We start from the raw sequence: 65,313 nt of genomic DNA on the forward strand, positions 1-65,313 counted from the left end.
GGTTTGTAATGTTCCCAAAGAGGGAGAGTCAGCGCCATCCTGGGCAGCTGTACCAGTGCTCGGGCACCCTCAAGGGAAGGAAATTTTTCCTCATGTTGAGGTGAAACTTCTTGGCAATTGCTCCTCATCCTGTCCCTGGAACCACTGAAAGGATTCTGGCACCATTTTTTTCAGCTGAAGATGTCCACTCTGGGCCAAAGACAACGGGTCACAATTTGAAACACTGGGAGACACTTAATCAGCTGCTTAATTGGTAATTTTTTCCAGTAATTAATCATCCTCACTGCTAAAAATTGTGCTGGATTTCTCATTTGAATTTGGCTTCAGCTTTCTGCTATTCCTTCTTTCTATACCTTTCTTTAACCTGAGCCACTTAATTGTATAGTAACCACTACTCTTTCCCTGTGGATTTCCAGGGTAATCAAGTTACCTCTCAATTTCCTTTTTGCTAATTTAAAAAATTCAAACTCCTTAATGCTGCCACTTTCAGATGGAGCCTAACCAACTCTGGAGACTGAAATTCTGTGTACAGCTTTTTTTTTTTCTAAATCCCCAATAGTGTTCTTCAACATCCTTTTTAAAATATCAGTCTCATTAAAATCAGATTAAAATGCATTTTGCCCAAATAAGCCCTGCCTCCCAAGTGATCTGCATGACTTTAATAAGATTTCCCCTTCCTCATGTTAGTTCTTGCTTTGTACCAGCCACAGGTTTACAATCCATGTTGTTATATTTGCTTTGGTGGAGTGCAGCTGTACCGGGGGTGCTCCTCTCTGACCCCAGAGCCACCTGGGGCAGATGACAGCAGTTAATGTTGCACTCTAATAATATCTCCGCGTTTTTCCCAGGCTGGTTCTGCTAAGTGCAGACCTGTCCCTCCCATGGCAGCCAGCTGGGTTGTCCCTGATCCCATGGGGTACAGCTGGCTGGGCCTGGGGTGGCCCCTGCACCAATCTGAAGCAGCTCTAGCCATCCCTCCTCTCGCAAAGAGCTGGGGGAATGTAGTGCAATGTATTTACACCCCTCTCCATTGGTTGAGGCATTCTATGCAGGCAGCATAATAAGAAAAACAAGGAAGGCAGGCAACCCAGGGTTTTTGCTGATGTCTGGTGCAGTCAGAGCTCTCATTGCTGTGTTCCAACACCCATTTGCCCATGAGGAGGTGTGAAACGACCAATTGTAAAGCTGAGAAAAACTTCAGCTGTTCAACATTTTAGAAATCTCCTTTTTTGAACCACCATGTGTGCCTTTTTTTTTTCACCACAGAACTTCTACATGTGCCTTTTCTTTTATTTCTTTCCAGTAGTGTTGGTATTGAACCAACCTGTTCAAGACAAAAAGCTTGTAAAATATTTATTTGATTAATTCTAGTAGCTTAAATAAAATTGTTCTTTACAACCAGGTGCTCTTTGCAGGAGGGGTGGCAGCAAAAGCACTTCTCTCTGCCACCTGTCCTTCACCCCTACCCCCATCTTGTGCAATCCCACCCACTGCACCAGAGCCGGGGGCTATGCAGGCACAGCGATGGCCATGGCCACAAGCCTGACCTTCTGGACTTCAGCTATGGAAAAGTGACGTGGATTCCACGCCCTGGTGTCTGTGGGTCTGCAGACACAATCCCCTCGTGGTTGGTATTTATAATTAAATGGAGTTTTGTTTGTCTCTGGGGGAATTAAGGAAAATGGGGTTACAATGAAAGATCTGTTTGTATTTTCAAAATGTGCCTTGTGAAATCCCTCACAAGATTCACCTTAATGCATTCCTTGAGTCAGGAGTGAGTAATGTGATTTAGCTTCTACATTTTATGAGATCTGCAGCTGTAGAATTAGAAAACAGAGCCAAAATAAATAATAAAAATAAAATAAGTGGCAAAGAGACACAATTGCTATTCTAAGCAGAAGGCAGTTCCTGTAAATGGGAGTGTCAGGTAGAGCCTGCTGGGCTTCCTTAGGGAAATAACAGAACAGCATCTTTCCATCACTGAAATCATCTGGGAAACAGCCTCTGTAGGAAGTTCTCTACAGCTCCTCGTTTCTCATGTTGTCTCATGTTAGGTCAGTCATTACTCAGGGACCTGCCACAGGTTATAATCTGGCAAATGAAGCGGTTTGTACGTGCCCAGAGCCGGGAGCAGATACGGCAAGAGTGAAAATGGGCAGCGGTGGCTGGTCTCTGGTATTTTAGAGCGAGCCCTGCCAGATGCTGAGTTTGTCCCTGCCCTGGGCTGGCCGCTGCGATCGCTGTGATTGCGGGGATTGCGGGGATTGCTGTGATTGCTGTGATTGCTGTGATTGATTGCTGTGACTTTTGTCACCGCTGTCATCGCTCCCCCCCGGCCGGAGCGCAGCACCAGGGGATGCACAAACAGCCAGCCCACACCAAGCACCGAGCAATGCTAAAGCCGATCACGGTTTTAGGATCAAGCACCCTGCAGCATTAACACGTTTTAAGTCTCTTCCTTCCCTTCCCTCCCCCTCCAGCCTCCCATGTGTAATGATTTTGCCTTTCTATTTGCTAACGGAGTCGAAGCAATGGGGAGCAGCAGCTTTAGTGCTGGATGGAACGCCTCTCCCGGGAATGCTGAGAGCGTGACACAGCAGGGAGAGCGGAGCGCTGGATGTCGGGTTGGTCTCCCTGGGAGGTACCTGTGCAGCGAACATGACATCCTTGTCTAGACACATTATATATTTCCTTTTCCCTATCACTTTGCAATGCAAGTCTGAACATTCCTAGTCTTTCAAATACAAATGTAACATTTTTTTAACAGTTTGCAAACTTCTTTTTGATTTTATTCTTTTTTTCTTCTGTCTGGTACTCACCGGAATCAATTTTTAATTGAAATCATTCCACCTCTAGGTCACGCTGAAAGGTGCAGCCATTACATTTCTGTCTTCTCAAGATTGGAACATATTTTTCATTTTGCAGCTGTAGAAATTAGCTCTCTTTGTTTCCAAAAGAGCAGCAGTTACAAGAAATGCACAATTTGAGCAGCCAAAAAACCAAAAAGTGGCAATAAGCAAAGCCCTGGCAGAAGGCCTGGAGAGTGCACAGGTGCCCCTCTGCTGAGTTTTGGGCAGCTCATTTGTTCATAGTTAATTGGGCCAAAACTCAGGGAGCTCCCTGGGACTGGGGAAGATGTCTGAACTGAGGCGGAAACAGTCTGTAAAGATGCAGACACTGTCAGAGACACCAGTTTGCTGTTATTTCCCTTCAGGCACAATGATCAGATCCAAACTTCGACGTGTTTGGGCAGGTAGTTCCACTTCAGGTTTTTTGGATAATTTTTATCCAATTCAGTTCAGTTTCCATTAATATCTGATTTCCATTTGGGATGAAAATTTACATTTCCTGTCAGTTCTACTGAACTGATGAACTTAGAGTTTGTCCCTTATTTTATTTTTCGGTGTGGACAGAGTTCTGCTTCTCCAGCTACTGTGTGCTTTGTCCTGTCTAGCTCCCATTTCATTTTCTGCCTCTGTGCATTCTGTTCACCTCTCACATTTTGGACATTGCTTTAGATGCAAATACATCCATTAGTGACTCCACACTCAAGATTTTAGAAGTTACTAGAAAATTCAAAGTAACATACTACAGATTTGGGCTTTTGCTGCTAATTTGCATAATTGGTTTTAGGGATTTTGTTTTTTTCATTTTCTTCTTTTATTAACAGATGTTCTCTTCCATTTTAAAGGGCTTGAAAATGTTAATTGTTTAAAGTACCAAGTCTGATCATTCTTTATCCTCTCTGTGTTTTTCAGCTTTTTCTTTCTGCAAGATCACCAAGCAGCACTCAGCACATTTAATTCACTCTGCAGACCTCAGTTACAGATTAGTAGACTCATTCCCTTCACACAGCACGCTGGGATTTAAAGAAATAGAAGCAGAAAACAGTGGACTTTAAACAGGGGCTCAGACACAAAACCAAGTTACCTGGCTTGGGAAGTTAAAGAGGAGAAGCTGGGCTATGTTCCATAGCAGGAACTGGCTATGTCCATGCTTTAGCAGGATGAAACAGGAGGATATTGATTTAATTCTGTCTGGAACACAGAAGGATGAGCAAAGCCCTCCTATCTGGTATTTCCAGTGGTTCAGACCATGCACACGAAGAGGCACAGCTCAGCTTGGCCACAACAACTTTCTTCTTTTGTGGTCCCATTTTACTGCCCTTGAGCCCCACATTGTCATTGACTCAGAATATTTTGGATGGGCTGTAGGGCACATTGTCTGGATAGTGTTTCATCATTAAATACACATTTGTGCTTGAGTTTCCTGTGGGATTCTAGGCAGCAGGGCACTTCAAAGCTGAAACCAACTGAGGTATTCGGAGTGATCACCTGGAGGGTCCTAGCTCCATAACCACAACCACAAACCCCAGTGCCCCAAGAAACTTTGGCTAACTTAGAATGATGGGCAGATATCTGCTTTTGAAAAGGGAAAACATCTTCCCCTTCTTGCCTCAGTTATCCTTCCCAGACCGATTCACAAGAGCCAGAGCACAGCAAAGGAGAGTCCCCAAGGTAGCAGCTACAAAGACTTCAGATTCTTCTCTAAATATTCAGAAATAATATGAAGAAATGTTCTTGGCCACTGAAAACTGCTGAAGGTGGTCCAGTGATTGGGCAGCAGCAATGATGCTTTGCCTCTGTTTCCTCCTGCTGCCTTCCCTGCTTCTTGGACATGTCTGTCACACACCACTGGAAACTGAAGGGGATTTTCTTACCCCTCTGGGCCTGTTTCTTAGTCTCAAATAAAGGCTTTGCACGACTTTCATGGAAAACGCTAGAGAAATTCAACATCCTGTCAGAGCTGGGGCACAGGCTGGCTGAGGAGATGATGCACAGCTCCGGGGCTGCCTCAGGGAAGGGTTTCTTATGCCCTCGTTCCCGTTTCTATCCATCTTGCAGCTCCAGCAGGGAGCTCTGGATAAACACAACTTGGGCCTTTAATAATGTACAGTGAACAAGACAGCAACCTTGTGTGTCTTCTCCTTTTCAAAGGGTGTTTCTCCTCTGTTTCCTCCATCAAGGAGAGAGCCAGGGGCAGGTTTAATGCTTCCCTGGCTGATAACAGGAGGGCTTGGTGATGGAGAGTGGAGCACAAAGACTGGGGAGAGCCAGAGGGATGCCAGCCAAGGAGAGGAGATAGCACAGAGAGGCTTGAACCACCTGTCAGTAATTCACCACTCCTGTTTCAGTGCAAACAGATTCACCGTACGATGCACAGGCAAGTTGTCATCTCAGGAGGCTGCTCCATGCAGCAAGGATGCTGAGGGCTCCCTCCAATTGCCTGAAGTGGCACCTGAGGGGTGACAAGGACATCTGAAATATCCTTGAGGCAGATGCGAAGGTTAGCAAGGTGCCCCATGGGGATCTCAAATGGCACCAAATCCCTGTGTTTAAGCAGCTGCCATGCAGGACCCTGCCTCGCTGGACTGCAACATGGGAGCACAGCTGCCAAAAATGCACATTTTGTACCTTAACATCATTCCAAAGTCATGTTGGGTTACAAATTACAGATCCAAGTGCAGATTTTGCCTGTCACAATTCCCAGCAAGATGTTTCAGCTGGGCCAATTAAGACTCAGTCTGGTAACTTTCTGTAAGTTATTTCTTTTAGGATTTCAGCTATGGACTCAGCTGCCAAGTGACATTTCTGAGCACTTTGTTCTAAGATGAGGCAGTCTGTGATGATCCAAGCCACCCTGTGAAGACATGAGCAGTAATCCCTTCAAAGACACAACCCTCCTTTTCCTCTGAAATGCTGCTGGCAGTTTGTTCCTTTCTGAAGGAAAACAGCAAGTGCTACAACACGATATATAGTTTATTGCTATGAATTTTTGGATATTTTATTTTTTAGCATATTTTATCTCTTTAAGTTTTTTATTAGCTGGAATAATTTTCCTATTTAAGGGAATCCACTGTTGAATTGTGGGGTTTTCCTACGTAATTAAACTCCAAATTAATTTCACTGTTAATTTTTCCAATATCCATTTGCTCAGTACAAACAAGTGGAACGTTTGTCCTGTCAGCATTTTCCTGCTGCAATAACATACATGCAGCTTCCTCACCAGCTCACTTGTTTGAGGGTGAGAGATATCCACAAGAGGATGTGTCTGAGTGGCTGGAAGCCAGAAGCCTCCACGAGCTGTCCCAAATCACCAGCACTGTGCTCAGTCAGTGCAGAGTTGGGAAGGAGGCAGATAATAAAGAAAAGGGGAATTAGTGGTCACAGTTCAGGACTTCCTTAAGCAAAGATTTTTCTTCATGCATAGTTTTCCATATCACCTTTGCAAATAATTGGGAAAGACCAATGGAACTGCTTAGAGGAAAGTACCTGAGGCAGAGCAGGAATTATGAAAATGCCACACAGCCTGTACCTGCACTTAGGTCAGCCCACACCACAGGCACTGGAGCCAAATGCTACAGTCACTTCTTGGGATTTTCTGGATGGTATTTAGTGTGCCTGTAGAGAGTAGAGTTCAGAGACATTTCCAAATTCTGGAGGTGATCAGCTATGAAGTTTAAATCTGTTTCATAGTCAGAATAGGCCATAACAACATACTGCTTTACAGATAATTCTGCATAACACAGTTTTTCTATCTCATTTTGTCAGCTGCAGCATCTCTCTCTTTTCTTACTGCAGCCCCAGAAATCCTCATGTTGTCTTCCCCACCAGTCTTGTCTGTCACATCTACACCTATTGTCTCTTTAATTTTGCTAGGCAGGACTTCATAGTGCCTTACACCATCCTACTCATGGTTCTCCTACTATCCTCTAGTTTTATTTCACATTCTTTATTTTGTATTTCCAGGCAGTTGCCATTTCTCTTAGTCCTGTTGTTTTACATTATTCTCCTGATCTAACTATATGATCATCCTATTTTTCATATGATCATCATATTTTACCTTCTGCTTTCCCCAGTTCTGATGGGTTTTCATTTATTTTGCTGGCAAGGTTTTGGTGTCAATTCACCAATTAATTCTTGCTGTCACCACATACTATCAATATGGACTAGGTGACAATGGGCTTTTCAGAACTTGAGCCCTAATTTCCAGCAGTTTTAAGGGGAGACAAGTAGCTCAGGGCTAATCTTCCAGTTTGGGAGCCCAGATGTCCTCAAAGAATGGCTGTACTCGACCAGGCAGTAGAAATATGCAGTATCTCACATGAGGAAAAGAATGAAAAGAACAATGTCTCATGTTTATTACAGCAGTAATGATATCATAGTGGGGGTGTGTTGCCTTATTCCAGATTTATAGCTGGGATCTGTGAATGTCCCAGGGCTCAGCATGCAATCCCAAAGACACTCTATTTGTATGTACTCCACGCTCAATAAATAAAAAATGGAAGCATCAGAAATGTATTTTAAAACATTTTGTTATTAAGCAGTTGCCAGCAGAACTTGTGCTTTTTGGTCATTACTCTCCCACAAGCTCTCCCTGTGTGTTGTGACGAGCTGGAGATGTTCAAGCTTTACTGCTAGGCTGAGAACCAAAGCAAAGGGGGAAAAAAAGGAGGGGGGAAGTTGTCTTTAACTCTCTGAGTCTTAAGATAAAATCCTACCTGCAGACAGCCCCAGCCTGGCAGAAGGAGTGATGACGAAGCCCCATTTCCTTCTGTGAGCAACCACTTCACTGACAACCTCAGCCACACAGCCCTACACACCAAGGAGCACTGATGGGCCATGAAATTTGAGTCCATATCAATGGTACATTTAACTTCCCATCCTTCACTCCAGTTCCAGATAGACATAATTCATAAAGGACAGGTTTTGCAGTTAGCAAACAGAAACAAAGCCAGTGTTAACACAAAGGTCAATTTTTTTACCAATCCACTCTTCTGCCCGTTCAGGATCTGAGACATGATTAAAGCAAGACAAGATTATTCCTTGGAATGAAAGTATGAGAATATTTTTTCACTCTGAGGTGAAAAGCATGCAGAGGGAAGAGGGAGACCTGCAAGATCTCTGAGCAGGGCCTTCTTTCACACCTCCACCCCCCTTTTCAAGCTGTGTGTTCTCACACACAGTGAAGGGGCCTGGTGGATCCTACCACATGTGAAATTACCTGTGTCCCCATGATCATTTTTCTGAGTTACTGCTGGGTCATCCCACAAAAAGCAGCATCACAGATGACGCTGGAAGTTTGAAATTCGCTGGCTTGGACTTTTTGATTATTCTGCTTTCTCTGTGAGAGATGAACTGCACTCGTGTTCTTTATTTGCAGGTGATTTTGACTTAACTGCACTATTGGTCCCAAGATGGATAGGAAGCTCAGCAGCTTAAGCCCTGTCCCCAAAGGTGTGAAAGCTTCATTAGATTTATGAAATTCTCCAGAATATACTGGGGCTCTGCAGTTTGTCTAGAAAAAAGGCTTTACATTTTACTCACATTCACATGATTTGTATTCCTTGTTGAATTATTATTTTTTACTAGTATTATTTAGACTCAAGACTTTTCCTCTAGCTCAACTGCACAAGAAATGCAGTCAATTAGTAGGTGGGGAGGTGAGCAGTCCATTCCCCATGAGTCTCAGATATCCCATCTCTCAGCCTCCTCCTAACACTATCATGTCCACATCCCTTCTCTCAGGCAGAACAGACGTGGCATTTTCCTTTGAGGGAATTAATGAGGTTTCATGATTTCCTCTTGTTTCCACCTGGGATAAACAAAAGCATCTTTAGAAGGGGTCAGATAAAGGCAAGAAGCCTTACAGGTCTGTCCCAGTTTTGGCTGGGATACAGTCAATTTTTTTCCACAGTAAGGGTTGTGTATTGTATTTTTTATGGAGCCAGTGCTGGTAACTCAGGGATGCTTTCCTTATCCCTGGGCAGTGCATACAAGGAACCTGCCCCACCAGTGAGGAGGCTGGGAGGAACAGGACAGCTGAGTCCTGCTGAGCCAAGGGATATCCCAGCCCACAGGGAATCATGCTCAGCACACAGAGCAGGGAGGAGGAGGAGGAAGAGGAGGATATTTGAAGCAGTGGTGTTTGGCTTCTCCAGTCACCACTGCATGTGACAGAAACTGGCTTTCCTGGAGATCAGTGAACTGCCTGCCCATGGGAAGTGTGGAATGAATGCCTTGGTTTGATTTTCTTGAAAGAACAGGTATTGTCTAAATGAGAGAAGCAAAAGGCCACCTTGTATATATAGGAAATGCAACCCAAAATGTGGAATTCTTATTCAGAAAGAGAATGAAGCCTTGAAAGCAACAAAACAGAAGTGGCCTGAGAATAGACAATAACTAAGGGGAGCGTAAGGGTAAGCAGAAACTGGTAAGTATCATCAAAATGTGACCATGGCTCAAGACTGTTTCCTGGAATAGCCACAGGTTCTGCTGCTCCAGAGGGAATAGAGGCAGGCAGTGCACTGGATACACGGACAGGATTGGTAAGGAGGACAGCAAGGACTGCTGAAGATCAGGAAGAAGGAGACATGACAGCTACACTCTAGAGGACTTTGGAAAATGGCAACATCCAGAAAAAAAATGCAAGCAGGTTTCAATACAGCTGTGTGTGGAGGGAATATAAATCAGATGGCTGGAAGAGCAGGAAACCCTCCCTGACAGCCAGATCAAGCTGCCTGTGAAGTCACACAGCTTCCAAGAGGCAGGATGGGAGCATCCTGCAACCAGTCTGGACCAGCACCAGCCAACTTCCCCAGACACCAACAGACAGCCACAGCCACGGTCCTGGCCCAGCCACCTCCTCTGGGAGGCCCAGAGAAATCCTCCCACCCCATCAAGGCAATGCTGCTCCAGTAGTTTCCCACTTATCTGAAGATAAAATAGAAGCATTCCTGATTGCCCTTTTCTGCAGTTTTGGTGAAGCTTCAGCATGACAAACTGTTACAAGAATTACATCTTTTTACGCATTTCTAGGTCTTGTGCATAGCGAGAAAACACACTTCTCATGAAAAAGTGACTGTTCTCACCATTAAATGGCTGTTTGGATTTTCATTACGTTTTCTACTTGCAAAAACCCTTGGACATGGGCATTATTTTAAGCCAGCTCTAACAATGATACTCACGGTCATAACAAAAACAGAACTTTAAAAGACCCTTTACAGCTCTCATTTTCCTCACTTCTGCCTGGAGAGCATCAACATTTTTGCTTGCTTGTTCAAGACAGTATTACTGAGGATATAATATACTTATGGTATACTTTAAAAAAGACATTTCACAAGCAACATCCCCAGATTATAAGCAGTACCCCTTTTTTATAGGTGTATTTTTGGCTCTATCTGGTGGTACCATGGAGCAGTCTGGAATCACAGGGATTGCCACCTGGCCAGAGCATTTGGATATGACATGCAAAACTCTTGTGCCCTCATGGGCTGCAGCTTCATGAACCAAATCATTTGTCCTCCCTTAAAGTCTCTTTGCTAAATGGTGGCAGTGCACCAATCTGGAGCAGGCAGCAGGTTTGGTTTGTTTTGTTGGGTGACAGAAGAACGTGGGATGAACCAAGTTTTACTGTAATTAAAATGCCTTTGCTGAAAAACAATTGCACCAGGCAGCCCTGTGCTAAACAAGTGCTTTGAGCTCCCAGGCTCCACACACAATCCTGGCTGACCTTTACAGAGTGTATCTGCTGTGCCATTAATTTTCACAGGTCCCTTAGGTGGGCACTTCAGAGAGCCTTCCCTCACTTTGCACGCTGCAGTTACAGGGTTATGGCATTTTCAGACACACCAGCCAAAGACCCATGCAGGCTTATTTTATTTAATGGGTATTTTTACATATCTTTTAATCAAATATTTGGCTGCTGCAATCATCTTGGCTAATGAATGTGAGCAGGACCCCTCTGTGCTCAATGCTTGGGTCCTTCTTTTCATTTCACACCCACATCACACCATTCCTCCCCTCATACAGGGACATGGGTATAGGGCACCTTCTCAGAATCCAGTTTATTATCTCTAAGCATTAGTGGAATCTATTTCTTCCTCTTGAACTAGAATCTGAAACAGTGAATTAGTTTCCTATGAGGTAGCCCACCTAAATGATTAAACCTGTGACCATGTTGCTAATTTAAATTCACTATTTTTAAAAGCTATTGAAAAAGCTCCACTACTCAAAATCATTTTTCAAGATCTTGCTTTATTTAAAAAGCAGAACCCTCATTAAAAAAAAAATAAAAAAAAATCTCTGAATGCAACCACTTAAACACACTTTAAGCTGTCCAAGAGTTACTTGGGCAGATTTGCCAATGTCTGTTCATTACAGGTAATGAAGGCAAACACTGCAGTGACAAAGGGAGGCCAGGCACTGTAAGGTCCTGCTTTGGAAAATCACATCCCAAGTAGCAGTCGCTGCCCCAGAAGAGCTCCCAGTAATTACAGCCCCACAAGAAGCATAATGGGATGTAATACAGAGCAGCTTATGAAGTTCAAAGTACACCTGTGGTGCATCCCATTTCTACAAAAAACTATTGCAAACACTATATAGCTTTCCTTTGGGGAAGAGTGAAAATCACACACAGAGGGACTGGAAATCTATTAAGCCGTTCAGCAGGTAATAATTCCTGCCAAATCAGGCAGTAATGTTAGCTGCTTATTAGCTGTATTAGATACCCGCAGACAGAAGGCATCCGGCACCGTTCTGTGGCACAGCATTAGCCCTTGATTTGTTTCAGGCCACTTGTATTTGTCACCCACCCCCTCAGGAAGCTGAAGCCACCACCTGGAGTCTGTTAGCTGGAGGCTTCCCTCTGTAAATTGATCTTTGTGAATTAAGGCAGCAGAAGCTGTGGGCTGAATTACAGCCAGCTGTGTGCAGGGTTGTTTTAAGAGGAGATTGTATTTTCAACTCAGGTGAGCCAAGGAAGGGATGAGCAAGTTTTGCTGCTCCAGTAAATCATACACTGAAGGCTTTGTGGTCTTCCCCAAAATACAGCTGCACACAGACCAAGGGCTCTAGCAGCAGTGTTAGTATCACACTTAACAATAAAATGATCAATGCTCCTGCAAGAAAAGAGGGAGAAAATGCATCAACAGATATTTTATAGGCATAAAGTGTAAAAATTAGGTTAGTTATGTGAATCCTCGACCAGTTGTTGGGTAATAATCTTGGAGAGCCATCTAATTTAAATTTCTATTTACTGTTATTATATTACCACTTATATTATAGCCACTATAGCCGTTATAGCCACAAAGAACAAGAGGCTGTCAGTCCTTCCCTTTCTTTTCTCCTGCCTGCCTTCACCCTTTTAATGTGAAGCTGCTCATCCAAAGCTCCATGTGGAGCACAGAGGCAATAACCCCCGGGGCAAAGGGCCCCACACTGTTGGGCTAAAGAGCTCAGACACCTCGGTGCCATAAATGACTCATTCACCTGTCACGTAACTTACTCAAAAAAACACACCAGATTTTAATTATCACATTATTTCCATGTAATACCTAAAAGTCATAGCAGAGGGTCACCATATAAAAAATATTATCCAGCAAGTCACTCAAGACCTGCTGTCATCATGTCATCACCTGGCTGTCAAATGGTCTTTCCTATCAAATATTATTTTTTTAATTTTAAGGGCAGACTTGGAGTTTTCTGAGACACTTCTGCCTAAAGTCTAATATACAGGATAGCTTCACAGTGTGTGATCCTGCTGTGAATGCATAAAATGCCTTTTCCATATTGCCTGTGCACATCAATATAAAGACAATATTGAAAAGTCAGTTGTGTTTACCAAGTTAATGTGCACATTCTACCTGCTCACTTACACCAGTGCACTGTGTCAGTGGCATGCCAAGGCTGTTAAGGCAAATACAAATACTATAAAAACTGAATTAAGTTTTTCTATACCTTTGCAGTTGCCTCTTATTCTATATTCTTCTGCTCTTTTTCTGACCCCCACGTGAAGCTGAGCACCATCCCCCTGCTGAAATGCTGACACTTCCATTTATAACTTCATTGCAGCAGAAAAGCCTCAGGAAGATGAGTCTGGATCCTGCTGCCAGAGCCTGGGTGAGGGGTGGGAGGTGATGGAGGTCACCAGGCTGGGCTGCTGGTGCCACAGTGCTGTCCAAAAGCTCCAGGTATGTGGTTTGAAGCAAGGAATCTCCCAGCCCGGCGGCTCCTTCCTCCTGCTTCTTCACCAGGTATTGACTGTTTATCTTGTATTGGAAAAGTGCCTTTTCCAAAGACAGTGAGAGGAGCCCCTGTACCATTGTTACCTTCCTCTTTATGTCTGGACGTTTGTCCTGCCTTAGGAATTACCAGTCCCCCTCTCTTCTCTGCTGTTCAAACACATCCAAAACAAAGAATGTGAAGTTATCCCTGTGCTGAACAATGGAAAAAAACCCAAATGGTATTTGATGTGAATCATGGCTTAAAGGCAGAGAGACAATATAAATCCTGCATTGTCATTAATACTCATGAAGAGGAAAATATTTTTTCCTTTGGGAAAGAGAGCAAACAAAGCAGCAAAGGGACTTTCATAATTTTCTGGCTTTGGCTGCAGCAGCAGGTGGCAGGGGTCACACATCTGAGGAGACTCAGGGGATTCACAGCAGCCCTACATCCCATGGTCCTGTGTCAGCAGCACCTCCTCCCCTGCCAGGATCAGGGCTGAGGCAGCTGCCAGCACTGCCCACCAGGGTGAGAAAAGCCCTGCAGATAGGATCAGACAGGTGCAAATGTTTTCTGCCAACAAAATTTCACATTTCCATGTGCTTTGAATGAAACTTTTAAAAGCAATTTTTTTTATACTGGTGAATTTCCCCTCAGATTTTTTATTTAAGCTACTCCAACCTGCTTGAGTTTCTGATGAGCAAGAACTCTGTGAAAATTAATAAATTGCTACACAGCTATGTATTTTTTTAAAAATTCTCTTTCTAAGGACCAACAGCCCGTGTACACAGCAGAAGGCATGCATGTGGTCACAAAAGCTGACAGGGAAGATGCTTGGGTGGGCTAAGGAGCAAGTAAAGAGAGCTGCCCCTTCTTCCCAGTCCCGCCTGCAATGATCTGCAGGATTCAGCCCTGTGCAATCTCTGTGTCCAGGTTCTTGACCTTGCTCTGACTGCTGCAGCCAAGCACATTTCTCATTTAAAGGATTATTAACCTTCCAAGTAAAAATCAGGGTTCCAGGCTGCAAGGAGGTGCCGCAAAAAGAAAAACCACAGAGAACCCAGCTGCAGGTCTGTCAGCTCAAATCCCACCTCCCTGCACACCAACCTCCCTCTCTACACAAAGTCCAGGTGTATTTTATCTGTCCCTCCAACACACCCATTTATAACATGGTTACAGTGTTAGGGGATTGGAAAACAGTGTGTCACCACCAATGGCACTGAGTCCCCTAGTCCCCATGCCAGCTCTGGGTTCTCAGCCTGCTGCTCAGCTCTGGTGCCATTGCCATAGCACACACACCCAGTTAATTAGGGGAATTATGGGCATAGTGAAATAAGAAAAAAACACACAGAGGACAGCAGTTGCAGAGTGCTACAAAGTGTGACATCGACCCCACAGGTCATGGAGCACTGCCTCCTGTCATCCCTTTGATCATTACTTTTGATCTATTTAGCTCTGTAGGGCACAGACAAAAAATGAGAAGCCCTTTCCTTGAGTACAACAGGAGAAGGAGGAGGAGCAAGGCACCATATTTGTATTTGTGCCAGCAAAGAGCTGCCATCACCACACAGTTTCCCAGAACAGAGGCTCAGATGCCACATCCATACAGTGAGGAGCTGAAGTATCAAGTGACCGAGTCACCGCCAGAACAACCCCAGGAATCCCAAAGCCACCTGGGAAAGCACAGGGGCTGTGCTGTGGGATGCATCTCCCATTCCCCTTCTCCATAACATGAGTTGAGCCCCTCTGGCTCAGCTCCTGATGCATCAGGCACTGTCTCACCTTTACCTTGCAGACAGGTCTATCTCTGTCTGACTTGGCAGGTTTTAGCAGCTGCCAGGGAGCTGCAAGGCATGCAGGAGTAAGAGAGTGAAAGGACCATGAGTTTGAGGTCGCTGCCCAAACAACAAAACCATCCCCCCTAGGGTGTTTCACAGCTGAAGAAGGGCCTATCTGCCCTTCTTGAGCTTGCTATCAGCTTGCACATTTGGCAGATAAACCACATTAGACATTTTGTAGGTCAGATAAGTTAATGGAGGTGAGAGAGGATCAGAAGGTTGCCAGGTCATGACTTCATGAAATCAAAGCGCATTAGCAATAATTAGAGGAGTTCTTCTATAAATATTCATAGCTCTGTAAAATACAAGAGGCACACACAGCTGATGCCCAGCTCCAGCCCAGGACTACTTCCAGGGTGTCTGCTCAGGCTAAGCACTGTGAGTACACCAGAGCAGCCTGATTATGGCTCAGCTCCTCAAAACAATGTTAAAACTTTCCTCTTCTGCAAATCAGCCCTCAGGTAACAGCACAATTTACTCAGAAATGCCTGGTGAGCCATTCTGAGAACAGTGCTGAGACATCCGTGCAGTATCACCCCAGCAGAGTCAGATCATCATCGCCTGCACTCTGGGGGACACGCACAGCACACTAAAAGCACCTTGCTACAACAAATCTCTCTCAGGAGCAAGAGCATGATAAGCATAGCTCTCCCTGGCTTTATCTCTGCTTATGGGAAGGGTCATGCTCGTGCCACCTCCTGTGCACTCCCTACAACCAGGTGCAAGGAAAGGTTGAGGCAATTCAGAACTGCATTGCAATGAGAGTGCATAAACCTCCTGGCAGCGATCTCCTGAAGTGCTGTCACATCCTGCATGCGACATCGATTCCCTATCAGTATTCTGGTATTGCCTGTGCCCAGGGACTCAGTCCTGCTCAGCATCCACAGGTCAGCTCGCACCACTTCTGGCCGGAGCATCTGCAGGGAAACACGGATTCCTTGGCTCCAGATAGAAAGACAGGGCTCTACTCTTCCTCACCTTAACGTGACCACAAGGCACCAGCCTTTCCAGGAAGGTTTGCCATTGACGCTTTCAGTGAGCTGCTCCTTTCCAGGCAGGTTGTGCTAAGGGGTTTTCCAGGCTGGAGCCACGCAGGATTTCTTGTAGCAAAGTGCCATCCTGTGGCCGAGTGTGAAACCCTGACTGCACCGAGCCCGCACACACCTGCCAGGCAAAGCCCCATACAACTAAAACACTTAAGGTGCTGCTGTGAGGACAATTCCCCCTCCCCACGGTGCTTCAGCTGCAACTCCGCATTACAACAGATTCGTGCATGTTCCTGATTTTCTAGGTTACTTGGGAGACTTGCTAGTTGCTTCATATTTGTTATTTATTATTGTTTGGGGCACAACTTCTGGTATTTTTCACCACAAACACAGTCTGGCTAATTCAGAGTTCGGAAATTGGAGAGAACAAAACCAACCCACAGCTAAATGCCACGTTGCTGAATGGAGGTTTTGGGGGTTTCATCTCAGAGCAGTCACTGCTGACAGAGCCCTTGCCCAGCTGGGGGCTGCAGGTCCAGCCTCAGGCTCTGCAACTAGTCAGGGATGGGGAGACCCAGACAAGACCACGGGGAAATTTTTCCATACAGGTGAGTAGCCAGGGGATTTATCTGGGAAGAAGAGATGTTAAACCTCTGCTCCAGTTAATGTTCATTTATAAAAAAAGAATACGGAACAACTCCAAGATGCTAAAAGAGATTAGTCCTGGGTGCTCATGTAGGTCAGCTTCTGGGCTTTCATGAAGTGGAAATGGCTTCTTCTGTGCCAGTCTGCCTTTCAAACAAAATATCGTTTTTGACCTTTTAATTCATGAAAAGAAGAAAAAAACCCAAGCTATTTTCTCAGCTGTACCATTGTTACATGCTCCGTATCAAGCACTACATCTTCAGCTCCTATAACCTAATTGCTGCTGTGTTCTCTGGGCCTCCTTCCAGCAGTAAATGCATTTATACTAAAAATACATATTTATCTTTATTTACATTTATACTGTAGTTTTGGGGGGGAAACCTACAGCCACTGTGAGTGCTACTGCCCAAATACACGGAGACATCGCTTCTCATGAAGGTGAGGGACACCTGGAGCCAACACAGGCCAGGCTCTGCCTTGCATTTGGCAACCCAGTTCTCAATAAAAACGTTGAGAGGAAAGAGACTCTGCAGCATCCACATGGGAGCTGGGATCTCTGTCCTCTTTAAAATAGGAAACTCACAGGCCTGGACTGGAACAGGGGAGTGGCAGCTGGAGCTGATTATTCCAGCACTTTGCTTCTGTGGGGAAAATAAAAATTTAAAAAACCAAAAGCAGAACAACAAAAACTAAGTGACACCAACAATGCATTTCTCTTCATTCTACTGCCACAGCAGTTGTGGCCTACACAGAGAACACCAGTTCTGAGGCAGGGAGGCTGCAGAGCACTAGCCCACAGCTGGCAGTAGGAGCTCAGCCAGCCCAGCAGTCACCTCCAGGCAGCTTCTCAAGTAACAACTCCTCCATTCCAATACCTAACATTTGGTACAAACACGTGCACAAAATGAAGATATGAGCTTAAACTGACTTGGCAGTGACCCTTGATTTATTCCAAATTCAACTGCATGGAACTACTGGCTTTTAAGCCAATTAAACCTGGAGTCCTACCTCATCTACTGGAATAAAATCGAATTCCTGGAGAAGGATAAAGTAAGCCAAGTTTGGGCAGGCCAGAGTGCAGCTCTTTAGTGCTCTTTGCTGTTCTCTGTGCGCAACCAGCACTGCTCCAGATCCTGCAGGACAATAGAACTGCAAGTCTCCTTTATAGAATTACAAAACCAGTAAGCTGGAAACAACCACCTCAGCTTTCAGCAGCTGGGGAGAACCTGCTCCTGTGTCTCTGAGACTTCCTTCTTGAAGGAAATCCAGCCTTCCTGGACTCCCCGCTCCTTCAGGATGGGCTCCTAAGGAATTCTGTCAGCTACGTCATGACATCAGTCCCATTAAATCCTCCTACATGCGTTTAAATTTCCTTCTTCATATAACCTCCCCAGTAACATTTTTTTTTCCTTTGGAGAAAAAAAAAAACATAATTTCACTCTATGTGGGTTTTTTTTAAACACTTGCCTTTGCAATGAACCTTTTGGATGCAACAACAGGAGATCCATGTTTCAAGATTGCAGAGGGTTTTCCTGGAACTGCCTGTGTTTCATGGTGTACAGTGTGTGTTTTATACAATCCCTGGGATGACCTACCCAGGGGCTGCTCAGCCCCTTCCCCACTCACCAGCAGCAGATCTGATTTGGATCTGGTGTTACAGGTGCAGAACACTGATGTGAGCCATTTCCAGACACTTATTCCAATTGCACAAGATTGAATTTACCATTATGTCTGGTGTTTAAATATTGATGACTCTCCGTGCAGTCCAAGTCATTAACAGGAGCTACTCATACTTTTTTTTAGTTCTTCTAACGCACCCAAAATTAGCTGAGGATATGTAACTTCTCCAGAAGTACATCTACATATAAAAAAATAGAAAACCAACTGTAAAAAACTCACTTCATTCTATGAGAAAATTAACAATTTTAGATCACAGCTACAAAAAGATCAATGGCTGTGCAAGGGTATGATTGCTTTTCATTCTCTTCTACAAAAATGACAAATAGAAGATGAACACAGAATTTGTGTAACCCTCAGCATCTCTGTGACAGGAAGAGGAATTCACTCTCTCTTTGCACTTGCTCACTGTTATGTATCTGTGTGTCAGGAATTTAAGTTTATCAAGTGGATTTTTAAGACTTTTTTTCTAGAGAGGAAAAAGATCCTTGCCTTATCTCCACACCACTGCAGTGTATCAAAATATCCTGGCACTAGAGTATGATACAGTGCCAGAACCAGGACTGCTGAAAAAACACGACTGAAATTAACTTTATTTTGCATATGTTTGCCTATTGGTCTTCCTTACCACATGAATCAGCCTACAGCTAGGACTCAAACTGAGTTAAAAAGTGAGTTATAAAAAACTACAACACTATCACTGTTAGGGAAAACTTACTATTAAGGTTTTGTAATAAAATTGTTCAAAAAATTGTCATTTGCATCATGTTCTGTTTGACTCCAGCATGTAAATTTTTCACAATGCTTGCTGTAAAAACACTTTCCCACATTTATTCTTGTTTTGGAGTCACATTTACCAAGTTCTGAAGCTCTGGCAATTGATAAGCTGCTCTGATAAAAATGTGAGGCATCTTTGCAACCCAGAAGAAGCCGAGATATCTCCCTCTTGTGGTCCTCTATGCAAACAGCCTCAACTCCATCTGTGGGCTCAGAAGTGCCTAAAGAGTTTTCTCTCACCAAGTATCAACAGAAATTGTAACCAATTCCAGTCACTACAGAAAGTGCTCTTCCTAGAAAGAATGAGAAAGAGATTGTTTCCACTTTATTTTTATCTACATGGTATTTTCTTGCAGAAAAACCACAAAGATTGAAAACGCAGTGCTGACTCCTGAATAGCACCACCTGCAAGAAAGTGGGGGGAAAAAAGTTACAGAACAAAGTAGATGAACAAACCCAACAGTGGAGGAGCTGTCAGGCTTCTCTAGGTAAGTGCTAGCTAGCTGAACACACAAACTGCAGTTCTAAAATGCTCACACTTGAGTTACACAAAGCACATTACATCTCTACCTCACAGACCAACCTCACTCCTCAAAAGCCACAGCAGATATGTAGGGACCCATGCTCAGAGCTTCCCATGTCATGAGATGAACAAGTCTGACACCAACATAAAAAGAAATTTTGTGCCTTTATTGGAATGGTGTTAGGCTTTAAATACACCAAATTTTGATAACCTGATTATTTGGTTTAATTAGAAATGACACTACAGAACTGCAATACTGGTCCAACAGTCTCATCTTTACTTTTTTTTTTTTTTTTAAAGCAAGAGATAGTATGAAAATGCACCAAGTAATCAGAAAGCACTAGCAGGCATTGGTTAATCCAAGATAGTAGCTTCTTAGTTCCAAAAGCACTCGCATTGTATGGAACCCAGGATTTAGACTGGTCATGATTTGCAAGAGCTAGTTGCATGAGTCATGACTTTTTTTTTTCTTTCTTTTAAATTTACTTTCAAGTTGGTCACTGGTAAGTTTTTTTTTCTCCTCAAATATTACAGTTTCTTTTATTCATATTTTTCCTCAAAGTATAAAAAAGTATGAAATATAAACAAGCTCCTGTATTGCACCCATGAAGGGGTACAATGGAAGCATTAGAGAGCTGACTATCTACACACCATCAAATCCCATCAAATCTTGGATAATCCATTAATATACAAAATATCAGGGCACAGAAAGAACTAAAATCCACTTTTGTTTTGTTACGCACAGGTTCAAATAATCAATCTAAAGAAAAAATGTGATCATTTTGGCTTTCCACTACATCCGCATACTGAGACACTTATTAAAATGATCCTGCTTAATTGTGTTTGGTCTTTTTCTTATTGTCAAGTCATGTTTGTTATCTTTAATACCAGCCATCAGACAAACAAGTAATCAGAAAGACTCTTCCTCCTCCCCACTTCCCCATCCCTGACCCCTGCAGGGTCAGCTTTAAGACATGACTCCAAACACAGGGTTGTGACGACAGATGCTAGGGCCAATCTCTTCATAATCTTTTTTGGTATGGCATACTTGGTAGAATTCAGGCTGCAAAGGGAAGGAAAAGAACATTAGTGTATGGTACATACCTAATTTTAATATTAACCTTTATGTAGCCAGTGGAAAAAAACAAAGATAGCACAGAAATCCTAAAATTAACTTACACCACACATGGCTAAACACCAATGCAAAGAATATATTCTGCCACAAAACTAAAATGCTGTATTTAACAATTCACACAAAGCTTTAACTCAGCTTTCACTTGCTCTTCCAAGTCTTTGAAGTCTAATGCAAAAACATAGAAGGTGTATTTACCATCGGAGGTCTATCAGAAATTCCCCTGCCACATTTAATATACAGTACAGGTGAAATGAGAGCTGCAAAGGCACAGTCAGAATGCTCAGTCAAACATGCTCAGCTTTACAGCTAAACTCACTGTGGAAGCCAGCATTGATCCTCCAAACCAGACTGCATATCTCTGCATATGGTGTGTAATAACTTGGACATCAATGGGCTTTGGCTGCAGGGAAGAGGACAGAAAAACAACACATTAAAAGTCACTTATGCTGGTAAAAACCAGATCTGGTTTTAAAGGAATGTATATACCAAGCTTACTTTTCATAAATTAGTATTTTCATAAATGTTGTGCATGTCAATTTACATTTACGGCATCACTTTCCCTTGTACAATAGAGTAAGAAACAGCTCCTGCTTATAGATCAAGTTACCTGCTTTATCAGACAGAGCTACTTCCATTCACACCCATTTTTTCACATTATGTTCTGATTAATTTCTTGACGGACTATTCACTTATGTAGTCATAAGCATTGATCTTATACTACCCAAACTTTCTAAAAAAACCCACACTTTAGGAGGCTAATTTTCAAGTTTCACGTGATTATTCTAACAAAGCATCAGTTGCAGATTGAAAGCTTATCCAGGATCAATACAGTCATGTGTGCTTTTCTGAACTACAGCACTTCTTCCAGCCAGCCTTTCCCCTTCCCTCCACAGGCACACAACCTATTCCTTACTGGTGCCAATCAAAACTGCCAGTGTATGCAACAGTTTCAGAATTCATTTCTTCCAGTCCAACCTGCTGAAATTTGAAATAGTATCTAAAAATGTTCCATAGCACAATTTTTTTTTTTTTGCCAAACTCTAGCCAGTGATTCTCTGCCGTGCCTGGCACTTAAAATAACATTCACATCTGATTTCCTTACTCAGATTCTGCTTCCTTACTAAGTGGTACCAGCTTCTAGTAAAGAAAACAAGGACTGAACTATGTTCTTGGGCCAGAGAACTGTGTATGACTGAAATTTCAGAGTTGTTTACATAGCATATTATAAAGCTCTGCTAGGGCTCTAAAGGATTACTTGAGCTCACGTAGCTAGATTGCTACTAAAAAATAAATGAGGGCAAACACTTCAATTTTACTTTAAATGGAAAAAAAAGCCCAATTTTTTTCCCACTTCTGGTCTTTTATTTATGCAGAGACAACAGATAGATGCAACAGTTAGGTCAGAGGTCTGAAGTGAAGGATCATGCACTTTAGTAAAAACAAAGCTGCTTATAGGATCTTAAGATAATTGAGGTGGGAAGGGACCATATCATATCTCTGGTTTGGCCTCCTGCTCAAGGCAGGGTGAGCTATGAAGCCAGAGGAAGGTATTTAGGGTTTTATCAGGCTGAACCTCAAAACCAGTGATTTCCCAACATGTACTGGGGCACTATGAGGATCCCAAAGCCTTCCCTTCTCTAATCAAGGCTCCCTCACTGCTCACAGGACATGTTGCTCCTGACTCTCCTGGCGGCTCAACAATGAGCTTGATCCACCCTCTTATCTTCAAGCTCAAAAAATTGAGCACAGTGAATTGTAACTGATCAATAAACACCAAGCACAAAGACAGCTGGAGTGGCCAACTGCTGCTACGTGACCAGCGTCAAGGATGAATCTCTGAAAAGCCTCTAAGAACTTCAAATAAAGCCAAAGACATTCCAACAAAGACCACGATCATTGCAAGATGTCATTTGCACATTCTGCAGGTAACAGATGCTCGTTAAGTGCATGAGCTGCAGGAACCAACCTTCAGTCTGCCCCCACTAAGTTCTTCACTAAGTTTCAGCCTGGCATCCACAGTCCTTTTCAAGTCTCGCTGTAAACGGCGACCGAAGTCCCTGAACATGGTTGAGCCTCCAGAGAGGACAATATTCTGTTTTGAGTAACAAAAATTTGTTAACCACGTCTGAAAATGTAAGTTTCCAGCTTTACCCAGTTCCTAAATTCTAGATAACTAAACACAGTTTTAAAGCTACAGTTAGCAGGTTATGTTTTTACTGTAAATTACCTAACACAGAAGCAAGACACAACATGAACTCACCAAGAATTTGCTACATAAAAATTTGCTGTGCTTTAAAATCCATTTATATTTTATCACATCTCATCACCCTTGCTCAGTTTTTTTGTTTCCCTAATGAAAAAACACATTCTTAAAATGTCTAAAGTGAACAACAAAGCCTTCTGCATACTGGATTCATTCTTTAGAGAAATGGTAAATTTTTCTCATTTGATTTTAGTTTAAGAGTTTCAAATATATACCTTGAAAAAAAAAATCACAATTATTCTAAAACCCATATATTAAAAAAGAATTTATAGCTACAGACCTTATATAGAGGACGTCTAACATCAATGGGACAATTCTGAATAACTTCATCTACTACTTCTGAGATTGGTTGCGTGAAGTCAGGATTAGCAAACTGCAAACAGGAATAAAATCAAGTCAAGTCACTGTGGAGGACCACATATTGCAAATGAAAAGAGGCTAAAGGAAAAAAGGAAAGAACCATTCTATTATACCACAGATGTCACAAAAACTAATAATGGAAACAGGTGTTAAATACTTTTGCTGCCATTTAGAAGTGCTTTGTGTATCAGCCTGGATTTGTATAAAGATTAGCAGCAGTCAAGAATCAAACCATGCTGACTTCCAACAATAGCTGGTATCTATTTATAAATAAGAAAAGATGTCTCAGGATAACTACTTCTTTACAATTTTGTAAATAGGATTTCTATGCTATCATCTAAAATGCTTTTCACAGTATGGACAAGTCAAACCAACTCACCTCAGGATGGAAGAAAATCTCTGGCCCCAGGAATCTCTCATAACCAACATCAATGGTAAATTCTTTCTTTGAGATAGCATTAATTCCAGTATATTGTTTAATCCACTTTGTACCATCTGTGTCATACTTGTTAAATTCTTTTACTAAGTCAGGGCAAACATAACTAAAGCGCTCCTGAAAATTGAGTAGATACAGTTAGAATGATCCAAAGTATAGAAAACTGGTAATAGACTTTAAAAAAAAGTAGTAATTTACACTTTTAAGAATAAGTAATAAATTGACAGATAAAGAATAGGCCTCAAAACAGCTGAGCTGACATTTACTGTACACAGGTGGATAATGGCTCTGCTACTACAGATCATTTCTGTGCAGCACTGAAAGCTCTTGCTGAGCTAAATTTCTTTTCTTTGGCTTTTCCTCTAAAACTTTGATGATTGTGAGAAATTAGTTCTGAAATACATTGAAGAACTGCCAGAGAAACAAAATTTCAGTGTTCTTTAAGCTGAATGTCTTTCAGAATAGCTTTGCTCTCTATGTAATGTGTATTACAAAAAAGAGGACATTAATATTCAGAAAGAATATAAGAGCAATTACAGCTCTTTATATGGCACATCCAGCCAACAGAACATTACAATAATAATAGCAACAGGATAATAACAACAATAATGATAATGGAGGGGAAGAGAAAGGGGAGACAACAGGTGAAGAGTGAAATTCCAGGCTAGACTGAGCAAGTATAACCCAACTGTAAACCTTGAGTTCAAGCTATTTCATGTTATTACATTAAGACATTTTTCTATTACTTAGAATCTGAGCCCCTTTACTCAGAAGTACAATTACTTTCAGATATTCTTGTACTTCAAAACCAGACACCAAGTTGTGATATAAAAGACTTGCAACATTCACATTACCTTCACTGCTTTAGCTGTTTCCAAGGATTGTTCAGGAGGAATTCCTACTTCTCTTTCCCTCAGCAACTGCTGAATGAAGTATGTGATATCTCTCCCAGCAATTGGAATGTGTTTGATACAGCTGCCAATCACATATCCTTCAGCCTGAAAGCAAAGTTAATGGGGACAAAGATACTGCTAAGAACTACTTTCAACAAAGCTCAGAGGGAAAGAGAAAGGCAGAGTCTAAACTCCTACCCACTACTGTGATTCTGACTTTAAGACTGGCTCATTTAATTACCACAAATCCAATTCTTCACAGTGTAGCCTTACTTTACTTTGCATGGCATTGTTTCATAATTCTTACAAGGTTAAAAGGAACAGAAAGGTCACTAGTAATTAAGGCAGACAAATCACTATACTCACTATTCCTTGGCCTTTATTTTCTCTTCAATGAGGTTACTCTTACCAAAAAGGTCAAGGAACCTTTTTTCATGAAATATTATTTTAGAATAACTGATGTGGCCCTGCAGTCACAGCCACTGATGTAAGACGTTACAATCCACATGAACCAAAATTATTTTTCTGAAAGCAGGGAGAAAATGCATCATTTCAGCACATTAATTGAGACTGCTCAGAACGTGAGACTGGCCCATCCTCATCCATCAACCTACCCTTACAAGTCACACCCATCCTGGGGACCAGTATCAATGCATTAAAAACAGCTGGTCTAAAAGAAACAAAGGGTGCAAGGTTTGCCTTCAATTCTACCAGACCTGCCAAATCCAAACAGAGGAACCAAGATATCACACTCATAAAATGCTTAAATTTTCCTATATACACACACCTTATGTTCATACAGAAATGTCTTACTAACACAGAAAATGATGTCATAAAAAAACTACCACTACTGTTACCTTCACTACAGAGATAAGCATTTGTTAATTACTTTGTATCTATTTTATAATAGAAGTGGTAGAACATTGTTGACAATTTGTTCAACACATTTAAAAATTTCAGAATTAAATGACATTCTGCAAAGAAGGTTAATGCTTCAAGTGATATAGAATAATTTTATTTCAATTTTAAAAAAACCCCAAACCCACAAATCAGAAGTTCAACTGCTTTAAACAGTAATTTGAACTACTAAGTACAATTTCAAAAGTTTACCTACAGAAGGTCTGCGGTATCAGTTGTTTCCTAAGTCTTATTAAAAAACATTAACTTGGATGAACAGGCTGAACAAAGATTTAGCCACTATATTCCATCAAAATGAATAAGAAATTGTTAGATGACAGTACATGTTTGAACACCACCAGTGCTACTATTTTTTAAACTTGATGTTGCTGTGGCATGATAAAGCTTAGTACAGATTTTAGTCTTAAAAATTATAATCTAACTTCATTTTGAAAATACAAATGTATCTGGTACACAGATGTGAATTCAACTCCCTCTGGAAAGATGGGCAATAATTTAACAGTAAAGAAAATTAATGCAGCTCTAGGTGTTCATTGCTTAAGAAAACATCACACAATCATTTAAGTTTCTGCTTTAGCAACTTGATGTATTGGAACAGACATTCAAACAGACTAACCAACCCTAGGGGTTGTTTTCTTCCTGTCAAGCAGGAACTTTGCCTTTGCTTGCATGGCTGAAGCACTACTAAACACGGGGAACAGACGGAGAAAAACTATAACCAGTCCTGTATCTGCCCTCTAATACTTTGTATTATTTCACATTTATATATAAATGGGCGGAGCTAAATGAAAATTAAAAACTCAGACTTTCTGTACTGACTACTGTAAAGAGCCTGTTCACTTTTACCAGCAAACCCAATTGGAAATGTGCTAAAGCAATTTCACCCATCACTTAGCACGGCCTTGGCAATTCTCCTTTTAAGGTAAGTCACTGAAAGACAATTAGCCCTGACAAACTCAGGGTTACAGAGAAGTTCCCTTCAACAGTTTCTGCACTACAAAATGAACCAAAACTCACACCCACAGCCCTGGGAATTATCTGACGTTTCTGAAGACTCCTATCTATACTCGAGTGTGTGTAGGTGTACACTTCAGAGAACTCAGAGAACAAACTGTTCTCCATTGAAGCTGTTGTGTAGCTTTGAGGCACACTTACCACAGGAATAACATGAGTGACACCATCTCCACTGTCTATAACTGTGCCAGTCAGTGTTCGCTCTCCTACTTGTCTTGATGTCCAGGATGCAGCTAAGGCAAGGACAGCCTTGGGGGAAAAAAAAAGAAAAAAAAATATCAAATATTAGTAAAACATCTGCCTGCAGACCTCACTTTCCACCACCCCTCCCAAGGACAGACTGACACCCCCATGGCAATTTACGGCATGGAAACTGATTTAATAATTTCATATATCTCTACACAACCCTTCAGAAAAAAAAGAGGCTGCACAAATAAGTTTTGACACTTGCCCAACGTTTTTTTCAGCCATGCTCAAACATTAATTTTTCATTACTTCATACTGAAAGGGATTCAGTTCTTGGATTAAAAGAATTATTATGATGTGGTGTGGTTTTTTATTTACTTACGATGCAACAGAGATCATACTCTACTGCTCAGAGGCCTGTAGAGGCAACAGGAACAGTATCCAGAGACCACCCACAGAACCAAACCATGTCAAACATGCAGTGCTGGAACTGCCAACCAGAAGGACAAACATATTCCAGACACCGCTTAAACAGTTTTTTCACAGTGAAACTAGTTTTAGCCCACAGAGAAATATTGCAGCTGTGACTTTCAACAGCCCTGCCCTTACCTGAACAGCAATATATAGCCCTGGAACATTGAAAGATTCAAACATGATTTCAGCAGTATATTCTCTATTTTCTGGAGTATTTAATGGAGGCTCAGTCTGTGAGACAAAAACAAATGAACAAAAACAACAAAAAAACAAACAAAAGAATGTTAGTTTTACTTACATTCAAATCAAACATTTGACTTTAACAAAAAAAAACAAACAAACAAAAAAAAACTTCTAACTTTTGTTAAGATGAGTCATTCAACAACACCAGCATGTAAAAATAGTTATGGATAAAGGGTGCTTTTAAAAATTTATGCAAATTACATTAAAAGAAAACAACAAAAGTGCAAAAAAAACTGCAACAGTTACTGCTTAAGAATTTACATACAAGACTTCCATTGTGGGTTGGTTAGCTCATTACAACTTTTGATTTCACTTGAAAGAATCAAGTGCCATCAAAAGATGTCAAAGGATGCAATTTAGCAGATATAAAGAATGACATTTTTTAGATTTCTCAGAGAAAAGAGATGTTCTCCTTCAAAAGGCAGCCACTTTAACAGAAGTTGATATGCTCAGCTGTAGAATTTTCTGGAGAGAGAGAAGCTGAACAACATGAAATATACTATAATAGTGTGCTATAGCTTTCATTGAAATATCAAACATACTCAAGGCTCTACTCTGAAGGAGCATTTTGAATAGTGCTACAGAATACTTGAGAAAAGAAAATATCACTCTTCCATTGCAGCAACTGTGCAACAGGAGGGGAAAAAGAAGAGGGAGTCAGACTCTTCACAAAGGTGTTGGGACAAGGGGCCAGGGACACAAAACTCAACTTGGGAAATCCTAAGAAGGTATGAGGAAGAAAAAAAGGTAACTTAAAGGTGATCAAATATTGAAAAGGGCCCAGGGTTGTTACGGCATTTTGATCCTTGGAGATATTCAGAGCTAGGCTGGACACAGCCTTGAGCAACTGGATGTAATTATTGCTTTAAGAAGATGAAGGTGTATAAAAAAGTACAGCCAACACCTCTAATTCCAAACTTGGTCTATAAATAACACACCAAACCAAGGTGCTTATTACAATGGCCCTCAATAAAATACTAAGGGATAGCAGGTGCTTCAGAATAACATTGACCTTAATTGCAGTCTAATCAGCCCAGATATGACAATCAACCCTTCCCGTTTCACAGAAAATAAAAGACAGAAATTTACTCTCTAGATACTTCATCCAGATGGCAGTACTGTAAAAACAAAATAATTGCAATTATGTAAAGTCAAAACACAAGTATTTTTTTTGTCTCAAACATATAAACTTGAGATTACTGAATTCAGTGGAGAAGGAAAATAAGAAAGTGATGAATCAGACAATTTGGAGAGGGAAATGAGAACTGAAAAATGTTTGCTGTTCAGACACACTGACATTTTTATAAAATTAAAGAACCTGGATGGCTTAAGGCAGGTCAAGAAAACTCCAAGCCATTTATTTACTTTTGCTTCCAAAATATGCATATTTATATCTGAGAATTTATATAAATCAATACATTGTTATTCATCATATGGAATTTCTTAAGCAGGGCATAAATTTACCTACCAAAAGAAAGTAATGGTCCTCAGGTTCTGCTCTTAAATACTTAAAGATTACTTGCTCCATAAACCTCTCCATCAAGTCCCAGTCTTCAACTATACCATGGCGGATAGGCCACTGTTGGAGAAAAGTATCAAATCATAATTGGAAATAAAAAGAAAAAAAGAAACAAAAAAACCCCAAAACCAAACAAAAAAAATCTGTTTTCAACTGCAGTAAAAATATATGATCCACAGAGGCAAGAAACCTTGATTGAGGTTTTCCCTATTTAAAATTCTGATTCCAACCTTGAGACCTGGAGTAGCAGAGACAACACAGTGCATTTTTCTCAGTACAGCAGAATGGTGGCACTGGGATAAAACAAAGGCTCCCCCAACCAAATGTCCCACTCTGATGCTGCTGATAGAAGTTGCCAAGTAACAAGAGAATGTGGCATTTCCACTTAAGACCTGCTCAGGCTCCTTTCACTTATGAAAATATAGATATATGTGTACATATATATATATATATATTTACAGTGTTTTGAAAATTCCCACAGCCTTCCCGAGTTCAACAAAACTAATACCAAAGCTTATTTTCTATTTAAACAGTTAATAAAGAAATGAGAATTCAGTTATCCAAAAAGCATTCTTAACACTATACTTACTGTACTGTGATGCTTGCTAAACAGTACTGAAAAAGGTTTTTAAACTTTTTCTTAATACCTTGGTTGCGTAAGTTGGTTTTTCTATTGCTTCGTCCCCAATGAAGAAGTCTAAATCATCCACACCTTTCAAAACCCTCCTCTGTGCTTGATCGACCACTTTTGCCGACTCCTTGATAGCAATACCTTCAACAGAGCACAAATATTACTGTAGGTCATATATCCTGCACCCAAAAAAGAAAACCTACCCTGAAAAGACAGACACACTAATCATAATCATCCTTTGTTTCCAGCCTAACTAAGAAAAGCCACACAAAACACAGCATTTGACTTCCAATCATGGGAAAGCATGGTAAGGACTCAAAAAGTAACACAATAACACACTTAAATACAAACTTAATTGTTAGACACACACCATGCAATCAGGAAGATAAAACATCCACCAAACACTAAAATAGGATATCCCTACAGATCTCATTTGATTCAACAGAAGTGCTAATTTTCTGCACACTCCAATAATAATAATAACAACAATTTTAAGTGCTATTATTAGTGTTGCTATTCTTTGAGAAAAGAATCACTCCCCAGCTACCAGGGCTGCAGCACCAGCAATATCTGCTGTATTTTTTTCAAATCTTACTAACTGCCTTTAAACACAACCCTTTACACAGATGAGGAAATTCACATATACAAGCTGCATTAAATCAGCATCAGCTGTTCTAAGGTTGTGCTCCATAAGCTCTTTCAACATCAGAAGTATTTTTCTAGTTCTCACCTTCAGCTCACAACCAAGATTAAAAAAAGTTATGAAAACAGCTGCAGTCTCAAGCCCAGCAGCCAGAGCAGCACAGCTACAGGATGTGGAAACCAGCAGCTTGCTAAGGGGCAAAGCACCCCAAGTTCCTGGATCCTCCCCATTCTCCTCCCTTCCCTTCCCACACAGAGCAACACAAGCAGGGCCAGAGGAACCACGAAGTTGAATGTTGTGAAAGATTGAACAGGATGGAACAGAAGTCATTATTTTGAGCTCTTCAGGAAGAAAACTGAATCATACTGCAACTTCTGTAGCTGCTTACAGGAGAGCAGAGAGGAAGCAGAAGGCTGGAGGAAGCCAATTAGCAGGGGGGTAGATGGGAAGCAGAAGCTAAAATCACAGGGAAGGAAATGTCGCAAGGCAGGTGCTTGCTGCAAGTGAAGAGAGGAACCTTGACAAATATTTTCAGGTCACTGTCGTAGAGCTCACACATCTGGGGGAACTTTTCTGTCCAGATGTGCATCATCCTCAAGAACTTTGCAGTAAAACCCACCACTTGCCACAGGATTATACCAACTTTCAAACCCAACTGGTTTCACCCTGTTACAAGCCTAAAATAAGACAGGAGGTCTCAAATGTTTTGCTGCCCTCAAGGCCACCTTATACAGCCCTGCATTTGAAAGGTAGAAATCGGGAACAAACAACCTGAATCAAGAATCATATCCTGAAAATACAAACAAGAAAATAAATCTTGCTGAAACCTCAGCTGTGGTGCCTGAGGATGGGCAGCATCCAGCAATATTGGGAGCAGTTGCTTTTGGTTTGCTTGGCACAAGAATTAACAGCTTCTAGGGGAAAAAAAAAATCCTTGCATTGAATCAATTTCTGTGTCAAACCACTATTCCAGCTTGTTTACTTCTAAAAGGAAAAAACTAAGGCCATCAGCTATCACAGATAAACTGAAATAATGAAAAAATCAAGGGAACTACTGGGTAATGGAAAGAAAGGGACTCCCATTTTAACAAACAACAGGAAAAGCCTGCTTAAGTGGAAAAAAAAAAATATCAAGCAAAATTAATGATCTAAGATCTAAAATCTAAAAAGCAGCCAGTGAAGAAAATAGTGAACCCAAGCCACATCAGAAAATTGGCCCAACATATTCTCATTTACTTTTCATGTCAGCATTTTTTATCTCTACAGAAGCATATTCAGAATAAAATCAAGAACACATCATACAGAGATAAAAATTTGTTAGGAGCAGGGGTGAATAAGATAAGCTACAAGTGAACAAGGCACAAGGAATGCTGCTCAGACCTGTTTAACTGCAAGCATTAACTTTAGAGAATCAAACTGATAAAATGCCACTTCTGGAACTGCAAGGAGAAACCAAACCATTTTTCCACAGGGAATTTAAGGAAAATTATAGGAAAATTTAAGGAAATTATAGACACCAAAGTGCTTTTTTGTAACATTCTACTTTCAAACTAGGTACTGCTGTACTCTATTTTTATTTCTCTAACATGGATTAACCCAGTACTATTTTGTTTCATTCGAGGCAGAGGATTAACACAAACTCATGCCGTTTCTGTAATCACCTAGCTTGGATTGCAGCACAAATGAGAAAAATGCCTTTGTGATTGAGAGAACTGCAGTCAAGGGTCATTTCAGCTGCAGGAGCATTCAGACTGAGCATCCTTTTTTTCATACACCACACTATATCAAAAGGCTACCAAAAAAATCCCATTTCCTCTCCTTCTCTTCTACTTTAATAGCATCCCTGTTGGATGAATTTCTCTGCTTAATGATCTGACAGGTCACTTCATTCCCAGTGTTTAAAATATCATGATATTTCCTCTTTTTCAAAACAAGAAATGATCTTCAAATCAAATAAACTAAATCTAAAGATGCAGAAAAAGTATGCAAACTCTATATATCTGAAATTAAATAACCACTTGTCCATTTATACTTTAACAAGTGCTATGAAGTTTAAAGAACACTGTTTTTACAAGGTTTAGAAACTTTTTATATCTAACATTAAACTAGCTTTTGTGTGAAAAGCAAAACTCTAGAGTGTTTTATATGACACTGAAATAAACTTAATGATGTTAACACAGAAAACCAAATAATCTAAGAAATACCTATTAGAAGCCAAAACAGAAGGTACAGAATGGATTCTCTGAATGCATTCTCCTGTTCTCATATAAGTGAATTAGCTTTATCTCTCCATGAAAATGACTTTTCGAAGTACATTTCCTTGAAAAATTAACACAGAGCCTGAACTTCCAAGTTCTATTTTACAGAGCCTGTGCTGAAGTAGTATTAGTTCCAGCTCTCTTCCTGTTGTATTTGCAAGGAAAACTGGGTGTGCTAATTATTCCTTTTCACCAGGATGTAATCCATTATTACTTTGGCACAGATGAACAATGAAGAACTGCCAAGTGGTGTAGGAGGTCAAAAGGTGAAGCATTTCTAAGGGAAGCTGAGTGAGCTCCAGTCTCTGGAGCAGAACTGTAGCTCTTCAAGTGGGAGAAACAGTTCAGGAGCCAGGGAGTAAATAAATAATATATTCTACATGGGGGGAAAACTGACATGGTTTCTTGTTGCATTTGCAAAACACAGTAAATTAACATAGCTGTGATACTGACAACTTACAGGCAAGTAAAACATTTTAAACCCTAGAGATATTAAATCATACAATTTTAATTTTTTTCCAGTTATAATCAACTCAACCTTTTAGCAGATAAATCACTAAACTGGAAAAAAAAGAAAAAACCTCCTAAAAGGTAAATGTAGCCATGCTACTGGATTCCTACATTATTTTAATGTCCAAAAAATGTGCTTCAACTATTAGTATACTTTTCTAATGAATGTATCATTCTAAACTGAGTATCTGTAGCAAAACAAAAAGCCACATTATTACTCTGTGTCAGCACTGAGGTCAAGTTCTTTTGTTTGTTGTTTTTTTTTTTTTTTTTTGTTTGTTGTTTTGTTTTTTATGGCATGTTACAAAAAGTCCAAGAGTAACTTCAGTATTGATACACAAGTAACAAATACTTACATGAAGGGATAATGAACTGGGGTTCAGTATTACCCGCATATCCGAGCTTTGTGTACCTGTTGAGGCAAAAAAGATTTGGTTGCAATATTTGATACCGCAAATAATAAAAATAGTTCCTTTTTTTTTAAATGAACAGACCCCTCCTCCCATATCAGAAGGACACCCTGCCAGCTTTTCTATTAAAAAACAAAAAATCCCCAAACCAACAACAACAACAAAAAAAAACATTTCACCAACAAAAAAAACCCACAGGGCAAACTAAGAAAACTAAGAATTTCTCTCTTTTAAAATATAAACAATTCTCCCTGCCACAGATCAAGCATCACTGCTAACTTCTACTCTAAAAGCATTTTACTAAGGAACACAAAGCATATAATTCAATCTATCAATGTTTAGCAGTATAATTTTTCAGAGCAGTTCCTCCCTGCTCAGGAGCTATCATCTCTGTAGAAATATTTTCATATAGCTAATTCTAGTGCTAAAAGCGTTTTTGTAATTCCTAACTATACGGGGGGGAAAAGCTGCCCAGCCCATGGACTGCCAGCTGGGCATGAGGAAGGGCTGGTCATCCTCATGTCACAAGAAGCTGATAATGACAAGTCCTAGCAAAAGCCATTTCAATTCACAATTGGAAAAGAGCATCAAAATGTGTCTAATAAAAGTAAAGAAAGCAAGAGGAAAAGAACTACCTGCCTTCACCTAGTCTCCAGAATGTGCTATGGATATACACATTATCTTATCAGGAGGCAAGAAAACTGAAGAAATTAAAAGTATTCATGAAAAATAACTACAAAACTAAGTGTACCAAAACCAGCTGCTAGAAATGCTGTCAGCAAAGCAGCCTAGGCAAATTCTAAACCATGCAGACCAAATACACAGCTCCAGCTCAAGAGTAAAAGTGCACCCACATGTTTTTAACAAACACAGATGTGACAAAATCCTCATTTTCTCTGTACAGTCAGGCAGCTGCACCGAATTAGCACCATCAGCAAAGGCATGAGCGCTGTAGTAGCACCTCCACAGCTTTCAGCACTGACTAAAATGGAAGATCCTAGGAGGTGTAAGGCAGCAGTGACTCTAACAAAGCATAAATTCATGGCAGTAACACAGCAAGGCTCCCCGGGCTGGGAGAGGAGTGCTGCTGCAGCAGCAGCAGTGAGCAGCTTGTGCCCGTGCCCAGCAACACCTACACTATTTCAGCACTGATGCTGATTGTGACCATCGGCGCTGCGCCAAGAGATGCAGATCCTCAGAGGGAAGGTGGGCTTCTCTCTGAGTAACAAAGTGGCTAGCACAGGACCTCATCCAAATGCTTTGCAGGAGATGTATTTTCAAAGCTGTAAACCCTATCTTGTGTATAACACACTGTAACAGTTGTAAATAACCACGCACTGAAACTTGACTTCCTACCAATCAACAGGAATGTTTCTTGACAAAGAAAACTTCGCAGGCAGAAGACAACAAATAATGAAAAAAGAAACTAAATATCAGAAAGAATTTCACACCGCATGAAGACATCAGCACTAGGCACTACATGTGCCTCACCTCAAGACACACAACTTGGATTTTGCTCATGGAAGTTCAATTTGCATCTTAAAGATCTACTTCCCAAAAGAAATATCAAAAATGCCACAAACTGGTTCTTCTTTAACCTATCACGCAGTGTAAAACTGCTCACTGTATTTATAGTATTTTAAGAGGCTTTTAGTGCCACAATTACTAAGTAAACCAGCAAACACTGACTCACTCCCACTCCCTTCCCTGGCAAATCAGACCTGTGGCATGTAGAATTTAAAGCTAAATCTACACAAGAACTTTGGAGCCTGAATGCTGCATAAACCTACAACAGATTAGAAGTGATTTTTAACAGTTAAAAAAGTTAAAACTGTTTGATTATTAAACTCAGTATTTCAAAGAAAGCCCAAGCTCAACTGCTGCAGGTAACTGGCAGCTTAGCTGCTTGTGGGTGGGAGCTCGCCCAGCACACACAAAGCCAGCAAAACTGAAAGAAAAATAATCTCATGAAAGATGCACTTCACATAAAAAGAGCGTATTCAGACATAAAATCAGCATATATAAAAATACTATGGCCTACTCAGCAAGAAGCGTACTGACTTGGGGGACAAAAAAAAAAAAGTATTTTTTTAGTGCATTTTTAGTCTACCAAGAAAAGAAAGGGGGGGGAAAAAAAAAACTGCATGACTTTCGGTCTCTGAATGTTAAAGCATTGTATCAGCAAGTCTCCAGTGCAGTGCCCTACACAATGCTTCACATCTCTCATGTACAAGACTTCATTGCACACCTGGAACTCCAGCACTGTTGGCACACGGGCCAAGGATGGACCCCCTGCTCCCCTGGGAGCCTCAGGCCCACAGCACAGCCAGGGACCATGCCACGACACATGATAAAAACTAAACCTGATTTTCATAACTAAATGCATACAGAGATACTCTTGAGTTAAAATGGAGTCTAAAAATGTGATAGGTGAGGCAAAAAGCTAATGTAAAACTGAATGAAAGTCGATAAAAATCTTCAACTCTCCAAACACACAATCTTGTCACCATGGGATTCTTTAAAAATTAACTTTTGTAGATAGGAGGCTTTATTCAGACTAATCAGATCTATCACTTCCACTTGAAGCAAATATTTAAATCACATCAAAAGAAGGATACTATAGGCAATTCAGATTCCACAAGTACACAGTTTCCACAAGGAGTTCATACATAGCAATGTGTGTCTGACTAATGAATGATTCACAGGGAAACAAGGCACACCCCAGCTTCTTCAGGGCAGGAATTACTGCTGCTACAGAAAAAGAATCCTGATAGTAAAGACATCATAAGGCAGTACCAACACTGGATTTGCCATAAATCACCCCTTGTCTTGCTACCAAGAACTGGAGAGTGGCAGAAGGGACTTGCATGGACACAGGCAGGCACACCCCATTAATTAAATTAATTCCACGTGGAATTTGGGGCATTCAGCAGTAAGAACACAAGGCACTGCACACAAGAGTGTAATGGTATAACCTAATGTCTGTTAAAAACTGTAACAGAACTGATTTACAAAATCCCAAAGGTGGAAGCCTTGATTGTTCAAGGGTGTTTTCCTTTATTTGTCTATGTTCAGCTACCTAAAGCATTCCTGTAGGCCTATTAGCTCATTAAAAAAAAAAAAAAAACTTCTATGAAACCATCAGGCAAAAAATTTGTTGGATAACCATGGCCTTTAGCTTTAGTTCAGAAAATCAGCTACAGAGTATCTAAGAGCAGTACACAAAGTCTCTATACAAATGTGCAGGTCTGAATATGGAGAACCACACCCCTCCCACCCTCTCTCTCTATATATCTGATATATATACAATTGATATTTTTGTAATGGACACTCATAGCCCAAACAGGTTTGGGAAAGCAACTAATGAAGGTTCCTTCTAATGTAACTCTACTAACCCCTATCTCACCTATCACTGGAGAAATATCTTCAACATGTGACCATCACCCTCAAAAATTTATGTCCTGAAACTGCACAGCAGCTCTGCACTCTGCCCGAGAGCTCTCTGGAAGGACAGTCAAAGGGCTTTCCACAACTTTCTCAACAGCACTAATGGGATTTCTTACATGTGCTCTCTCACCTAGAATAGATGTTTCTGAGGCTATGACAGGAAAGCAATGTCACTGGAAGGTTATTTGTGCATTAGTCACACAGACAATTCTGAAGCCAAAAGGAAGCAGTGCTGAGGGTAAGAATTTGTAATGAGGATGACACTACCAGAACCTCCATCTGCAAACCACAAACATAACCACGTGCCTTTGCTCCAATGCTTTCCTACCCACAACAAATGCCAATCTCCTGAGCTATACACCCTAATTCAAGTACAACTGCAATTCTAACAGAAGTGAGGAATAGAGGGACAACTGCTTCATGGGCAATGCAGCTGTGCAGCTGCTCCTGAAGTACCACAGAGCTGGGGGGGTCCAACACAAACTGTGTCACTTCTCTGACAGCTCCACACAATGACAGGAGTTAACTGAGCATAAGCACACAGGAGCACTTGAGGACAAGCATCACCTCATCTCCGACTCTTAGAGCAAATCTGGGTTGCAGCCTATTCCTCAGCTACTCCTAATGACCTGGGCTAACAGAAATGCCACGCATTTAAAACGCACACACGAGTAGAAGTGAGATGCACCTGCAATGCTGGTCCCACTGGAAAGATACAAAGCAATTTGAAAAACAAACAAAAGAAAAAAATTGACATTTTTTCTGTGGGAAGAATAAAGCAAGTGGGAGTAGAAAATCCAAAACCGAAGGAAAGCAAAAGTCTCTTTCTGGTTTACCTTCAAGGTGCATCATCAAAACACAAGGGCATTTTGTTCAGAGGGCTTTTTTCTTGCTGCTCATCAAACTGCTCTTTTCATGATGGTTCTGAATTACTGCTCACTATCTGAGCCACGACCTTTCTGTGCAAGTTCTCACTCCAAATATAACACTTTCTTTACCTGTATCTCACCTTGCAGATGCAATGGGCTTCCCAGGCACCACAGCCTAGGAAGTACACATGTAACTTCTAAATTTTTGCTTTGGTGTATACCACAGCCTGTGATCAAGCCCAGCAAGGTTTCCCTACCTAAACACAACTCAACTCCTATGCAGAACACATCCAAGCAAGTCTAACATCCAGTGATTAGATTAGGCTTTACACAGTTAAATGCATTTATTCTTAAATGTAAACTGATACTGCCTTTTTGCAAGGTGTCACACTTACTGAGGCAGCAGATCCCTGCTTCATATCCCCTTCCATGTAAATGGGTCTGGAGCCAATCTCCCATTTCCCTTGAGAGCCTCTTCCCACTTGCTTATGAACTCTCCTGAGGCAGAACTGTGTTGCATTTCTTTACTGAAACCATGTAAAAAAGACTCCAGGAAACAAGAGCCAAAGACAAAAGCAATATGATTGCAACACTCATCATTCAGCACATGTTCTGGCTAGATTACCTTAACTCAAAAAACTGTAATTAAGTAAGCAGAGTATAGAAGGCACTACATAAAAGCCCAGAGTGTGGAGATTCTAAGGAAAACATGCATCTGGCAATATATTCAAAAGGGCATGAAATAAGACTCATGGCAAAACCACCAAGTTTTTAAAAATAATGGAAAGGGATTCTGCACTTTAATACCAGCTCCTTACACATGGTCTGTCCATCAAAGACCTTGTCAAAAAGGGCTTAATATCCTTTCCTGTTTAAACTGGATAAATTCTACATAGACACGAATCGTAAGATAGATACCATGTTTTTACTGTGTTGTCTTCTGTTAACAGCTGCCTTAAAAATAAGTGGAACATTTCTCAAACATGGATGAATTCCTAATCTTCACACAGAGCCTCATGTGACTGAAAAGCCCAAACAAAACCTTATGTCTTTATTTGTTGCTTTTATTCTATCATCCTTCTTGTATGAGGATTGTTATCCCATCCAGATGGGACTGAAAAACCTAGGAAGTGTTTACTTTTCAAATCCCTGTAAAGATAAATGATAAAAAAATTACAGCAAAAGAGATGTCTTGTCCCTTTAAAAATGGTCCCATCTCTAGCATTAGGTCCAAATTGGTTAAGCAGCAGCAGAAGTCCCTGAAGGACTGATTCTATTAGGAAAAGGGGACTTGTATTAATAAATTAGTTTACTATCTCTTTTCAAGTGTCCTTGATAAAACATAAGATATCAAGGTTTTTCTATTAGCTATGTTTTTCATACTTTACATCTTTAGCTAATATAGTTTCCCTTTTACACATTACTAGTCTGCATTTTTAAATAGCAGCTGCTCCTGCCAAATTTTAAAACATTTTTGATCAACAAGTGTTTTAAATAATCAATAGTGGAAACCAAAGAATTTGCTCTATAAATGGAAAAAAACCCCACAAGATTAGAAGCACTGTCAGGTAAAGAAAACCTTCTCAAACCATAGATAAGAGACGTGAAGGGATGGTAAAAGGGAGTGTAGTATTTCAATGACATATGGGATCTCTAGGTAGAGGTGTTAAACATCTCAGTCTATAAGCATGAAATTAGAATTAACTGTATTACTGTGTGTTTGAAACTATTATTTTATAGTATTTCCCCCCAAAAATATCCGCCCACTCAAGTAAGAACCTTCACCTCGGCAACAAATACTTCTGTGCCACATACTGAAACTGTCACAGCAAAACAAACCATAAGCAGATTGGTGTGCAATTTAATAAATGAGCTCAAAAAGCAACTTGAAAGAGAAGTTCTTCTAGCAAATGTTTACTTCCTAAACAGATGACAACCACCTTTAAAAAAGGCTGATTTATCCTTAAAGGCATCTATATTTTTGTGTAGGAATTGATCCAGTACTGCTTTTTACCAGCAGCTACTTCTACAACTCAGACAACACACAGCTGTACTGCTGGCTAGTAAAAGCCAGCTAAAATGGGGAACGAAAACCACAAAGACACAGCTGCTCAGAGCCAGACCAGAATGACCAAGAGGAACGTGGGGGCAGCCTGTGCTACACAACACTCAGAATAAATTCACAGGTACTGTAATACAGGTCTCCAGGTGACATTTTTAACACCAGTCAAGAACAGAGGAAGTTACTGCATTGTGCTGCTTCTAACTTGACTAACATTTGGATGGAGTAGAAGAGCAACAACTCTCAATTTTGCTTTATGTTTACTACCAGCAAATCTTTGAAAATCAACCAACCAAACAAAAACAAACATTGGTCAGCTGATTCTGGAAAAGTTCTTCTGCAAGCAAAGAGGAAGATAAGACGCATTTATGTCCGAACCTCTGGCTTAAAATTGAGCTACAAAAAGTGGATTTGAAACCAGCCCATATTTATGAGTTTTCAACTAACAAAATCCAAATTCTGGCATCCTGATGATACTACCACCTAAATTTGAAGTCTTTGTCAATTTTGTGATGTAAACCCATTTCTAATGTTTAATGCTGGCACATGCTTGAACACAAAAGTTAAAGTTTTCATTTGACTGCATTTTCCTCAAAGTAAGAAGAGCAAATGGCTTTGGATATTATCTTTGTATAATGAGAGTAGAGTAGTTTGTGTTGGCAAAGGCAAAATGCTCCCTTTCTACTCACTACTTCCTTTGAGACTCTTAGACTAATTCATTTTAACAAGTGTCTTAACAGTGCCTCTGTGTTACACCACATCCACACAGCAATCACTTACACTGATAGGCTTTTAAATAAATTTGTATTTCATTTTTCTGGGCTTTCTGGGCATTTTTCACAGCCTGTCTACTCCATGCAGCATTTCCAAATAATGAGGAAAGAATGCCCAAAAGTTTAGCAGTCTTACATTAATAATTACTTTAAAATATAAGTTATTTAGTATGATGAGGAGATTCATTTGGCAACTTTCTCCATCATTTACCCAAAATAAGCTGAACTACTCCTGTCAGGAGTAGGACTCAATTATCCTTGTGGGTCCTTTCCAATTCAGAACATTCTATGACTGTACAGACATTTTTCAGAAAGAAAAAAACCCAAGGAAATAAATCAATTATATATATTTTTCAACAAATAAAGCAAGGAAGGATCAATTGAATAAACACACACATAACCTGCAAGCAAACAAAATCCTGCACTGAAAGAAATTAGGTGAAAACCAAGTCTTATGATGCAGAAAAAGCCTGACTTGACTTGCAAGTTTTTTCAGGCAAATGCAATAAGGGGCTAAAACTGTGAAGTTACTCCACATTAAAAAGAGCAGAGGGGGGTGGGGGGGGGAAGCTGAGGTTTTGTGCTTGCTATTTGCACAGTTTCAGCACTTGAGAGATCCAGCTTTGACCCAAGAGCTGTGGCCCCAATCCCATCAACCTGAGCAGAGGGCAGGATGAAATGGAATGGACTGGGAGAACGGGGATGAGGGCAGGAGCACCAAGGGATTGTCCCAGCTCTCCCAGTCTGCCCTGTGCACCCATCACCACTTCAGCCTTTCAGCAGGTAACCAAATGTTTTCCACCAAGAGCAGGCTTGCACTAAAGTACAGATTACATATTTATCAAGTTACACCACATTTCTCATAAAAGACGGCTCTGATTAGAAACAGTTGATTCGTAGAAAAAAATGTCCCACTCAGCTGTGGGCAAAAACATACCAGTAAATTTTGTTTAATATAAAAAACAGGTCCCATTTAACAGGATCACAGAGATTCTGAAGTCTGACAGCAAATATGCAAGCAGTTGCACTCTGAAAGCTCATGCAGATGAAAAACAATATTCCGTATCTAAGGCAAGTCACGACAAAAAATACTAATACTGAAAACCTAGAAAACAGATATGGTGTTAAGTAAAGAATTACAGTTTGGATTCATCCATTTTATTTATCCATCATTGATTTATTTATTAAAATAAAGTATCAACAGATAACCTCCTGTCTGCATCTTGCTCTCTTCAGCCTGAGCATGCCAGAACACATCCTGTGCACAGCTGCAAACATTTGCACTGGCCACAAGAGAATAATAAAGGGGAAAAGGAAATCCCAGAAAAAATTAAAACCGCACATTTATCTAGAGTTTTTCCGTCTAGTCTTGAAAATGCAAACCCATGATCAGAACAAGAAGAAAAAAAACACGAGTCGTATTATACCCTATCAGTGGATAAAATTATTATTTTTTCAATTTTGGATAACTGAATAAACAAAACCCTAGCAATACATCATTAGTAGCACTTGGAAAGGACTGCTGCTTCATTTTGATGGTTCAAATAATCCTGCTATGGGTACTATCAAGTATGCAATCCAATAGATATTTTTAAGCATCTACCCAAGGATAATTTCTGTTAGATCAGTACACCTAAATATATTTTAGTTCAGAAGCAAAAGTTAAAGATTAAAGCAATAGAGATTCCTTGTCTTATATAGAGCAGAAAAGAACTTGAAATTTCCTTGGGGACAAACCCAAGTATGTTTTTTGTTATTTCACCTTTGAAATGAACCTTGTCTCCCCACAGTCTTGTAAGCGTTCATTTAATTTTTTTAAAAAGTTTGTTTGAAATCGTCAGAACCTTTTAGCATGTCCCAAAGAAAGTCTGCAATGATAAAACTAAATGTTGAAACATTATGTCGAAACTTTCTAACTGCACAAACTAACAGACCTACTGCAAAGTTTCTTCTATGTGCCTATAAAACAATACTCCATAGGAGTCATGCAATCCACACACCTGCTGGGCAGAAAGTCCAAGCCAGGTACTAAACACACCAAGGAACAAGACTGGAACTTGCTCGTCCCAGGTACACCCTAACCTTGCCCCAAGCAGGAGCCCAGCAGTTCACAGGAGGAGGTTCATTAATCATTAACTTCACAGATCCAGCCCAGGGATGCAAGTGAGTTTGTCCTCTACCCTGAAATGCCACCGCCCCCTTCCTCTGTATCAAGGCCAAGTGAGACACAGGAAAAGAGGAGCAGAAACAGAAGGACTGGAAGGTGCATAGCCTCTTGAATGGCTTCTGGAATGCACTAAAGATATAAACTGATTCCTATGACGGAATTGAAAAAAAAAAAAAAGTGTGTCAATAGAAATATATGTACTCCTAACTGAATTCCTATTTATATTGCATATTCTGAATATTTAGTGATGCAACAAGGACTGTGACATATTAGAATCATCCAAGAGACACCACAAGCCATCATCAGCCTTCAAAGTCTCCTTGCAAATGTTTTTAAAATGTATTAAATCAATTCTTAATCTAGTCCAATTCCTTTTTCCACATGAAGGATGACATGTTTTCCTCTCCCTCCCTAACCACACTTCAGCCACTGGCAAGGAAAAGATACTCTTTAAAACCCTGGAAGAGTGTTTTTTTCCAAATGCCATCAAGAAAATATTTTATGTTTGCCATACCTGATAATAGATGAGAACAAAGACTATCCATGCTTTCCATACTGAAAAATTACTTCTGAGACGACACGACACTGAGAAAATTTTCATGACGACTCAAACCCAGAGAAGGTTGTGACAAGCTATCCAGTTGAAGCACAAACTGCAAAACTATCATGATGCTGAAATCTTTACACTAAACATAAGTCAGGCTTTGAAAAAATCTGCAAAAATAACCCATGTCTGAAACATTAGTAAAGAAAAATCATTTCAAGGCATAGTATAAGATACTAGAAAGTTCAAGAGCTCACAAGACAGACTGTCACTTCCCACTACCTTGATTTTACAGCACTGGATTTCTCACCTGACAGATTTTGCTGTCTATTGTAGATTACTGCTCTTCATGGATCTTGTACTCATTTACACACTCAGGTCAAAACCCAGAAGATAATCCTGTCATATAACTTATCACATCAGAAGACACTCAACCCATAAATACTTTGCTCTCCTAAAATCCTGAAGAGCTATAGAGGTGTTGCATGAAGATTAACTCAAGCAGTAGGGTTTGTAGAGAATTACCCCAAAGCAAAGCTCACTCCAACCAGCTTCTGCTTCTCTCAGTTTCTGTGTGTCCAAATTTACTCTTCCTTCATTCACAGCACTGCTCAGAGACACCGAATAGCCAAGAAACTCTCAGAGATCTATGTGACTCACTCCAAAAAACAGCTTGCAACTCCACATCAAGAAACACTGGAAATCCTGAACAGCCTCAATTCTCCTGGCTCTCAGCTCAGCAGGAACTCAGACTGCCAGGAGGTGTCAAAGAAACCCTGAGTTTCCATCAAGAACAGGAAACCTTTCTCCAGTCAACCCCTTTAATTCACCCCAGTATGCAAGAAAGAAGTTAAAAAACCTCATCACTTTTTGCAACCTGTGCATGGGAAATAAAAAAGCGGCCTAGCATGGCACAGGAGAGGAGGCAGAAAACAAGACCCATGACAACAGGGTGGGATGTTTTTTCCACATAACCAATTTACTCAAGAAAAAGGTTACCAACAGACATGACCCTCCCAACAAGACTCTTGGGTACATTAGAGAAGCTGGTCACCACTGACACTCAAGTATCAAATGGATCCACCTGGCAGCCACTAAAAATTTTTACACAAACCCACAGAAAACAAAGTTCAGGTATAGAAAATACAAATAATATTCTGTAAACCCCTTTCAGAACTATAAGTTCTCATTTTGGAAGCGCAGTAGTTGCATAGCCACTTACTGCAGCTCAGCTGAAGAGCCATTAATTTGAACACTTGCAATTATCTGCCATCCCAAACGATCTAATTCAGTGTTATACAAGTTACACTGAAGAAAAAAAGTGCATTCACACAGAAAGACACAGTTAAAATCTACTTGTCAACCTAATCAAGCTAAATTCCAAAGTGGCGTAGGAAGAGCTTTTAATCATGACTTGCAGGCAGTGCTGTGCTTGCCTGTAGAAGAGGCAGCAAGAACAATTCAAACACCCAAAAGGCACAGAGCAAAAGACTGCAGCCTACTGTGATTAAAAAATGACTAAGAGTCTTTTCCTTTCTTTGGTACATTGCTCACATACTTTATGGGAAGAACTCCATCTCATTTTTCTATTCTGAATTTTTGCTTTAAAACACAATCCTTAGATAAAAATGTTAGATTTAAATGTTTTAAAATATAATCCTTAGATATATCAAAGTATGAAGTAAGTCTCGTTCACAGCATATATACTGACTTCAGGAAAATCAAAAATTTGCCAGATTATTTGAAGGTTATAAACAGAACAGCACATAGGTGCTACTACATAGCCCATTGCTCATGGGCCTGGCGCCCATCTTTTGTGGAAAGAAGAGAAAGAAAGGGGCTCTCAGCAGCCAAGTGAAGTCAAATTCACTACTAATATGGACAAAGACTTCCTGATAATAAGGTCCACAGTGTTGGTCTAGAGATTACTCAACAAAACAATATACTTTAAACTAGACAAGGCTATCAGTTATAGCAATAAATAATACTGGGCTTAACAGTTACGTTAAACTAACTGGGCTTTTTGGATTTTTAATACCATGCCTGTAAGTCTACTGTACCATCAAAAGGACAGTGCTTCAAACAAGTAGCTTCTAAAACCACAAGGAAGTATTTACTTGCTCTTACTAGGTAACAATTACCTTATTTTCTAGGTCTCAAGTTTGCCTAAGCAAAGAATGCAAATGTCAGGGTAACAAATATAACACTGGAAGAATTTCAGCTGCATCTGAATGCCATGTCACTGATTACACCAATTTCCCAGCTCCAGCTGTACATAACCCCTAAAAAGTTTGACTGAGCTGTTAAAACCTCAAGCAACAGTCACCATATTATCTCCCCAATCTCTTCTGTGTTTTGGTCTCTTTATGCTTTGAAAGAAGTTTTATCATTTGTATAATCTGTGCCAGCTGATCCTGAACTCCACTGCCTCTCTCATCCCTCTGTCTTAGCTGGCAAAAATGCAAACACACATTAAAAAAAAAAAAAAACCAACCCAAAATGTAACACTCAGATATACTGAACTGTGGCTACAAGCACAAGACATAGGAAGACACTCTTCAATACCACTTCTACATGTGTCCTTTTGCTGACTGAGGTCAATTCTCCTGAGATTACAAACTACAAGAAAGCCTACTTATTGGAAAACCTGTGCACATTTTAAAGCCTGTTCTAAGCCAGGCAGCTGCTTTCACCCTTTCTGTTTTGGCTGTGTTTTCAAAACCTCTTTTCCTCTTTTTGGGGGCTATATTTAATTTGTCTGCTTTCTGTCATTTTGGCAGACAGGACAGAACACTGAGACCTCATCTGATCTACACTGAGCACAGGGCTGACACAGTTTTGTGTTCTCACACAAAAAGCAATATGGACTGGGAGGGCTGCACCAAACAAAAAATAAAAGCCAAGAGCATGATCATGCTATCATAACCCACTGCACTATTACCCACCTCTTTCTTATTCATCTCAGCTATCATGTTTTCCTTTGTAAATTCATCACTTTATATTTTTGTCTACTGAAATTATTGAATTCAAACCACCTCAACACTCTGTAATCTTTACAGCGCTACAAATCTTTGCCCCAACTTTCTTGAAGCAGAATTTTATGGAAGAACAACCTTGGATGAGGAAATGCACCAGAAATGAAAAGCCTGGAGAGTAAAATAGGCTGGGCTGTATTATATATATACACACACATATATGGCGCACAATTAAACAGCATCTTGAAGCATTTTTTAGAGATTTGTAGGGAAATAAATAAATTAAACAGGAGCAAGACTTGACTAACATCATATTCAAAAGCATTACAGAGTACACCCTCTGAAGTGAAGTTGATTAATGGTGTACTTGCACACATATCTTCTGCAGGAGCATTTATTCTAACAATCATGTCCCCTGGTACACCTCTCACATCAGCAAGACAAAGTTATTTCTTACACAGCTCTGTGCTTGCATGCTGCTCCTGCAGGGCATTGCTGAAAGCTTGAAGTGAATTTCTAATCCAGTGGTCACAACCTGTACTTACAAACCTATAAAGACATAATTATTGCCTTTAATGGGACTACCGGTGATACACACACATGTGGGACAGGAAAAAGCCTCTGGTGGCATGTGGCAGAGAAGTTACAGATCTTTTGCTCTGAAAGACAAACACCACAAATACACATTACACTCAGCTGCACACCCTCATTCCCACTGTGCTAACTTTGCTCCATCCCACAGAATCCAAGGTTTTAATTCTGCTTTCACTACACGAATGACTTCTTCATACAACTGTTAGACATGCAGACATCAGACACGCACATACATATAGGTATCTCCTCGATCTCCTCCTAAAGATCGACTTACTAATGTCCTACACGAAACAGATTCTCTTGAGGGGATGATGAGCGCTCGCTTTCAGAAACAAGCACTCAGGTTGCAGAAGAACACGCCCATTCAAGAAAGCATGATAAATATCTACATCTACAGAGCACTCACTGAAATTTTTCTTTATTTTTTAGCAAGAGGGATGAGAAGTGAAATAAAAGTAAAAAAAAACAAGTTAAAGAAGCAGCATGCCGTCAGCGGCAGCTAAAGAGCCTTGAAAATACAGCAGTGCTTTCCCTTCCAGTGAACGACTGATGCCTGACAGAGACGTTTCCCCTTCCCGACGGCCCCGCAGCCCGCGGGTCACAGCGCGGGTCGCGCTTCCCGAGCGCGCTCCTGCGAGCGGCACCGCGGAGCCCGCCCGGCCCGGCCCGGCCTCCCGGGGCACCCCCGGGGCTGCCGCCCTGCCCCAGCGGGCCCGGATCCCCGGGGCCGGCTCCCGCAGCGCTCCCTGTGCTATGGAGCACTGGCACCGCGCTCTCTGCACCGCCCGGCAGCTGCTGAACGAAAAGAAACGTTCCCAAAGCGGATTTGGTTCAGGTTTGACACTGAAAACTGCCTTATAAGGTATAAAAGCCCGAAAGCAGGAAGAGGCTTTGACAAAACTAAGGAAGTTCCTCTGCGCCTGCTCGATGGAAGGGGAGGGGTTTTTTTCTTCCACAGAGAGAAGTAACACAGAATAAATGACATTATCCGCACATTAAAAAAAAAAAAAAAAAAAAAAAAAAAAAGCATACGATCCCCCTAGGCGGCACCGGGCAGAGCGGCGACTCCCCCGAGCCAGGGCACCCAGGGGCTCTGGGCGGCCGCGGGAGCCGTGTCCCCGCTCGCCTGTCCCGGTCCCGGCAGCCGCACAAGGTCCGGCACAGCCGGCCCGAGACCGATGGGGACGGCCCCGACCGGCCCGAGAGCAGCGAGCGGGGCCGCGCCAGGACACGGCTCCCGCCGGGCGGACAGCGAAGGGCGGGGAAGGGAAGGCGGCTGGATGCTCCTCCCGGCCCGGCCCAACCCTCCCAGCACCGGCCCCACGGCGGCTCGGGCGCGGCTGCCCGGCCCGGGAGCGCGACCCCCGCCGCCATCTGCAGCAGCATCGGCGGCGGAACCCGCCCGGCCCCGCCCCGAGCTGTCAGCGACCGTGTCTCACCCCGTGCCGCAGTCCACCACGCAGGCCGGGAGCCGCCCTGCCATGCTGGTCGGTAGCGGCGGTGCTGGGGACGGCGGGCAGCCCTGGGCTCCGGCGGGGCTCGACGGGCTGCGCTCGGCGGCACCGAGGGACTTCCGCAGGGCGGGCGCTGCCTCCGCCCCCGCCCGCTCGCTCGCTGCCCGGCGAGCCCAAGATGGCTGACCCGCCCCGCCCCGTGACGTGCGGTGGCGCGGCCTCGCCCGCCGGGCGGAGCGCCGGGCGCCCTCAGGGCGGCGGGAGCGGCGCGGGGCCGTCCGGCCGTGCATGTTACGGGTCTAGCACAGGCTCAGTCGGGCTGGAAAACACCCCCGAGGTCACCGGGGCCGAGCAGCGACCGAGCAGCACCATGTCAAACTAACCGTGTGCCACGTCCGGGCTTTCCTTAAACACCTCCAGGGACGTGACTCCACCGCCTCCGTGGGTAGTCCAATGGGCAAATCCATTCCAATCGCAGAATCCCGGGACTGCTAGGGTTGGAAAGGAGCTGTGGAGATCATTGGGCCCATCCCCCGCGCCCAGGCAGAGTGACAGAGGAATGCATCCAGGTGGATTTGGAATGGCTGCGGTGTGGGGACTCCAGGCCCTCCCCGTGCAGCTGTTACAGTGCTCTGCCGCCTTCCTTCGGTCTAAAGAAATTCTTCCTCGTACTGAGGTGAAACTTCTTGTTCTTTAGTCTATGGCCAGTGCTCCTCATCCTGTCACTGGGCACCACTGAAACGAGTCTGGCGCCATCCTCTTGGCACCAGTCTTTGAGATATTTATATGCATTAATGAGATGTGCTCTCAGTCTTCAGACTAAACAGGCCCAGCTCCCGCCGTGCCTCCTTGGAAGAGGGATGCGAAGACCCGTCCCATCATCTTTGTCCCAAAGAGGGAAAGGCACAATGCACTGTTCGGGTTAGGTGTTCAGGTGGACAAAATATAGTCTGAACTCTTCTCTTTCTCTCTCTTTCCACCTTCCACAACCCTTCAGGCTTTGAAGGACAGAGTGCTGAGAACCCCAGGTCTGGCCCAGTCCTTGCCCTGTGGTGTACTGCAGCCACGCACTACTTTTTGTTCGTTTTCAGAGTATGTCAGTGTTTTAACAGTTCTCATATTGGGCATTTCAGGTATTTTCAGTCCTTTGCTTTCTGCTTCTACCTTGGCAATGAGCTTCATGATATATTTGGGCTATTATATCATGATATAATCGGATGTCAAGTTGTGAACAAATTTGGTAGTCCATCAAAATGAGTAATTGTCTTTGTCAGGACTCAGCAAGCTCTAATGGATCTTAATGGTTCTCATAAGCATCACCAGGGATCTCCACCCCAGAATCCTTGTTCCAGAGAACTGGAGACACAGTTAAGCTCAGCTCTGGCCCTTCAGATTTTGTCTGACCTATGCTGTAGGTCTGTGCTGTCCTAGCCTTGCTTGCTGGCTTAATATTAGACTTGCCTTGTCCCTCTGGTAGCCTCCACACTGCTCCTGTCCTGGTCTGACATCCTGACTTCACCTTGGAGCTGTGTAGCTGCAGGTGGCCCCGTGTCCCTTAGAGAACCCTCCAGGTATTCTCACAGTGTTCTTGCTTCGTTCTTCAAGTATGTTCTCCTCACCTTGTTTCAGCTATTTCCAATTAATAGCCTCTTTGATTTTTTTCACTGGAGGGATAGATTAGAGTCAGTGCCAAAGCAAAGGAAGAACTAGGTGCATGCCCTTCAGGATGAGAGAGGAGAGAGCAAAACCATCCCTTTCAGCAGCAGCAGCCAGGCAGTTCATTTCGGAAGTTCAAGTCACCATCTGGCTTCTGTGGGCTGCCAGATCTTCCTGAGGAACATAAGCAAGGAAAGGAGATATTGAGAATATTAACATTTTTATTTTAATGTCAAAGCAAATTATGACTAGAACATTATGAGACATTTTACAGATAATGAAAGGGATTTCTGCAGGATATTGTGTATCTTGTGAGCTGTGCTTAGCTAGAATATTAAAGATTAATATCTCTGAAATCTTTTCAGAGAAAGTGCAAATAGCCCTTTCCCTTGTATGTGCTGCTGTGCATGCGTAGGTAAATATTTATCTAAAATAAATACAATTAGGATATAAACTATCATGTGGACTTTTCACTCTCCCCTCAGTTTTATTACCTGGTAGTCAGAGTTATACATGCAGCAGGTTCAACTGCTGCATCTGGCAGATAGAATCATGGAATGAGAGAGCAGCTTTGGGCTCCAGCTGCTGGAGTTAAAGTATCCTCCCAGAGGAGCACAAAACAAGGTCCAAAAATCCTGAGGAATGTGGAAAGGATGGAGCTGGCAGGTCCTGTCCTGGCCATACAGCTCAGAGAGCCTGCACAGAGGGGATCGGGACCAGAGTTAATTTACCCAGGTGCAGTGGGGCTTCAGGACAGAGCAATCATTAGTGTTCCATAGCTGACCAGCATTTATTACCTAATATTCCCAAATAATGCTCCTGATTAGTCTTGCTAAGCCTTCATAGCAAAGTGAAAGGACAGAGAGTAGAATGGCTGTAATAGTGTGCTGGAGACTTTCTGATAGCAGAAGCATCATGTCACTAAAGAACTTTAAATCACACCCAAAAGCACATACTGTAACGCGCTCTACAGAAAATATCCCGTTGCTGAATTTATCTTCCCTGTGAGTACAAGTGTTTTCTGGGAAATGGTGGGATACTGAGCAGAAATAAAAAGTTGAGCAGAAATAAACAGTACTGCAGGTCATATGGAAAGTGAAACAACTCTGTTAAGCAACTCCATTGCAATCTCTTGCTATCAGTGTGTGTTCTTCCTGAGTCTGCATGAAGTATGACATTGAAGAGGAGCAGTGCTGGTGCATTTTGGTTTACTGAATTACAGTATAATTTACATTTGAGGACTAAAAAGTGTAGGATTTCTCTCAGTATCAAGGTGCCAAGTCAATCACAGTTTTGCAAGGGAAGGGGTTGAAAGACTGAACTCCCTGGCCATGAGATCTCATGTTTCATTTTATTAGTCTTGCCAGATGCAGTTTTCAGGTGGCTGTGGACTCAGGCACCAGTCCAATAAAATAAAGGGGCAAGATTTCTCTTTAAGCAATATTATATCACAATGTTGGACCATAGACACAAGTTTGATATATTAACTCTTCCAAATTTGAACAGATCAATCTAAGTTTCAATCCTGGTTTCTGTATAGACCTTTTGTAGTTTTATGCATTGACATCTAGATTATCTTGGTGGATATTTTTAGCATAGAAGTCTTGTGCTTAAATGACAAAATTGAGCTTATAAAGCTGAAATTCAGCTAGATCCAGCAGGATTGCTGTGCTGATTGGTGTATTTCTTTCATGGAAAGGTTTTCCAACCTTTACTTATTTCTTTGGTAAAGAAAACTCCACAGTCTGTTTTCATTGTATAATTTTCTGAATCTTTTCATCCTTATTTGGCCGAAAGTCAGTTCCTGAGCTATGAAAAGCTTTTCATTGTTTCAGGGCATACCAGAAACAAAGTTTTTAATGTGTAGAGGCAATGTCTTAGTATATTCTCAATCCTACCAACGGAATGGGAGTGGCTAAAAGCCTGAATTGCCTTTACCTGGTACTGTGTTATTGTCTCTGGAAGTGTTCACAAAGCATGTGGATGTAGCACTTGGGGACATGGTTTAGCTGTGAGCATGGTGGTGCTGGGCTGGTGTTAGAGGTCTTTTCACACCTTTATGATTCTGTGAAATCCTCCACAGCACACATAATCCAGCAACAGCATCCTTCTATGATGAACCAAGTCCAGCTTTTGTAAACAGGATTGGATTGCAGGTGATCTTTTCCTAAACATCCATGATAACAGAAGTAATTACCATTGCAGAGCATCCTCCTTCTGTTGCCATCTGCCTCCAGGCAGTTTACAATGTAAACACAGAGAATGGGGGAATGCAGATGAATACCAATGAATAAGGAATGAGAGGATTAAAGTCAGAAAGAAAGTATTTCTAATAATCAACAGGTAAACAGAGATGCAATTTCATTCAGATGGAAAAAATTTGCAGACAGCTTTCTGCAAGTGTTATACAAATAAGTCATGGGACTCCAGTTTTCTAAGATGCAGCTATGGTTTACCAGCTCCAGTAATGCCAAGTATTAAAATTTCACACAAGTACCTCAGCCTGAAGAAGTGTGTACTTAGACAAAAGCGTTACAAATCCCTTGTTAAGTGTGGGAAGCTTTTCAACATCCTGCTCACTCTGGATCGTTTTCATGCAGTTAATGGCCTGCCCTCGAACATGCAGAAAGAACAACGCTGTGAATCCATATATAGATCCAGGCCTGGAAAGCACAGTAAAGTGCAAGAGAAAAAAAAACCAAAAACACAAGAAAGTTCCAGGGGTGGAAGGATTTTGGAAATTCCCAGGAGGGCTGAGAATCTGATGCCTGGAACAGCATGTTGCCATTCAGATTGGCATAAATGGAATTTAGAACGCACCTTAATATTCAGTACACCACACTGAACAGCCTTTAAGCCCAGCTAAACAGGACAGCAGAAGCTAGAGAAACAGCCAAGAAAAGTCATGTCTAGGTTATCCATTGGACAATATTCCTTTATTGTAAGTAATTATTAAAAAGTACACTGCTTAATCACTTAACCGCCATGTTCTGAGTATTTTAATATAAATGGGTTTTCCAATAGTTGAGAGAATACTACAGAGAGCTAAAAAAAAACCCAAAACATTTTATCTACCCAGATAAAGGATGTGTGTAGATTTCCTCCAAGAAGGGCCACAAGCAAGATTACAGTGTAATTGGTTGATTTTGGCATAGCTATAGCAACAGCCATATGGGAGGCATGTAATTTCATGGAGCTGCACATGGTGAAGTCATGGCAAATTACCAGGAACTCATTTGATGTGGCTGCTCTCCAAGAGTTTATCATAGATCAACTAAAACCATTAACTTTCAAAATCTAATTAGTACAACCATATTTTTTTTCTAAATGAAGGCTGGGAAAAAACCCAGCTATAATTCTTGGTACACTAGAACAAGGTGTGTAAGGAAGAGAGAAACTTATAAACTGCGGCTGTTTTATATCTTTGGACTATTGTAATGATAACACCACTATTGCCCATTTTATTTGGTAGGAATAACAGCAAATCATGTATCAAAAGGCAAACCTAGAAAAATAATTTGACTGCAAATATGATGCCTCAAGAACCTGATGTTCTGGGCTGAGGCAAAATCTGCAAAAGTCGAGGGAAACTGCTCTCCTATTTACAGCTTGCTTTTCCATTCAAAATTGGTTATCCATATGCTGTTATTCTGTTCTTTCTCATAACTTCTTAGTCCTTTATAGTGCCTCTGTAAAAGAACTAGCAGAAGCACAGCAGCAGAATTCCTACAACTGCAAAGCAGGGCACAAACCTCTGCCCTTGAGTTGTGTCTGTACTGCACAGGCTCCACACAGTCATACCTGGGAGCTAAGGAATAGCAGTGCACACTTTGCCCATGATCAGAAAGTCTGTAATAGAAACATTATTATGGGTTCTCAGTGCACCTATTGACTTCCTTGGCTGGAACAAATGTGTATGGCTGCCTTTTTCATGTGACCCATGCACTTCAAGTGAACTGAGAACCTAAATCAATCACAGCTGTAAGTGCCTGACCTGCATCAACTTCCATCCTCACTGGGTCATGAACATTAATTTGAGCAAAAGCCATGATGACTCACAAATATATGTAAAATCACTGTTTTTAATTTCGTGGTCTTTTATTTTTTTTTAATGTCAGCCGTGTGCTAAATAAAACCAGTGTGTCACCAGTTTGCAGTTTAGCAGCTGTTTAACTATTATGTGAGCTTTCCAGCAGAGCACAGAAGCCCACAAGGGTAAAACTGAGCCTTAAAACAGTGGCAAGTACCAGAGGAAGAAAAGCTGGATTGGAAAAGAGGATCAAGGTGAACCTAGTGGGTCATTTCACAAAAGAAGTAGCATGAAGAGTCATAAGGAATGCAATGGCACCATGGGTTTTTTTTTTGTTTTTTTTTTTTTTGCTACTCAACCATTTGAAACTACAAGCAATTGAATATGTGACAGGTAAATAAATGGGTTTCTGTTCTGAGACAATTTTCTGGCTTTCACCATTGCTTATCAGCTTTTGAGAGGGTTTGGCTGCTAATATTTGACCTCTCATTCTAAATGGCTTTTCATAAGAGGATCGTTTAGAAACACTCATAATTGTATGTGTTTGGATTTCTCCTTGGTGTGTGAATTTTGATAAAAATATATTCTCTTCATTTGACCCAAACTGTTGACTCCTCAAATTAGCTTTCAGAAGACAATATATGTTATAAGGTTATTATATAACATCTATGGTCATTGTTCCACATTACTCTCATTGTATTTGCTTCAAGATAATGCAGGGAGGAGAGGAGGGCTAGGAGAAGAATTTGGAACTCACATGGTCAGGTGTCCTTCTCTGGATGCAGCAGGGTGCTGCTTGAATATATAGTATCAGTCATCTGGGTATTGTAGCATCCGCAGTTCTATCGGAGAAGCATGGATGAGCACACTCCAATTGTCTCTAGAGAAAATAGGACATAACTAAAAATACCCCTTCTGATGGGTTAAATTATTTGCCTGCCTTCTTTCTAGCAGGATAGGGAATGTTCTCTTGCAGAATAGGGAACGTTCCCTCCACCAGAGCTGGGGGAAGGCAATGAACAGCTTGGGCAGCATCTTTTTCAATTATCACAACTATCTGCAGTCCAAGTTTCTTATTAAGAGCTATGATTTATTTAGAAACAATATACAATACTACTTAAGTTAGTCAGCAGTGGAACACTTTAAAAAGACTGTGTTCTTCAATAAGTGTATAACTCAATCTATTTCTAACGAAAATGCTGTTTGCATACAAAATGGAAAAGAATTGAAAGCACTGTTTCTGAATGCGGCGTGCCTCCATACAGGGTTTATTCTATCTGTTTGGTAATACATAAAGAAACTGTTAACTCATTTCTGTAAAGTTGGGGTTCCTTGCTTGTTGCGCTCAAAGACTGTAGGAAATTTTCCTGAAATAATACCTTAATGAATCACCAAAATGTATAAAAGGTGATTTGCAGCTTTACAGTGCAGTATCTGACACTGCTAGGATCATGTGGATGTCTTTGAAGAAGGCCATAGCCAGTTTTTAGTGATGTAGTCTTCACATGTCCAGTATCAAAATTATATCAAAACTAACACATTTTACCCAAGTGTCACTCTGCTGCTTTAAAAAACAATATAAAAAGCAAACACTCTGGTAAATTATGATAATGAATATGTAAATTGGACAAAATCTTCTAGTCAAACAGATTACATTAATTATATTAGTCCTTACTGTGAGAATAGGGGCATTAAAATCTCTGCTTGGAGCACTGCATGCCTGTTCAATTTGGTGTGTCGTCCTAACAAGCCAACAGACTTGACCTTTATGAAAAATACACTTTGAAACCTTTTGATCTAAAAATAAAGCACCAGCACAGCCCCAAACCAGTAGCTCTGTCCATGAAATTCCTCACCTGATAAAATTTCATTTTTGGTGCAGTTCAAGAGCATCTGCGTTGAGAAGACCAGTGGTGTTAAAATTAGTAGATGTGAAAAACAGAACTTTACCTCCTGTATTTCCCTGTAGAACAGCTTCCAGTTTAATCCATTTGTGTGCTCTCTCTCTACAGAGCCCACACAAACACAGGAGGTCTCCCTTGCTAGTGGGGTAAGAATCAATGTGGGACACTCATTCCTTTGCTTTAGGCCCTTCTGAGGAGAATCCCTGCCTTCTCTGGAGCATTATGCATTCCCAGCAAGGGATCAGTTCCCTATTGCCATATCAGGCAATGCTTGCATTCCCTTTGAATACCACCTTATGTTGCAATGTGCCTCTGTGAATCATTGTGATTATTCACCCAGGAATGTGCAAAAGCACAAATGTAAAAATCTGTTCTGTGTTCTGAACATATGGGGTCAGGTTTTCAGCAGCTCCATCTGATTGGACTTGTGCTGAGAGAACTGCTTGCTTGACCTTCAGGAGAGTTGCTTTAATGGGGATATCCAATGCAAATATAAAATTGACTTTTGGCTCTCTGTTAAGGCCTGTTTGGTGTTTTTGGATCACATCTCCAGGAGGACAGGTATTCATGCTCACACATGCATTGCTGCCAGACCTGGTGTTCAAACATGGCTCTCTGGTTTGTCAACATGCTTGAAGGCTACTCATGCAGTCCACTCGTACGTATGATTTCTCTCAATGGCAGGGTAATTTTGTAATTCAGAACACTTCCAAAAGGTTTATTTTCCATTTGATTTTTCGTTTGCTTGAATAGTTTCAAATGGTTTTTAAAATTGTCTTTTTAAAAACAATTAATGATCACAACTCATCTACTGAAAATAATTGAGTGATAGCAATTCAGTAATTTTCAGTCTGGGAAATCTCATTGCCAATTAACTTTCCTGTTTTCTTTCCTATTATAAATCAGCAGAGTAAAGAGACTGAAGTAAGTGATCACAAGTTCCCCAAACGAGTTGTTTTACTCAACTGTAATTTTATTACTAGCTAATATTTTCAAGTAATGTTTAGTAGGAAGCAGAAAAAGCTCTCCGTTCCAATTAATTTTCTACAGCTATTAAAAGTAATGGTTGATATAAAATTACATCACAAAAATATTTGTGTTTTTTTCTTCTATTTCATTTGCAGAGTAACATTTTTCCTGTAAGTACCAGTAGGTCTCATAGTGATCAGCATAGATTTTATTCAAAATAATAAATTTTTAAGCACTGAGATTTCTTAGAGCCTTTTCATCTGGTAAAACCTTTAAGAAAACAGCCATGTAACAGCTCAGCAAGGGTCAAAACCACAAAATGTTTGTAAATACACAAAAAAGGGACTGAAAATAGAGTGGAAATAGTAACTTTAAGAGTCTAACTATATTTCATGTATTCAAATGAATGTTTTCATTCCAGCCTCTTAAGCATTGGACCAGAAGGAGAAGAAGTCAGTGGCAATAATAGAGCAATAAAAGTATTTCCTCACTCACAAGAGGCTTCTTGCAAAGCTGGACTTAGGATGTGAAAAAAACCTCAAGGACAGTTGAGGACAGGATAAGACAGTTAAAACTCAAATAATGCAAGGAAGGTGAAGTGGAACAAGGATTATAAATTGTGTGACAAGATTATTATCCAGTGACCTAAACCCAAGCAAAACAAAACATTTTCTGTTATGTCACGAGACTCTGCCTCAATAAATCCATAACAGCTCTTGCATTACTGGGTTCACAGAAGGGATTAGCCAAATTCATGGGTCCATCAAGAGCTATTAAATGCATTGGCTGAATTGCATCCTTCCAGATAAGGATGCTAGTACCCATTTATTTCTAAAAATTAGAAGGATGCGCCACAGAAACAACTCCTTTGTTTCCAACACCTTTTTCCCAGGTATCTATTATGAGACTATTATGCACTGTCATGCATCCTACTCCGAGTCTGGTCCTGAACTCTCAGACTGTATCCTTTCCCTCAGGAGAGCAGAAGTTGATCAAAACTGACTTTGTCAGTTTGAATTTTTACTACAGTTTCTTCTGCTGCTTTGCCTTGTTCACCAACATGAACATCTTGTTCATCAAAGATCTGCTCCAAATCCTTTTGAAGGAAGCAATTCTCTAAAGTAAGTAGATTCAATTCCTTTGTAGACCTCTATTATGAGACCAACAGAGTATTAAATTTCATTATTGGGATCTGATCTATTTCTTCCAAATCAGCTTTTATGTTCTTGTAAGTGGAACATATATGAGCAGATGCTAAATTCAAATTTTCTTGATAAGTGCAATTTAGAAGTTTTGCACATTCTGTGGATGTTTTATCTTATGAAAATATTACAGTGCTGCTGGGAACTAGATACAATTTTGCTTTGCCTATGAAAATGCTATGCATATAACTAAAATATTCACAGTGAGAAAAATAATTATGCAGTATGTGTGTATTTTCAAGATACATATTGTTTTATTACATGTGCTTACTAAAATCTAATTCCTGAAAAAGGCACAGTAAAAACAGTAAAAAAGGAAATCATTCTCATAATAGTTTCTTTCAGAGAAGACACAAGATCATCATGTGAACTTTTACAATAGGAAGCAAATTACTTAATCAAGAGCTAAAAATAGAGAAGTCCTGTGATATTTTTACGTGCAATAGCTACAAACTTCTGGACTTCTGACAATGTTGACCTGTTTATGTCAAAATGCCCCAGGAACCACAGTGTGTCTCATCCTACGATGAAGAAATCTTGGCACTCTACCTGAAGGACAACAGTGCCCTCCTGTTTGCTTGCTCCAGTTAAAATGCTTAAAATCAGAACCTTAACAAGATGGATTTAACACTGTTGCCATATTGAGGTGCAAACTGCTGCATCACTTCCTAAAGAAGAAAACTCCTATACATGAGAGGACACAGGGAGCTACACCCAGATAGCTGGTCTTAATTCAGGTGGGATTTCATGTGCTTTCCACTGTCAAAGGAGACTAAAGCATTAAAAGAGAGAAAATCTGCATATCACAGATATTCTGTCATCCCTACTGCCGATCACTGTGGGAAAGCATTTTCCAGAGGAAGCAAGCCAAGGTGAGCTTTTCTATGCATGATCAGGTAAGACAGAAAAACCTGGGAATCTCAAATTTCCCTGCTGCCTTATTTATTCTCCCTGTTCAAATGCAGTAGTTTGATCTTTGTGGTTTTGGTTTTTTTTTCCCCTTAATATAAAACATTCAGCCCATTTTAATATAAATTGTGCATAATATTTTTCAATATATTATTTAGTAAAGGCACTATTAGCTATAAGAAAGTATTACATGCAGTTTCTCTGCATGTCAGGGTACTGTAGTCATAACTCTTTGGTTTTCTCTCCAGATTTTACTGTTGATGAACTGACTGACCTTGGATAAACCATGTAAGTTTACTGTGTCTTTGTATAAATGCTAAACAAAGATCTGCTAGACCCAAGAAAATTAGATGCTGTGAGATGAATGCATATTTTTGCCATTACATTTTTTGTTTTTCAACTGCTCTGAATTCCACAGAATGCACCATTTCAAGAGGACTGCTATTTTCTTGAAGCTTTGTCTAAGAAATACAGTTTACCTAAAATCTCTTTACAAAATTTACAAAGTCACAATTTCATGTAAAAGCACCACATTGCACATTTTGGCAATTTTGGCTGAAAGGCCAATACTGATAGTGAGGCCAGAAGAAAAACAAATCAATATTTATCATGTATACTCAGAGTACATCAAAAAAGAACAGTTTGAGCCAAGAGCATGACTTACTGCATGTCCTTGTGCCATTTATGCTATAAATGCTTCAGGGCAGGTATTGTGTCTTACTGCTTCTAACAACCAGTTTTTGTTCATGTGTATACATTGCTTACTATTGTTTCCTAGCAGCTTTTGCTGTAAACTTTCCAAAATATGCAATAGCTACATTTTGCAAAAAGTTCTATTTCTATTAGCAGATAATTACTGAAAAATCTGGAAGATGTGACGTACACCTTGTTATCTTTAGGCTTTAATTCTTAAATATTAATCAACACTGACTACGGAGAGTACTAACACTGATTACAAAACCAAATCAAGCAAGGCCAGATTCTGATTTTGCAATTTCATTTAAGCCTATGATAGTTCATTTTATTCAATATTTTTGATAGTCTTTGTCTAGTATTTCCTTTTACAGCTTGACAGTCACTAACATATACATCTCAAAATTTTGCTTTAATTTAGTTTGCATGTCTATACAACATCACTTTTTTATGCTCTTTTAAATGTGTTGGTAAGGAAGCAAGCATTTATTTTCAAAGATTAATTAGTTGCCACGACTTTCAGGTCCTGTGAGATTTTGTATCACACAGCGTAAAGATGGTAACAATGAAACTAGAATTCCACCGGCTGTGCATTTTTGGACATTTCTCATGGTCTTGAAAACTTCGGTTTTTCTTCCCTTTTTTTTTTTTTTTTGTGACAGACTGGTTTCAAGCTCCATCCCACTTCTCCATCTCAAGTTCTTCATTCCGTGCCCCCTTCTCTGTTCCTCCATATTTTATGGTTTGTTAGGGGGTTTTTCTGTTTTTTTGTTTTGTTTTGGGTTTTTTTTTTTTTTTTTGTTTCTTTTTGTTTTACTTGCTTATCTTACAGTTTTGGAAGAGCCTGTATAAATGCGCGTGTTTCCGGAGCAAGGTCTGCTCCACCAGAGCTGTTCTGCCATTCCCTCGTTGGAGACAGTCGATCTTCTTGGAGCAGCGGGCGCTGCTCTGGCTGCCAGCAGCGCTCCCGGGAGCCGCGCTGGGATGGCCCCGCTGGTGCCGGGACCCGCAGGAGCCCGGGGTTAGCAGCTCGCTCTGGCTCCTCTCCGCTGTGCGGAGCGCTCCCTCCGCCTCCCCGTTCCCCAGAGCCTTGCCCAGGCCGGCGAGTCCGGCGGCGGCGCCGGGCTTCCCGGGGGGACACGGAGCGGAGCGGGCACCGGCGGCGCAGCCCTGGGCTGGAGACGAGACGGGCGTGGGGACAGGGGTGGTGACGGCGACAGCGATGGGGACGGGGATGCGGACAGGGATATGGATGGGGGTGGTTACGGGGACGGTGACGGTGCTGTACAGGGATGCGGACAGGGACACGGATGGGGACGGCGATGTCCCCGCAGCCCCTCCCGCAGCCGGGCGTGGTGCGGGCAGCAGCACAGGGCTGCGGAGCTGCTGGCCGAGCGGGTCGATGGGGCCGGCCCGCGGGCGGGGCGGTCGCTCGCGGGCTCGGGGATGGATTGCGGCTGTCCGGCGCGGGCGGGCGGTGCCGCCGCCGGACGGAGCGCGGGGTGCGCCGGGCCCGGCGCGGCCTCAGGTACCGGGGACGGGAGCGGAGCCGGGGACGGGCGGGCCCCGCCGATGCCGAGGGTGGCGCGGGCGAGAGGCCCCGCAGGGCTGAGCGGGGCCGGGCCCGGGAGGGAACTTTGTCCCCGCGCCCGCCCGGGCCGGGGGTGTGCGAGTGCTCCGTGCGCCGCCGCCCCTCGGCCCCGTCCGCCCGCGGGAGCGCTGTGCGGGCCGCTCTCTCCGCTCCCGTCTCGGGGGAGCTCCCCTGGCCGCGCTGGGGCTGCGTGTGGGTTCCGCTCTCCCCAGAGCGAGCCTGTCCCAGCGCGGCCAGCGAAGTGACTGCGCCCCTGAGCTCGGCGCTGGCGAGGCCACGCCTCGGGTGCCGTGTCCAGTTCCGTGCACTCGTACAAGACATTCAGGCGCTCGAGCGTGTCCGGAGAAGGGCAGCGGGGCTGCTGAAGGGTGTGGAGCACAAGTCCTATAAGGAGTGTCTGAGGGAGCTGAGCGAGTTTAGCCGGGAGTAAAGGAGGCTTTGGGAAGACCTTATTGCTCTCCACAGCTCCCTGACGGGAGCCAGGTCGAACTCCCAGGCAACAGTGACTGGACGAGAGGACTCTGTTAAGCTGCACCAGGGGAGGTTCAGGTTGGACATTTGGAAGAGTTTCTTTCCAGAAGGGGTGATTAAACGATGGGATGGGTTGCCCAGGGAGGTGGTGGAGTTGCCATCCCTAGAGGTGTTTAAGGAAAGCCTGTGCCTTAGTCTGGTTGACAGGATGGTGTTCGGTCATGGGTTGGATTCGATGATAGCAGAGCTCTTTTCCAACCTAATTGATTCAGTGATTCGGAGCTGGCACCTTTGTCCTGCCTCCCTGGAGGTGTGAGGGATACGTGCTTCCCCTGCTTGGGCTGAGGCTCCCTTTCCTTTCCCTCCCCAGTTTTCAGCGTTCTGCAAGTGCAGCGCACTCACTCTTTCTCCCCCTAGGTCCCCAGGGCTTGAGCCATATATCTTTTTTCTTCGGCATCCACTTTTCTCTGAGTGCATTAAGGAGACTTACTCATTTCCTTCTCTTTGTTCCTGCTACTTTTCCCCAAATATATCTGTCGGCAGGAAGGAGACCTCTATTCACTCTGAGTGCAGTGATTTTGCCAATTTCTGCCTTGCCTTGAAGGCTCAGCTTCCAGCTGCCAGGGTGTCTCTCTGAAAGCTGCCCTGCTGGTTCTTATCTGGGATCTGTGTCTGTATGTCCTGTGACAAAGCACGATATGTTTAGTCCTTTCACTAGACAAGATTAGATCTGCAGCATGTGAAATGGATGTCATTTGTAATCCTTAGCTAATGTTAAATATGGACCTACTGGTGGCTGAGAGATTGCTCTGTACGTGGTGAAGCTTAGAGAGGCCTTGGCAGCTTGACATGGAGATTTTTCTCCTAATGTTGCTGGACAAGAATAACAAGGAGGTCAGTGTCTGTTCTGCTTGTCAGCTTTCACTCTGCAGACCTGAAACTTGGGTGTTTCTAACTCATTGCAGTCAGACTTCAAGTCCAGCAGGGTCACAGCCTTGCTGGGGGTGCTGCAGGAATTACTGAGAACTGTGTGCTTGAATAGGCTGGTAGCTGGTAAGGGCTCTGAGGTATAAAACAGATTAATACTACCAGTTCTGCATAAGGAAAATTTGTTTGAAGTGTTGTTTCATGAATTTTCAGTAAGTGCAGAATAGGAAGCTTGCGTTTCATTTGTGAAAACGTTCAAACATTCATGTTCTTTTCATTCCTTAGATGCTCAGATCCAGCTGTGCCATGACAGTTTGATAGCATGACTGGTACATACCTCCAGATTCCTAAAACATATCTTTGATTAAACTCCTATTTTGGTAATAAAATCAATGTGTTTTCTGTGCAGACTTTGGTCTTGTGTAACTTCCTATGTAGATGGGAGCAGTGATCTCTACTTGCAGAACTCAGTACTGGCATGGAAAACTTGGTTGATTTTTTGGATCTTTTGCTTTACTATATTCTAAGATCCTACAGGAAACTTTCTTTGAGTAAGAATGATAGGGCTGCAGAGAATGTAATAGTCATGTTGCATAAGCCTCACTTTTCCATCTCCTCTGAATATTCTTGCCTTTGTTCTCATCTCATGGTACCCTTTGGAGGTTGAGTGGACATCAGAATTGTATTAGATTAATGCTGCTTTATTGTGTGCTTACATATTTTGACATGTAAATAATTTTACTTTCAGTTTTGTTGTTTTTTTTTTCCTGGTTAAAGCAAAAGTGGTGTCTCTGTTTCTCTTATCTCAAAAACAATCCAATATGGAACAAGAATCACCTGATGACAGAACATGTTAGAAGGGGGAGGAGGTTGTATCCCAGAACTTGTATTGTTGGAGCAGCTGGTATAACTGGAAAAACTAAACCCATTTATTTTGTTTGCAAGCTTTATCTTGATATGTTGTCTTTCAAATAGCATATGAAATAATCTTGAGTAAATACAAGGAAGAATTTCCAGCTGACTTGCTTGCACCATGGCTTGTGATTGAGATGCTGTTCTGTGTCTTTTGGCATTCTTGTTATGTCCTTTTTTTCTATTTTTTGGTACTGGAGGGGAGAGACAAGCTGTGTGTTTTCCTCCTGGAACAGCAATGCTTCTGTTTTTCAATGATTTGGCAATTCTTTGGCCTAGAATGTTTTCTTCCCTAATTGTCAGTGCAGTAAAAATTTGTGAATTTCATGTGATTTTCTATTTTTGGGCAGAACTTCTAATGTGAAAATAATCTGCACAAAGGAACATTTGATGCTGTCCAAATAAGATTGCATGTGAAGTATCAATGGTGCAGTTTTATTTCCTGCCCTCAGAAGTTGCTTGTTGCATGTTTAGGAGAGGAGAGTTGGTCATGCTGTTGGCTTTAGTGCAGGCAGCTGTGTGAACACACACTGTAGACTACACAGTGAGACTGGTTTTTATATCTTTTTGATATCATAAATTGAAGTGATGACTCTTCTTACATGATCTAGGGTACTGCAGCATTTTAAAATCAAAGTATAGTGTCATGACAAGAAAATTTTTAATGTTTATTTTTCAGAAGATCTTCATGTAACTGGCTGAAAAATGAAAAGATGACAGCACCAACTCTAAGACTGTTGGCACGGTAAATAAATAAAAAGTGGAGACTTTGAAAGGTCTCAGTGCTGTTTGCTGAAAGTTAAAATGATATTAAGAAATGTCTTTTAAATTAATATTCCTTTAAATGTCAGATTTGAGCTGTTATGTTTAAAGTTGCATTATGTGGAAAGCATATTTATTTCCAAATAATGGAAACAAAGGGCAAACATGCTGAAGTTTCTTCTCTATTAATAGAGTAGAATATGATATTTACTTTGAAACCATAATTTTTATTGCAGTCTCTATGTCTTCTGGTGGCTACATTTATCATAACTTTGTGGACTTGATAAATTAAATGTTCTGTAGGGGTAAAGCCCTGCAATAATAATGCAAAAGTTGTGGTTTCAATCCCTGGGCCATTCATGTGAGAGTTGGACTTTACGATCCTTGTGGGTCCCTTCCAACGCAAAATATTCTGTGATTTTGTGACTAATTGCCTTGATGTTCAGGATCTATTGTGAGCATTGTCTTTGTGGAGTAGAAGATGGATAATTACATGCTTTTATCTTTAAAAATGCATCCTCCAGTTTGTTGGTTTCTTTTAAGCAGTTACGATCATTTGGTAAACTGTGGAAAAGGTTTGAACTTGCTGTGTGTAAATAATTGATTTCAGTGGGGGATAAACTGTGGGCTTGTGGGGTCCCTCTCTTGAGTTACCTCTTAATCTAATGGGTGAAAAGCATGAATTTAGCTATTGCTCCCTGTTAACAGTTTACAGACTCTCAGCCATGCTTGACAGGTGATCAGAAGCTAATTTTGGGTAAGTGTTTAATTCTGCCCTTGCTGCTACTTCTGTTTGGGTCACTAATTTGAGACTCCTTAGCATAGTGTGTGACTGTTCATTCAGGATATCCCTAAAACAGAGCTTAGCAACATTTCACATTATTAATAATAATAATATTAATAATAATAATAATTCCAGCACTTCCAGGCAATAAAACTTATGGCTCTATTTTGTATGTTTATTTTCCTGTATAACGGTTTTAAAGTGGATTTTATTTA

The 65,313-nt window shown here is 41.4% G+C and overlaps 1 protein-coding gene across 1 annotated transcript; it reads right to left on the reverse strand.

Moving 5' to 3' along the window:
- Positions 1–19,290: 19,290 nt before the first annotated feature.
- Positions 19,291–48,454, reverse strand: ACTR3 (actin related protein 3). The gene is made up of 12 exons (XM_062498289.1): positions 48,274–48,454; positions 33,350–33,405; positions 29,599–29,723; positions 28,901–29,011; positions 27,325–27,420; positions 26,671–26,778; positions 24,559–24,702; positions 23,648–23,821; positions 23,189–23,281; positions 22,612–22,737; positions 20,962–21,045; positions 19,291–20,573 (listed from the first exon to the last, which is right to left on the reverse strand). The coding sequence occupies exons 1-12, from the start codon at positions 48,315–48,317 to the stop codon at positions 20,478–20,480; spliced, it is 1,257 nt and encodes a 418-aa protein (XP_062354273.1). The 5' UTR covers positions 48,318–48,454; the 3' UTR covers positions 19,291–20,477.
- Between the last annotated feature and the right edge of the window lie 16,859 nt (positions 48,455–65,313).

This window comes from Cinclus cinclus, chromosome 9 (assembly GCF_963662255.1).
Source record: "Cinclus cinclus chromosome 9, bCinCin1.1, whole genome shotgun sequence".
Classification (NCBI taxonomy): Eukaryota; Metazoa; Chordata; class Aves; order Passeriformes; family Cinclidae; genus Cinclus; species Cinclus cinclus.

Bases quoted from the DNA above. Each gene is read 5' to 3' on its own strand.
- ACTR3 (XM_062498289.1), bottom strand. From the start codon at position 48,317: ATGGCAGGGCGGCTCCCGGCCTGCGTGGTGGACTGCGGCACGGG. The intron at 22,738-23,188 runs GTCTGTAGCTAT...TACTCAAAACAG, and splicing joins TTAGACGTCCTCTATATAAG to AATATTGTCCTCTCTGGAGG. The intron at 21,046-22,611 runs GTTGGTTCCTGC...TCTTCCCTGCAG, and splicing joins TTAGTGGGGGCAGACTGAAG to CCAAAGCCCATTGATGTCCA.